The 72,089-nt window shown below is 32.7% G+C and overlaps 3 protein-coding genes across 3 annotated transcripts; 2 read left to right on the forward strand and 1 right to left on the reverse strand.

The window, feature by feature from the left end:
- The first annotated feature begins 16,058 nt into the window (after positions 1-16,058).
- Positions 16,059-19,966, forward strand: LOC126659572 (beta-amyrin 6-beta-monooxygenase-like). The gene is made up of 3 exons (XM_050352870.2): positions 16,059-17,101; positions 18,376-18,563; positions 19,142-19,966. Exons 1-3 carry the CDS (start codon positions 16,105-16,107, stop codon positions 19,448-19,450), a joined length of 1,494 nt encoding a protein of 497 aa, XP_050208827.1. The 5' UTR covers positions 16,059-16,104; the 3' UTR covers positions 19,451-19,966.
- A 10,072-nt stretch (positions 19,967-30,038) lies between these two features.
- Positions 30,039-31,562, forward strand: LOC126659933 (stemmadenine O-acetyltransferase-like). Its single transcript, XM_050353264.1, has one exon. It carries the CDS (start codon positions 30,126-30,128, stop codon positions 31,419-31,421), a length of 1,296 nt encoding a protein of 431 aa, XP_050209221.1. The 5' UTR covers positions 30,039-30,125; the 3' UTR covers positions 31,422-31,562.
- A 6,426-nt stretch (positions 31,563-37,988) lies between these two features.
- Positions 37,989-56,665, reverse strand: LOC126661296 (beta-amyrin 16-alpha-hydroxylase CYP87D16-like). The gene is made up of 9 exons (XM_050355117.1): positions 56,368-56,665; positions 55,620-55,950; positions 54,183-54,332; positions 53,446-53,694; positions 52,810-52,899; positions 52,551-52,629; positions 51,626-51,732; positions 51,355-51,482; positions 37,989-38,295 (listed from the first exon to the last, which is right to left on the reverse strand). The coding sequence occupies exons 1-9, from the start codon at positions 56,574-56,576 to the stop codon at positions 38,202-38,204; spliced, it is 1,437 nt and encodes a 478-aa protein (XP_050211074.1). The 5' UTR covers positions 56,577-56,665; the 3' UTR covers positions 37,989-38,201.
- Positions 56,666-72,089: the final 15,424 nt, after the last annotated feature.

Here is a 72,089-nt window from a genome sequence, read left to right on the forward strand (position 1 = left end):
CAATTGAAATAATAATAAAGACTCCTAGTTACTACTGCGGTCTAAGAATAAAACAGTTTAACAGTTTATTAAAATAAACAAAACCTCTGAGGAAAGTAAAGAACGGAGATCAACTGACTCTCTCAAAATCATAACCCTGGGAAAATTGGGAAAACAACGGGGTCAGATATACTGAGATGAGTTCATACAACTATTTACATTTATTAAGTTAAAACCTTTAAAAACCTTTAAACATTTATAAAGCAATTTATCATTATGGATAAGCATTGAAACCCTAAACCACAAAACAATCTAAATCCAGTTGTCGTGTCGGTAAGACGTATCTTCATAACCGATCCCCGACAGTCACTCAAATAAACACGTGAGTCCCAGGAGACGTATCTTCCGCCGGCGCCCTCACTAGGTGAGGCATGTCTCTGACCTACCTCAAATACCATATGATCATATATCGGGGCCCACGCAGTCTCGATGATGCCCATCGAGTAGTCCATTCCAATTCAGATCCATAATGTCGAAAAACAGTTCGAAAGCTGTTTGTACAATATATATATATGCAAAAATACAATTTACTTAATAAAGCGGTAAATAGCGATATAAACTCACAGCTTGCAAATCCACGTGAAAAACCTGGCAAGCAACTAAACTTGTTTCGACTCCGAAGCACGAGCAGTCGACGGGTCTAAAAATAAGGCATAAAACATAATTAATATCATCCCCTAACTCTAGAGAGTACTAGACAACAAATAGGACTAGCACAGATATCAACCAATCCAGAGTACACACCATCAATATGTAACTACACATATTTAGCCAAAATGCCAAAACATAAACCAAAGTAGAGTAATCATACATACTCAACTTAACCAAAGTCATACGATAGTCAAGTCAAATTGAATTCTCTTGTTTAAAACATAATTCGGAAAACCATTTCAATAACTTAGTAAAAATCATAAAACCTAGTTTAAACAAAAATGCACTACTAGAAAACTGCTTAATCGCGATGGAATCCGTCGCTAAAATGAAGATTACCAACGAATTTAGCGACGGATTTTATATCCCTCGCTAAATCCTGATAAAAATTGGTGGGATTCATCCCGCCAAATTTAACGACGGAAATTTCGTCGCTAAACTGGCGGGATTCAAAATTGCGCTTTTAGCTACGGATTTTTGAATCCGTCGCTAAAAGTATATCAATTAGCGACAGATAGTTTAATCCGTCGCTAATGTATCACTTTTAGCGACGGATTAAACTATCTGTCGCTAAAAGTCCTATTTTATTAAAAAAATACCAATTAAAAAATAATTATTTATTAAAAATAATTAATTATTAAAAAATGATTAATTTATTGTTTTTATTAAAAAAGTTATTTGTTAATTATTTATTTAAAAAATAATTAGTATGAAAAAATAGTTATTTTATAATGCAGGAGTAAATTACGAGAGTAAATATTTGTTCCTTTTAGTTATATATAAATATAATATACATACTTATGTAACAAGAGTTTATGTTGGTTAATATGGAGCTGCGCGCGGGGGAACTTCAAAGTTAAAAAGATTTCAATGGGAGCAATTCAATGATGGGTGACCTACTGGGAAGTTGAGTAGTTTGCGAGAATTGTTGGTGGGTGACAGTGTGTGGTCTATCGCGAGTGGGTGCTAAAATCCGTCGCTAATTTTTTTTTCTTGTCGGTAAAAAAATTTGCGACTAGAAATCCACCGACGGACTGAGTCCGTCGGTAATCCGTCGCTCATTGATTTCTAGTAGTGGTGGTGAGCTAGCCGAGTTATCACAACTGCCAAGCCTATACTCACAAATTGGGCGACCCGAGTCTAACCCAAACCAAACATCCAACCAAAATAAAACAATTCTTTTAAAGTCCGGAATAATTTAAATATACCAAAATCTCAATTTAGAGAAATAAGAGAACTCAAATTAAACATTAAAACCCAAGTATAGCATCATGATTATAAAGTGTTTGATAAAAGTCCCCAAAGGACAAACACAACCAAATAAGCCAAACACCAATATACAATAGCCCTAGCATGCTTAATATTCACATTTTATATAACACATGCCATAGCAAAACATTTGGAATCAATTAACATAGTTTTCATAACATCAAGCCAATTAAGAATTCATGGCACATACCCAAAACGAGACCAAACATGAATCGTCAAACCAAAACACCTTAGGTCAGTTCATATACATGCCATAATCAATAATATGAAAGTAATTCAGATCTTAAGTCATTAAAAAGCATCGAATCCGAAATCAAAGCATTTTAGCGTAAAACTAGCTAGTTTGCAAACTAAGCCAACACGTACCAAAATATTTATGATATAAACTCCCAAACTTATTTAGATCAGTAGTATATAATACATAATTTCAAAATACCAAACCAACTCAGATCTAATGGAGGCTAGGGTTTGCAACTTAAGGGGTCTATTTATAGACTCATGCGGGCTTTACTTGGGCTGCAATTAAAGCCCACGGTTTAAAAGGTATTTTTAGAGTTAGAAACCTTCAAATAACAATCCAACCGACCAGAATTTAGTAAATCCTATTAGGAACACCATATCGAAATATGAGCTCGATCCGACCGTTCAATTGTGAGATAGCAACGTTTTACTAACACATGACATTTTTGGAAAACATGGGAAAACAACTTCAATAAATACCCGAAAATGAATCGAATCAATATCTAATACTCACACGATACATGTGAAACATATAAGATACAAAAAAAGGTTCAATTAAGTTGTCTCGATGCAAGAACCAATCCGAAATCAAGTCAAAAACATAACGAGAAAAATACGGGATATTACAAATTATATTTAAAGTTATAACATCGACCGTATTGAATCGATCGAATTCGTATCGGTTTAACGTTTAAATTGCGAAATTGGATTCTTTGGATTGTATGTTAGTATTCAGAGTGGAATGAGCACATCGGAAATCAGCTCGGCGAGCTACCCCGAGGCTTCACGTCGTACATCCAGTTGGTTGCACGAATGTGCAGCAAGGCTGCACGACCGTGCAGCATAGGAGTTGCAAGAACGTGCAGCACTGAAGTTGCACGACCGTGTAGCACATTACACGAGCGTGCAATGTGCTTTTGCACGATCGTGCAGTCTTCTTCCGATGATATTTTTTCGTGAGCTTTTCGGGGCCCTAACGCGATGCAGAAACTCGATTATTAGAAAGTTTCGAGTCGTGTAATTAATCGTGATTCGATTGAGTTTTAAAATGTAAAATAGGACGTTTAAAAGGTATGAAAGAACCTAGACGTTTGAGGATAGTCAGTTTATTAAAACGACACGATGTTTTAATAAATCCATACGTAAATCCACGAACGGTATTATAAATTGAACGAGTAGTTCGATGTTGAGATTGACTATGTGTTTGTTTATAGAGTCGTCTATGTACATTAGCTGTTTGAGTCTATCGTTTATTCGATAGGATTAGAGTTAGGAATTCAATGTCTGATATTGTTTTGATATTTGAATTCTAATTAGATCCGACGAGTAGTCAATCTAGCGAGCCAAACAACAGCGTGTTTGACTGACAGTTGCTTGGTGCATACGTTTAGGGGGACATCGGTTTTGTAAGTTTACTTTGTGGTTTTTACTTTTAAATATTTATATTTATACTTTTTTTAAATAACAAATCGCACTAGTATAATTACACCATTGGAACAAACTTCCTATTGGTTGTCAATAGGACTGTGTGATCACCAGTAGTACACTACTGTGTTTGATATAGAGGTCAGTTAAGTCATTGGGCGTTGGAAGTGCTAGCGATCTTGACTTAATAGTTTGATACGGCTGAACGGTTACGGTCACAGATAACACTGTGATGGTACTTTCACGGTTACGGTCCAGACACCCGGCTTAGACGGCAATGATTCAATTCACGGTCTTAGGCCCATGTTGTGTAGATTGAGACCCATACAATAGTCTACCTTGTAGGGTTTCATTTGGATCCAGTAATTGTTAATATTTTATATGTACAAATGTTTATATATATGCTTTGAATATTCAATTGTAAATATGTACACTCATTCAGAAATATTTATATTTCTGACCCTCCCCAATATCACCTTTCAGGTTATCAAGTACGAGGTCGGACTTCAACAATAATTCCGGAAGTCAATGTCAGCCATACCTATAGAGCTGCAAGTAGTTGGATATTGGGAAGTTTGTCTTTCTGTTTACAGCTGTTCAACTTATTGTAATAAATTCCGATTGAATTATAATATATAATAGTGTATGTTTGAAAAGTTGCGTGTTTTCTAAAATGCCGGAAAAATATTTTTAATGGAGTCATTCCTCCAACCGGATATAATAGTGATCAACACAGACATAAGATGGCTTTTACGATTCGCCGCCTCATTTTACTTAACACCGCCCCTGCAAAAGACATTTTCGCCCTTTTAGCAAAACCAAAACCAAAAATTTTTGATTAAAATGACGGACAACAATTATAATTTGTCAGATAATAATGTAATACCCCGTATTTTTTTTATTTTTTTTTCTTTCCGATGAGTTTTCGGTTATAATTTAGAGTCGCATACGAGTTCATGGTTCGATTCGTGGGTTGAATAAATTAATTGGTTAGCCTATATTTCTTTTGATCAAATTGTTCTTTGACTTTGGCCCATGCATTAAGCCCACATAATTTCATGCATTAAGCCATGAAATCTCATGCACCAAGCCCATGCATTGTTCTTATATTTGATTAAGAGTACTGTGTTGCGTTTCATTCTTTTTCCATATTACTTATAACATGTTACACGTCTCTTTTCTTCTTTTCATTCTTTTTATTCAACCCTATTGTTCCATAACTATTTGCAATCCCTAGCCAACTTTATTTCCCTCAAAAATCAAGAAACCTTACTCTTACAAATCTCCCTCTCATTCACTGCGTATATCTCGTAATTGTGAGATCGTGTTGTCATCGCCTTGTTCTTTTCGTTCTCAACCTCTTGGACGTTCTTAATCGTTCATCGTTACTAACCGGTATGTTCTTGTTTTCCCATCATCTCTGTGATTTTATTGCCTGTTGTGGGTCGCTTTTCATCAATTGCTGGCTGCTGATCTTGTTATTATTTTGGCCGTATGATTTCTTGTCCTTGTGTTAGTTATGTTTAGGTTAGAAGGCCATTAGATTGCTTATGGTTGTGGTTATGATTTTGATAATCAATTTGTTTAAATCTTGTTGGCGGGATGCTTCATCCATGGCAATAATGTGGGTTTTGTCTAATTTGTGAAGATAATGGTAAATTGTGCATTTAGATCACTAAATTAGTTGGTTTTCTCAATTAGGCTTAACATGAGTATGAGTTTGCATGGTGGGAATATTGTATGCATTTCTATTGGGCCTTGTTTAATTATTAGGTGTTTGCTTTATTTAGTTATGGGTTTTTGATTAAGGGTTTACATTCTACTGTTTAAAATTTTGATGGGCGGCAAGAACATGAATATTGATTCTAATTTGAATGAAAGAGATGGTTTAAAGGCCATAATGATCACCTAATTTGTTGTATTTAAATCAAGTAAATACTTCAAGTTAGTTTTACCTATTAATATTGTTTTGATAATGACTTGAACTCATTTGATTTTAAATAGACAATATTGAATATGCTAAATATTTTATAACTTAAATTAATATAATTACTCGGGTAATTATATTTAATTATAATTGAAATGTCAATTTGGCTAATTTGTAGTTTAGACCCTAAAATTTTTAAAAGATTTATTCAAATTACGTTTTATCTATAGGATAACTTTTAGACTTTTTTTTGATTTATAATTTAGTAAATTGAAAACGAGTAGTTAAATTTGATTTCGAAAATCAAATTGGCTAAAATACAGTTTTATCCCTAAACTTTTATAAACTTAAAATGGTTAAGTTTTAGTTGTAACTTGGGTTACTTGGATTTGAAGTTATTAAATTCTATTTTAAAAATAGGATAATTATTTTATCAAGTATTTTAATTTATAAACTCGGGTTTATAAATTTAATAAACTTTTGGACAGGGTTAGACTTTGGTCGCCCAGCAAGTGGGAAGAAGCTTGGTAGTTTTTAATAACTCGGCTGACTCGCTGATATTGATTTTAAGTTGGGTTTATTTAGATTATTTTACGAATTATTTTAAATATATTTATATGATTTGTACTCAATAACTTGGGTTATTTTTGGAATGCATTTAATATAGATGTTATTAAATGTGACTTGGTATTGTGTTGTGCTATTCCTATGTGGTGTCTAGTACTCTTTAGAGTTAGGGTCTGATTTTAATTTTAATTTTAATATTTTATTTAGACCCGTCGATTGTTCGTACTTCAGAGGCGAACCAGAGTTAGATTGCTTGTCAAGTTTCACGTGGAATAGCAAGCAGTGAGTTTATATCTCTATTTACGTCTTTATTAAGCAAATGTTGTATTTTGTATATTTATATGTATAAACAGCTTTCGAACTGTTTTTCGGCATTGTGGATTTGATTTGGAACGTGCTACTCGATGAGCATTATCGGGACTGCGTGCGCACCGGTAATGATTATGGTATTGAGGTAGGTTTGAGATACGTCTCACCTTAGTGAGGGCACCGGTGGAAGATACATCTCCTGAGCTCACTATTTTATTAAGTGATAGTCGGGGATCGGTTATTGAGATACGTCTCACCGACACGACAATGGATTTAGAATTGTGGTTTAGGGTTTCATTGATAATCCATAATGAAATTGTTTTATTAAACGTTTTTAAAGGTTTTCTACTTAATAAATGTAAATGGTTATATAAACTCTACTCAGTAAATCTGACCCCGTTGTTTTCCCAAATTTTCCAGGTTTATGATTTGAGCATTTGTCAATCTCCGTTTCTTCATTCACGGAGGTTCTTTATTTATTTCAGAATAAGAGAGTCGAACTATTTTAACTCTTAGACCGCAGTAGTAGTATTGGATTATTTATGTTTTAGTCTTATACTTATATTTTTAGACTTTTGTTTGTTGATATAGTTCAACTATGATTTTATCAGCTTTGGCATGATTACAGTAATTATGGTATTTATATTATATTGCCATACTGTTGGAGTCATAATTTTAAATAAGTATACTTTCAATAAATGCTGTTTATCTGTACTGCTAGATTAGGCTGAAGTCTCAGTTGCCCCCGAGCATGTGGTTTTCTGCAGGTACATTGTTTTAAATGTTATAAATTGGTTATCCGCAAGGCTAGCTACGGGTTTTTGTACAGCCATACCCATACCCTAGCGCCGGTCACGATTCATGAAAATGGGTCGTGACAAATAATTAGCGACATTCGAAAATAACATTTTCCGGCTTTTCCAAAAAAAATATTTTTTATTTTATTTTTTAAATTTTTCCGGGAACGTCCCGGAGGGACATTCCTCCACAAGAAAGGACTTCCCATATGGGAAGTCCCTCCATAAGGAGGGACGTTGAAGTCCCTCCAAGAGGGACGTATATGGGACGTCCCTCCATATGGAGGGACGTTGGACGTCCCTTTTGGAGGGACTTCAACGTCCCTCCTGGAGGGACGTCCCCGACCTTGTGGAGGGATGTCCCTCCGGGACGTCTTCGGAAAAATTAAAAAAAGAAAAAAGAAAATGTCTTTTTTTTTGGAAAAATCGGAAAAATTTATTTTCGAACGTCGATAATTATTATCCGACGAATTGTAAACGTAATTATTTATGTTGTTTAGATTCATTTAGAAAATTTGGGCGGTGAAGAAATTAATTTTAGCGATCGGTCTTTTTTAGTCAAAGATTCTGATTCAGCCGTACGAAAAATATTAAGCCATACTACTAATATTCAATAAATATTAAATCGATTAAGTTTCTAAAATAACTAAAATTACAAAAAAATATTAATTCTATATTTTTTTTAACAAAAAAACCCGGCTGCGACGTTTTCGGTCGCAGCCGGAAACAGTCCCTTGAAGGGGGACAGCCACGTAGAATATGATTTTAGTTTGAATGGATTGAGAGGTTTTAATCTTGTATAGAAATAGGGAAAAGGGCAAAAAGGGTAAAGTGTAGGAACGGTAGGTAGTAACAAGGGACGGTATTTAATAATCCAGCATAAGATTCCCTTCCAATTACCATTCCTAAACCCTTCGAATCCAAAATAATTAAGCTTGTAGATCTGCGCTGGAGTTCCAGCTAGCTGGTGATCAATACGGTAACTTCTTTTTCAATATAATTGTTTTTGCATATTTCAATATAAACTTTTTTTTGCCTGTTATTGGAATATATATTTATTTGACATTCAAAATTAATAGAAAAACCCAAATGCATGTGGTGCTGCAAATTTCAAAAAAAAATTAGGACACATTCAAGTCATGAGGAATAATTAAATCTGTGACGCCACTTTTTTGGGTTATTTTATTTTTATTATTAAACTTTTATTTTGTTTTGTTTTAATGATTAATTTCAAATTTATTTTTTTGAGATTTTTTTTATTTTGATTCAAATATATATATATATATATATATATATATATATATATATATATATTTGAATCAAAATAAAAAAAATCTCAAAAAAATAAATTTGAAATTAATCATTATATATATATATATGTGCACGCGCGTGTATATGTGATAATTAATTTTTGATTATTTATGTTAAATTATATTTTATAATTTTATAAAAACATATACTCCGGCACGCTATTCATTTTTTTGACAATTTATAGAAATTTCAAATTTTGAATTCATACCTCCGCAAAGACTACATCTATTTACCTATATTATAATATTTATAGTAAATAAAAAAATATTATATTGTATTATATACCTCATCATTAGACTTTCAACACATAAAACAAGATTGTCTTACATGTATAAAGATTCAGAATCATTGAAAATTCAACGAATAAATTGATAAATACCACTACACATGATTTAGTAAGATTTGGTTATAAAATCATCTTCTTTTATATCAGAAGAATCATATAAATAAATCAGTTTCCTTCCATTGCTAGTGATTCTGCTCCTTAATGACAACTGATTTATAAGGTGTACTTGTCACCACGATGTCATTTTTCTCATTTTTAATTAATGTGTGATTCACAAATGATATTGTTTTTGGTACACGATTTTGATAGGTTTTAATATAGTTTTATCAATGCTAGTATTGCATTATGTGTGGCTCATAATGGGGTAAATTATTACATTAAGGCAAAATCAATTTTGAGGTCCCTTTATTTGACATTTGTTTGTTTATTTTGTCTATATCCGATTTTATTTCGTCCCTCTATTATCAAAAATAGCACTAAAACATTCCTAGATTGGAAAAGACGTGGAGAGTAAGTTCCATTCGTCCGGTGGCGGATTCAGAAATTTTATATGGTGTGGTCTATATATATTTGAAATTAAAATAATTTTTTTAACTATATCATATTAAAATATAATATTATTCTATTTATCTAAAAAAAATATAATATTATTCTATAATTATCCTCGACAAATTTTTATTTTCTTGAATTTTTAGTATTTCATTAAACTTTAATTGATAGGGACACTCGGCAAACGGATATACTATATGTTTTCCACCAATTTTAAAACCTTTCCGACTAACCGCTTTGGGGCACTCGTTGCAGAGTCATTTTCTACTGATTATGAGAAATGTTCCATATACTGCTTCTAGGCACGGGGCAAACATGCCATAGGCCCTCCTTGCGCACACACAAGGGGTATTTTTTCCTAATCCGTGCAAAAATGTTACATCTAATATAATATAAATTGTCCACTAAAATATTTATTTTTAAGCATTAAAAGTTTGAGAAATCATAATATATATATATATATATATATATATATATATATATATATATATATATATATATAATCAAACCAAATTTTTAAGAGACATAACAAATGTAATGAAATTTAAAATGAAGAGTCTTCGACAAAATTATATATGAAAATAAAAAAATAGAAACGACATGCGAAGAATGACGAAGTAAATAAAAAGTGAAGAATGAAATATATTTAAAGTAGAGGGATGTTATAATATATTTTGTTAATTATTTTGATTTAGTACTGTTAACTAACGGCAAGTGAGTCTGACTTTTCAAGTTCCGTCCATTTAGAAATTTTTGACTTATTTTTGTAAGTAGAGAACCGAAGTAAAAAAAAAAAATCAGAGAGAGACCAAGTAAACAAAAAAACATAGAATATGAAGACTTTAGTATGTGTTTTGGCTTACATCTCTCTTCTTGGACTATGGTCTGTCTCTTTGATCCCATCCAAAATTCTAATTTTTATTTTATTTTTATTTTTCGGAAAATTTTGTATTTTATTGGTTCATAATATTTTTTAAGAAATTTGTTGTTCATGCTCTGAGTTTTTTCTAGCTCCGTTAATTTGTTTATGTTGTGTCGCTTGATATGATAATCAAGTTGGAAATATGCCAATCATTTTGGATCTTATTAAATCCATAAAAAAATCTCAAAATTTTCATTGAATCAATTAAAATCTCAAAATAAACCCTAGCCGTCTAGAATTTTCTTTTTATTTTTTCTTCGGCAACCGTCAATGGTTTAATTTTGATGTTGACGGTAGCCATCTCTTTATACATGTTATTGTAATTTCATAGATATAATAAATATCCAACTCTTTTTCATTTTTTCTTGACGGATTGAGATTTATCAACGAAGCGCAATTCAATTACCAATAAGCGAAGATAAATTGAAGATCATCAACAATAAAATGGAATCGTTTATGAGCTATATTAGATTTATTTATTTTTCATTATTTGTCTTTTTTCTAAATGTTTTATTTTGTCCTTTATTTGTGAAAGGTTTGTTGTCCTTTGTTTGTGAAAGGTTGCTATCTTTTTTTTTACGAAGGAGTTATCGGATGGTGATTGAATCGGATGATGTGACTTTGCGGGTGATGGGTGAAGTTTGATCAAAGATTGATTGAAGACTGCACTTAATTAGCGAAACAGTTAATAATTTATTTTCATTTTCGTAAGTAAGATTTGCGAATCAGTCAACATGTTGTCTGTTCCATGTCAGGTCATTGTGTTTAATTTTTGAATTATCCCGAATTTCATACAAATGTCACTGTTTCATATTCGATTTAATGAGATTTAATGAATTTATAATAAAATAAAATTAGAATCTCAAAATTTTAAAAGAAATTCGCATCATTGGAGATTTTTTTGAATTCAAAAAAAATTAAAGATTTTACTGAGTCCAATAGGAGTCCACTTAACTTTTCATGTATTTCAAGCTTCCTAGTTATTTCTATATTTTGACCGTTGTACTGTAATTTGAAAATTATATATGTCGTTACTTGTATAATATAATTTTTATATTTGGGATATACCGATAAATAGATTAAATTAATAAAATAGCATATTAAAAGAGTTAATTATGTTTATAAATCTTGGTATTTTGGTCCGATACATTTTATCTTATGCATCTATTAGTGACTGAGATATGCTAGTTGGTATAAAAAAGTATTTCTAGTACTATTAGGTGGCAGTCTAGGTCACTTAGTTGCCATAAGTCTGAGTAAAAACGAGTACATCAAGTTTGCAGACAGCTTGGCCTCTCCAACATCCATCTACAACTCCTCTAAGTCACATCTTTCATAATTGCATATGCTATGTGGAAGTTTTTGTTGCATGAAGTCATCCCAATAATCTCAAAAAAGGCATGTGGTACTTGTTGGTTTTGTAGGTGGAATCCATACCGATAACCCAGTAGTAACCTCAGAGTAATTTCACAGAATCTGGATGCGCAATGAAAATGTGAGTCAACATATTTATATCCTGATCAGCAAGCGGCCAATGTATATAATTGCTCTCCAAAACCATATGAGAAAACTAACTCACCACGTCTCTACTATTACAACTAGACTTCCTCAGATTGTCTCTTTAGTTGTACACTTGTCTTCTAACAAGGTTGTCTGATGGATTTTTCTCTTGCATTGCAGCCGAAATAGCACACGGCTTAACTTGTGCTGCACTCGATCATATCCCGCACAATCAGTTTGAACGCAGGACTCAGTCCACTCATCTGACGATATCCCTCAGGATAGACAGCTAAGGCATGGTTGTGCATACTCGTAATCCCAGGTTTTACAGCGACAGTGCATGTATTGCCATACAATTTCACCACAATCTTGAAAGCACATTTACACGCTTTTGTCTTGGTATTCTTCCGTGCAGAGGAATCCGAATCTGTGAACGATCCTCTATACCTCTCATCCCGGGCACATTTCAGAATCTTTCGTGTCCCCCCATTTTTGTGAGAAGAAATAATCAATTCGACCCCAATACGAATAGTAATTCGTTTTGCCCAGTTAATGGCTTCAGCATCACTTTCAAACACTTTTCCAAGATAGAACTGTCTACTATAATCGATATCGTCACCGCCAAAAACTTTAAATTGATCATGTAAAATATATAGGGTTAATTCCATATAAAATCACCACCTTTACACGTTTTTTCATTTTAATCATGTCCTTTAAAAAGTGTCAAATAAAATCACCACCTTTCATGTTTTTGCAAATCTATCATCGATGAGTAAAATTCAATGTCTTTTTCCTCCCAAATAAATGTTTTAATTTGACTAATGTCCTATTAACACAAAATACATTCCTCTTGCTCTTTTCTTGTTGATTCCGGTTGTCAAATCATCAAAGATACACCGAATTTTCACATTCGTGATAGATTTGCAAAAAAAATAAAAGGTGGTGATTTTATTTGACACTTTTTAAAGAACGTGATTAAAATGAAAAAACATGTAAAGGTGATGATTTTATATGGAATTAACCTAAATATATATAACTAATATTAACATTTGTATTAATATTAAAAAATAATTAAACAATAATTCTAAACTAATTATTTTTTCTTATTAAATAAATATATATAATAATTTAAAAAAATCTGGCGGCGGCAACGTTTCTTGTCGCCGCCGCCTGGGGAAACATTTTCCCATAGGGGGAATGTTTCCTAGAAACGTTCCCCATCTGGACCGACGTCGTCGGTATGCGTCAGTCTAGACCGGAGACGTTAACCAGGGACGTCTCCGGCCTGAACCGACGCAATCCAGGGGCGTCGGTCGATAATTTTTTTCGAAAAAAAAAAAAATTAAATCTCACTTCTAAATCGATGAGAAAAAATAAAAATTACCTCAGGAAAAGTTTGGATACTTGTTTCCGGTTCTTGATACTTGTTTCTCGACGAATTTCAAGTGTTATCCGTCATTACGGTTTTGAGATTCGAATAAGATTGAGATAATTTTTTTTGGTTTTGGTTAGAAGAGCGAGAGAGTAATTGAGAGGGGCGGTGTCTAGTAACTAGAGGCGGTATTCAGTAATACATTTTGTTTATTTAATATTCATAAAAACAAAATTATTTAATTTGATTCTAGCTCTCTTTAATTATAGAAAAAATTAGGGAATATACTCTATTTTCTAAAATAATAGTAAAATATACCTCAAAAATAAAAAAATAGAGAAAATACCTCACCCTTTTAGTACTTTTTTTTCTTTACTATAAAATTCTTTTTTATTATAAGAATACTTACTTTTTATTACTTTTTACTCTAAGCATTTTAATATTACTCTTTTTTTTTTCGAGATTTTCTTCTCTCTCTCTCTCTCTCTCTCTCTCTCTCTCTTTCTTCTTCTTCTTCTTCTCCATTTTTTTTCTTCTTCATTTATTTTTTTCTTCTTTATCACACCGTCGTTGTTCCTTCAACGATCCATTATTACTCCGCCGTTGCCCCGCCTTCGCTTCGTCTTCATTCCGCCGTCGATTCGCCGTTCTTCCACATTTTAGCGATTTTTTTCTTAATTCGTGGTGATTATTACGATTATTTTAACTCTCAGATCTTAAAAGATTATTCTTGAATTTGTTCAGTTTAAGATCTGAAAATCTGCATTAAAAATGATTTTATGATGAAAAACGATTTTCTGCAGAAAACAGCGTCTGATTATCATATCGTTATCACTATGACGTTATCATATCATTATCATAATACTGCAGCGAAAAACGCTTTTTTATCAAGAAAAGTGCTTGATTATCATTTCGGTATCACTAATGTTAGCATATCTATATCATTAACGTTATCATATCAATATCATATTATTATACAGTTATGATAATAATATGATAAGATTATGATAATAGTATGATAAAGTTATGATATAGTTATGATAAAGTACGTCATGATAATGTTATGATAATATTTTTTGATACTGTTATGATAAAGTATATTGTGATAATGTTATGATAAGTTTATGATAAAAACATTACGATATAGTTATGATAAAAGTACGTCATGATAGTATTATGATAATAGTATGATTTAGTTATGATAAAAGATAAATAATGTTATGATAACAGTATGATAAATTTGATGATAATAATATGATACCGTTTGATAATAATATGATAAGGTATAATAAAATGTTATGATAAAATATGTTATGATAATGTTATGATAATATACTATTATGATAAAGTAGGTCATGACAATGTTATGATAATATACTATTATGATAAAATAGGTCATGATAATGTTATGATAATATACTATTATGATAAAGTACGTCATGATAATGTTACGATAATATAGTGTTATGACAAAATACGTCATGATAATGTTATGATAGCAGTATGATAATCAAACATTATTTCCCATAGAATTTTTTTATTTTCTGCAGTATTATGATAACGACATGATAATGTAGTGATAATGATATGATAATCAGACACTGTTTTTCCACAGAAAATCGTTTTTTTGCAGAAAATTATTTTTTCCAGAAGAAAATCGTTTTTTTCTACAGATTTTTCGATCTGAAAACTGAAAAATTGTAAGATCGATATTTTTTAGGTCTGTTAGTTAAAATAAACCATAAAAATTACAGAATCGATAATTTAAATCTCAAATAATAGTGGAACGACGACAGAGGCGATGGCGGAGCGATGTCGGAGGCGATGGCAGACGCGACGACAGAGCTGATGGCGGAGAAATAATGAAGAAGGAGAGAGCAAAAATGGAGAAAAGGGAACCAGAGAGAGAGAGATATGAGAGAGGTTGTTTTATATGAGAGTAAAATTCTGAATATTTTGACACGGAGAGTATAAAAATAATTAGACAAAAATCATGAGGTATTTTTAATATCTTTTCCACACTGAGATAATATTTCTTATTATTTTCTTATTTTAGGTAAACACCTAATAAGCCCTTAATTATTTAGATAAACTCATTTCTATGGACTTGCATTAGAGTTTTAATATAGTATGGCCCATTAGCGTTTGATAATTTTATTATATACCATTATTTATTTATAATTAATTATTTAATATACATAATTAAGTGTTGAGTTAAAATTATGATTAATTTATTAGTTTGGTCAAATGATATAAGCGCTAAGTTTATTAGGCTGTGGATTCAATTCATTCCACAAATCCATATCCGCCACTATAAAAAAAAAATTAATAGTTTGATTTTTGAAAGTGTAAAATGAGCCAAATTGAGTTTTAAAATTCTAATTTTAGCATTTTTAAGCTATTTAATCTCTTCAATTGAACAAAATCGACCTATTAACCTCTTCTTTCTTTTTTTTGAATAAATACATATTAATCTCTTAGGCATTGGAATTAGTTGGATGTCTCGAACTTCTATTAAAAAAATCTTTAGATTTATATGTGTTATTTGTGACTAGCCCTTCAACTTTTATTGTTATGCCAATTCAGTCTTTGAATTTCCTCAAGTGCATCATCAGCTCGTTAGCCGGTTGTATTTTTTTATAAATTATCATCGGACGCTTCAGATTTTAAATTTATTTTCATGTATCCCACAAACCGCATTGTAAATAAAATAATTATTAAAAAAAAACATGCCATTGCCACCAGAAAAGAGAGAAAGAAACTATATATATATATATATATATATATATATATATATATATATATATATATATATATATATATATATATATATATATATATATATATATATATATATATATATATATATATATATATATACACACACACATATACATGTGCTTATGAACCATATATCCATTTAAAACACTTCTCTTCCTCATGGCCATTAAGGGCATAAATCACATCTCCCCTTTCTTCCTCTACCCTAGCCTCGTTTACATTGCTATATCATTTTCCTTTATCTTCTTCCTCATCTATAAGAAAAAACTAAGCAAATCCAACTTTCCTCCGGGAAGTACAGGATGGCCGATCATCGGAGAAACTTTGGCTTTTGCCTTTGCTACATGGCGTGGAACCCCAGAAAAGTTTGTCAATGATAGAAAAACAAAGTACAAATCCGATATTTTCCAAACATCACTTCTTGGTGATCGTATGGTTGTTTTCTGCGGTGCATCGGCAAACAAATTTCTTTTCACCACCGGCAATCAGAATCTCACCGTTTGGCTGCCCCGCTCAATAAAGGAAACCACCGTCTACCCTGAAACTCTGGAAAAGAATTCCATGGGAGATTCTGCTTATTTGCTTCAAGCAAGCAGGTTCATACGTGACGGTCTCACAGCAGAAACCCTAAAATATTATATTCCATTGATGGATTCTATGGCTCAAGATCATCTGCAGCAAAGTTGGTTTCCTCACAAACAAGTTAAAGTTGTTCAGTTAACTAAAATCTTCATATTTTCACTAGCTTGTAGATTGTTTCTGAACATAACCGATCCTCAGCTTGTCAAAAGACTTTTTGATCCATTCCCTGTTCTTGTTACGGGAATCGTATCCGTGCCTGTAAATCTTCCCGGGACAGCGTTTAATAAAGCTGTAAAAAGCGGGAAGAAAATCCGCGACGAGCTTTTAGCTTATATTAAAAAGAGAAGGATAGAGATAAACAAAGATATAAATCAAGAATATAAGGACTTATTGTCAAGAGCCCTAATTGCATTAGGTGATGGTGATGGAGATGGAAAGGATTTAGAAGAAAAGGAGATTGTTAATTACATTATGGCATTACTTGTTGCAAGCTACGATACAACAAGTACTTCACTCACTTTTTTAGTGAATTATCTTGCTGAATATCCCCACGTTTACAAAGAGGTCTTGAGAGGTAAATATGATCTTCAATAACTATAGAAAAAATGAAAAAAAATTGATTTTGGGATTACTGAATTTTCTCACTGATCTCTAAAATGTACCAAAATGATTTTTTATATTTTTTTATTCTTGGGGTTATTAAGTGATTTTTGGTCAAAATATGTATATGTCACATTTTTTCCAGTGACCTAATATCCTTCTTGAAATAATACAATTGTTTTACAACCATTTTATTACATTTTAAAGTTTAATAACCATTTTGTTATCTCGAAAAAAGTTCACAAACCCCCAGAAATAAATACCCTAATTTTTATATTTGTTACAATTTTTTTTATTTGAGTCAAATATATCTAAGTAAATATAAAAAATTAATGATCTAAATGTTAGAAAAATAAAAATATTCGATATTTTACTATTGTTTTCTCTAAATATACATTAATTTAACATAAAATTTGCATAGTATGTACTCTCCCTTTGCTAAAACAAAATTTTACTCTTCCTCTTTATTTATTTTTTATGAACCTTCATCTTTATTATTATTATTATTTGTTATTTGTATATAATTCATATCTAATACAAAATCACTTAACCAAACTGATACAACTATTTATTCAAGATATGTTGGTTGACTTTGTAGATGTATTAGTTCATTTTGTCTTTATTTAACATACATGGATTGTTTTCTTTAAATATTATTTCCGGGAGGAAATTAAAGTTTAGTGATAAATATATATTATTTCAAACTTGAGAGTAACAGATTTGGATTTCTTTGTACTATTAAAAAAATAAGTATTTGGATCCAACTATCCCCATGTGCATATGTATGACGAATTTAAAATAAACATTTTCTTTTCACTACTTTGGCAAGGCATGGATTAGAATTTAATAATTTTATCAAGACACTCATAGTATAATTACGAAATTGTTCATTCTAATTATCTTTAAAAATTTTTTTGAGTAAATCTTTAAAAAATTAATTTCACAACAAATACTTATTTTTATTGGGTCTTCACAAATCTATATTTATGTGAATTAACTCTATAATTTAAATATATTATATATCTTATATGATATTGTGATCCATATAGAACTAGTTTAGGTAAAAAGAAATTAAACAAATAGGTCATAATTGAGCTTGGATAAAAAATAATGAATATGGTCCAAATTTGCACTATTTTTAATGGAAACCTTATAATGATGTTTTAAATGAAATCAGATATTACTATTTTTAATAAAGTTTCTTATGATTATTAATGATAATAAATAGTCTATTATTTGAGTGGGCAGAACAAATGGAAATTGCAAAATCAAAAGGTCCAGGAGAGCTATTGAATTGGGGAGACATTCAAAAGATGAAGTACAGCTGGCGTGCTTGTTGCGAGTCAATGAGGCTATCACCTCCTGCTCAAGGGGCCTTTCGAGAGGTTACAAATGACTTCACTTTTTTAGGGTTTACTATTCCTAAGGGATGGAAGGTACCACTTCTTTTCACTCAATACCCTAAACATTAACCTAATAGTAAATGAGAAATAATATAGTAGATTATAAAAATTATATATATAAGAATAATATAGGACTAATGGTGAAAAAAAATCACACCTTTATGACTTGTTAAAATTTAAACCAAATTTTTTAATTTTTTTATAATAATAACCAAATTATATTTTTTTTATTACAATAATAGCCAAATTGGTGGCCAAACTTGCAACAAAAAGGTTCAAGTTTCGCTATTATTACAACAAAAAAAATTCAATTTGGTTATTATTATAAAAATAAAAAAATTTGATTTAAATTGCAATAAGTTGTAAAACAAATTTCTTTTTTAGCCATTAAGTTCATTGATATATAAATAGTTTAGAACCCGTAAAGTTAGATTTTTTTTAAATTGATATCTGTGCGTGTGTGTCAATTATATGGTACCTTTTAAAACTTTTTATAAAAACGAGTATGTGTATGGGATATCACATAGTTTAGATAAATTTTAGTTTCATTTTTATTGTAAAAGATTTGCCAAGTGTTGTGTGTTAATCTAATTTTTTTGATGGACTTGCAGTTACATTGGACTGTATATTCAACACATAAAGATCCAAAATATTTTCCAAATCCAGAAAAATTTGATCCATCAAGATTTGAAGGGAATGGTCCTGAACCATATAGTTTTGTACCATTTGGAGGAGGTCCTAGAATGTGCCCGGGCAAAGAATATGCTCGCTTTGAGATACTTGTTTTCATTCATAATTTGGTCACCAAATTTGAATGGGAGAAAATTATTCCAGATGAAAAGATCATTTACACCCCATTTGCTACGCCGGCTAATGGCCTTCCAGTTCGCCTCCACCCTCATCATCAACACTCAGTTTAATCCCGAAGTTATTTAAATTCTCGTTTTCTTTTTACAATTTTGTGATTACATTTTAATTTGTTTCTTTTTAGTATTTAAATTTTAATTTTATTTCAACGAGAGATTTTTGGTCAAAATTATAGACACAGCTGCCAAATTTATTTATTTTTACTAGAAAGCTTCTCATATATGTATAATTCGATCTAAAAGATCACATCCAAAATAAAATTATACATACATGACGAGTTCTCAAAAAAAAATGTTAAAATCCAATTGTTATGTGGTAAAATTTGGCTGTTATGGATGTATTTTGCTGGAAAAATCTTCATTTGAAATATAATTAAAATTTAGTAACCGAAATGAAACAAATTAAAGTAAATCATCAAAATGAAAAAGAAAGTAATAATTTAGATGCCGTCAGAATCAATTAACCTGAAGGCTTATTTTCATTATTTGTGTGTAGAATCAATTATCATGAAGACTTACTTTCATTATTTGTGTGTGATTAATAATGGAATTTAATTACAGTTTGAGTGATGATTTGAAAAGTATGTTCAAATCAAGTATGAATTAATAATGAAATTTAGTTACAGTTTGGTAAAGAGAATTTAATCTATCCTAAAATCTTTGCAATTTTCAAAAATAATTTTTATTTTTTTTATTTTTTACTTAGCTTTTTATATTTTTAAAAACAGTTTTATTAGGTCTCTTATATTTCCGCACTTTTTTCAATAAAATTTTTTTATAAAATTAATTTTCAAAATACATAAACGAAATAAAAAAATAAAAACACTTAAAGATAAAAAAGAAATACAGAGATCTTTGGATAAATTTAACTTTAAAGAGAATGTTCAAATCGACGGATGGCGTCAATGTACTTTACGAGAGATTTTTAGGTAAACTCAGTCTGCCACGTCATCCGGGAACTAGCCTATCACATTATGACACGTCATTAAAATAGTGGCATTATCGTAATTTTGTTTATTACTTATTTACACTTTGAATAGTAATATTACGATAATGCCATGATTTTAATGACGTGTCATAATATAATAGATTTAGTCCATAAATAACGTAATAGACTGAGTCTATCTAAGAATATATCTTTACAAGAGATTTTTAGGTAGATTTAGTCTCTCTATTTTACTCTCGTTATATAATTTATTCCTCCATTAAAGCTTAAAAACCAAAATCTACTCCTTAAATGGATATGAAAATTGGTAACAGTGGATAGGCGATCTCTTTGGTTTAATGTTGTTGCCTCTAGCTATGGGATTGAAAACTGGTTTGACATCGAAGTCTCCTCAACTCGGAATTTGTCGCATTTATGGAGAGGAATTCAGAAAACTTGTGCTATGAATCGCAAAACTTGGGAGTGTTTCTGTAACGGGTTACACATCACTATTGGATCGGGAAACCAAACTAGATTTTAGTATGACTCTTGGAATGGAAACGGGCAGCTGAATCTTCTTTTTCCTAATTTATTCGACCTCAACAGGTCTAAGGCGGGATGGGTTTCTGATTTTTTTGATTATTCTGATCAGAGTTTTTCATTCCAATGGAATCGCAGTCTTCGGATAAATGAGCAAGAGCAACTTTGACTTCTTTTGAACTCCATCTCAGTTCGTCTTCCTCAATTGAACAATGTTGATAGCAGCAGCTTTTATGGAAAGTTGAAGTATACTCCAGCAGTTTTTTCTTCTTATTTTTCTGCTGATTATTCTGATCCGAACCGAGTCCTTGTTGTTGCCGGCAGATTCTGGAAATGTAAAGCTCCTCCTCGCATTCTTTTCTTCTTATGGCTCTTGGCTCGAGATAGAATCTCATCGAACGCTAGTTGGATTCACAGAGGTATTCCTTTATCCTCAGCTGATTGTTTGTATTGTTTGGAAGAAGAAACAAGCTGCCATATCATACTTCATTGTCGTTATGCTTGGTCTACATGGAACGCTATTGTTAATCCTTGTAATTTATATTGGGTGGCACCTTCGTCTATTCATTCGTTTTTCGATTATTGGAGTTCCCTCTCTCATTATCGATACCGTACTCTTTGGCAAACGTTTTGGTTCTTCGGAATTTGGGAAATTTGGAAAGCTAGGAACAAGCGTCTTTTTCGACATGAGATGGTGGATCCAGGATCTTTAGCTTATTCAATTATTTGCAAATCTATTGCTTTCTACAAGGATAATAATCCGGGTTTTGTTTTTTCCAGCAATGATGTCTTTAGAAATTTAGATTTCTTTTGTAACTACTTGTAGTTTTGCCTTCTTGGAAGGTTTTGCCTCCCACTTCTTTGTGGTTGTGCTAATAAATTATCATTTACAAAAAAAAAAGCTTTACTCTTGTTAATTTTTTTTTTATCAGAGATAGACCTACTTTAAGTTAGGTAATAGATGTTAGCGGAAGTTAGTATGCATTTTTTAAAAGGATTCTAATTAGTGAAGTATTTAGGAGAATGATGACTTTATTATCATTGGCTAAGTAGGAAGTATAAATCCAATCAGGATTAATACTCCTAATGCCATATAGATTATTTACTTACTATAAACACCAAAACCGAACACACAATGTAGACATTGATGTGAATAAGGGAAAAAGGGGGTGTGTGTGTGACGTGAGGAATATAAGTTAATTTTTACCATTTTGGGTTACTTCTTCTAGAGAGTTAAACACTTTGTGGGTTTTTCTTCTAAGGGCATATTTACTAGAGATGTTCTCTATTTGGTGATTCTCCACCAATTTTATACTCCTTTTGATGATTAGTGGATGGCTCGAATCTTTCGCCCGTGGATGTACGCTTTAATGCAGAACCACGTAAATCTCTTGTGTTATTTATTATTTTGCTATATTATTGTTTGTTGATCACTGTCACAACCCATTTTCATGAATCACGACCGCGCTAGGGTATGGGTAATGTAGTACCAAAACCCGTAGCAAGCCTTTAAGAAAACATACAATCACATAAATCTGCAAAAATGCTCGGGGGCAACCGAGACTTCAGCCCATTTCTAACAGTTCATAATATTAAACATTATATAACAAGTACTCGTCCAACTACGAGTCTCCAAAATGGCATACATATAAATCAAAGTAAACAGTATAACATGCCAAAGCAAATATAACTAGTCGGACCAATCCGACAACAACTGAAATAATAATAAAGACTTCTAGTTACTACTGCGGTCTAAGAATAAAATAGTTTGACAGTTTATTAAAATAAACGAAAGCTCCGAGGAAAGTAAAGAACAGAGATCAGCTGACTCTCTCAAAATCATAACCCTGGGAAAATTGGAAAAATAACGGGATCAGATATATTGAGATGAGTTCATACAACTATTTACATTTATTAAGTGAAAATCTTTAAAAATCTTTAAACATTTATAAAGCAATTTATCATTATGGATAAGCATTGAAACCCTAAACCACAAAACAATCTAAATCCAGTTGTCGCGTCGGTGAGACGTATCTCCATCATCGATCCCAGACAGTCACTTAAATAAACACGTGAGTCCCAGGAGACATATCTTCCACCCGCGCCCTCACTAGGTGAGACGTATCTCTAACCTACCTCAAATACCATATGATCATATACCGATGCGCACGCAGTCTCGATGATACCAATCGAGTAACCCGTTCCAATTCAGATCCATAATGCCGATAAACAGTTCGAAAGCTGTTTTTACAGTATATATATACAAAAATACAATTTACTTAATAAAGCGGTAAATAGCGATATAAACTCGCAACTTGCAAATCCACGTGAAAAATCTGGCAAGCAACTAAACCTGTTTCGACTCCGAAGCACGAGTAGTCGACGGGTCTAAAAACAAGGCATAAAACATAATTAGTATCATCCCCTAACTCTAAAGAGTACTAAACAACATAGGACTAGCACAGATATCAACCAATTCAAAGTACACACCATCAATATGTAACTACACATATTTAGCCAAAATGCCAAAGCATAAACCTGTAATACCCCAATTATTTTAAAATAACTAAGTTCTGCCACGTGTCGTAAATTCCGATAAATTAAATTAAGGAGGATTTAATTTAATAATATCAGGAATTTAGAATAATTTTTATTAAGCGAATTAGCGGGATTCAAGGAAATAGCATAGAAAATAAATATAAATAAAATATATATCCCCAGTTAATGATTATTTTGCTAAATTCCGCGAAATATTTAATAGTATTTGCGATAAACGTTTCGAGTTAATCGGAGACTGTTTAAAATTTGAGCGCGGATAAGTTTTAGACTAAATTGCAACTTTTGAAAAGTTTCAAGGACCAAAGTGTAATTAAACCATTATATATATAAAGCCTTCATCATTAAGGATGAAAATCATCCCGAATCTAAAACCATTCCATTTTCATCTCCTTCGACGATTAATTACGGTTCGTCGCTCGATCCCCGTTTCTTGTCCGTTTTCGACGTTCTATAGCTCGAATCGATCGTATTTCAGTGGCGAATCACGGTATGCATGACGTTTTATCGTTTGGATGGGTAAATTCGATTATATATCGATTTAAAGTTTTATGCCACGGAACGGTTTTATCGTTTTAATGATTGTAGGATCGATTAATAGCGTTTTGAGTTTAGATTTCGTGTTTTCGACGTGTTTGAGAGTTGATCGAGTGTTGGGATGCAAAAATTTGTTAGGAAGCATGTCGGAATCGTGACGGGGTGAGAACCCGCGGCTGTGCGTCGCACAATCTACTGACTGTGTGAACGCACAGTAGACTGTGCGGGCGCGCAGTGACATTGAACTCGCCAATGGACCCGTTTTGAGAAGTTAGTCCGTATTCGCGTATCCGGATTGAAATCGATTAGTTTTCGATTGGTTTGAGTCGTTTAACCTAACGAGGTTAATTGAGAATCTTTTCGGAAAAGAAATATGAACCGAAAACGAGTTAGAAACCATTTATCGAAATATACACGTGAGAAGCACGACGGTTAATAAGAGTAGTGTGTTGTGTCTCGAGTCTAGAGTCACTCTTAGAGTAGGATTATGATGTGAGTTAAATGTTTTGAAATCGTTTTAGATCCGGTGAGGCTAGAAGCAGCTGAACAAGGAGCTCGGGAAGCTTGACGTTTCTGAGCACCGAAGTATTTTTGGATAGTGTTTTCTGTGAGTTTATATAAATTTAATTTTAAAGTATTTACGCAAGAAAATATTTTATATTGCTTTACATTTGAATTGAATGCTTTCAATGCAATGTTTTTAAATGAAATACGTACATGTTTGGTTTGAAACCAATATTGATCCGATGGAACGTGCTACCTGTTGGCGGCAATAGGACTGCGTGATCACCAGTTTTAATTTATTACAGCTGTATATTTGATTATGAATACGAACATGGAAGTTGGATATATGAATGTGGATACGAGAGTGAACTCGGTAAAGTAACCTAAGCCCCGTATGTAGTGGGTTGAACTCGGTTGAGTTATCCCGGGGCCCACCACTTGGGATTAACAGGTTGGTCGCGGCTAACGCGGTTGAGTTATTCCGGGGTCGGACCATTTGGATCACTTTGATTTGATTATATACGTTTGGCATGTTCGAGAATTAGGATTTCAATCGGATCTTGTACTTGGCTACACGTGACTTAAGCGTTATTGCATTGGTTTACGTTTTATATGAATACTTACTAGTAAATATATGGAAGACCAGCGAATCTGCTCGTCTTCCATGGGAGACTGGTGACGGAGAGTGGCGTTCGAACAGAGGTAGTGACGGAGAGCGGCGGCGGGTTCGAAGGTAGGCGGTGACTTTTTATTTAATTTATTTATTTATATAATTTTTGTTATAGAGAAGAGGGTTTGTACATGTAATTTAAAACATCATATGACATTTAGAGTTTTTGAAAAAATATGAAGGATTTGTTTTGAACTTTATCCAAATGAAAAGAGTTCAATTTAATACATTAGGGTGCTATTGAAATATAAAAATACGAAATAGGGTGCAATTGACGAAATTATAAGGTCGGGGTGTTATTTTTCAAAAAAAAAAGTCGGTAGTTTTTCAGGATATTAGCCTTTTAAAAATATCTATAGAATTTTTTTTAGAGGAATTTGCACAAAATACTCCCTTTATATATTTATTTGTTTTAAATACCTCAATTTTGAATTTTTATGTTTTTACTCCTATTCTGTATTGTTTTTGTGCCTACCTCAATTAAGGCTTTTTTTTATTTGTAAACATACCTCATTGTGACAGCTACAAATATTTCTTTTTTTCCCTCCTTTTTCTCTTTCCTCTTTTTCTCTCTTCGTCTTCTTCTTCTTCTTCTTGTTTTTCTTCTTCTTCTTTCTTTCTTTCTCTGTGATTTTGTTCTTCTTCTTTTATTCTTTTTAATGGTATTTCTTAACAAATTCAATCTAATTTTTTATTTTTCATCTAATAATTCTGATATATAACACAAAATATAACGAAGCAAATAAGAAATCACCGATGAAAAAATCATACGTATTCGTCTCAATAAATTGAACGTTCTGCAATCGCCATTGTTGTATCGTCTTATTCTAGATCTTCTTCTTACTCTTTTTATTTTTTTATCTGTTAATTTTTATTGACAATATTGTTCATATGTTTGAAACTGTTGTAAACTGTATGAAACTGTGTTTTTCAACTGTTTTAGATAAATGCTGCAAATTATGTATTTGAAGTTGTTTGAAACCTTTGTCTTTAAAAATGGCTGAAAAGTATGTTTTCAAATCGTTTTAAACTCTTTTATAAATTGTCTTTGAAAAATGGTTATATTTGCCACTGCCAACGCCATGTCCTCTTATTCTGCATCTTCTTCTTCCTCTTTCTATTTTTTTTATGTATTAATTTTTATTGATAATTTTTGTTCATATGTTTGAAACTATTGTAAACCGTTTGAAACTGTTTTTAAAAATCGTTTTAAATTGTTTGTTTGAAACCTTTATAAACCGTTGAAAACTTTGTAAACTATTTTAAACTATTTTTATAACTAATTTAGTTTTTTTATGAAATGTTTAAAACTGCTTTTAGAATCCGTTTGAAACTGATTGAAACCTTTGTAAACTGATTGAAACTTTTATAAACTATTTTTTGAAATTTTTATAAGCTGTTTGAAATTTTTTTTAACTGTTTGAAACTTTTGTAAACTGTTTGAAATATTTTTAAATTGTTTGAAACTGTTTTTAGATAAAGGTTGCAAATTGTGTTTTATAAAACTGTTTGAAACCTTTACAAACTATTTAAAACCTTTATAAATTGTTTAAAGCTTCTTTTAAAAAACTGATTGAAACGCTTGTAAACTGTTTGAAACCATTGTATAATGTTTTTAAATGATAATAACTATGTGTTTAGAAATTATTTGAAACCGTTTGAAACTGTATTTGAAACTGTGTTTAAAACGGGTTTTAATAGATTTTTAATGAGAACGAATAAATTAAAATTTACAATTTATTTTTGTTTTTGGAGAAAGTTGTGATTGTTGGATTTGAATTGTAAGTGAAATTTGAACCGATTTGATTACGAATAAAAAATCCGAGCGGATCAGAAACTAAATTTGAAACTCACAATAAATTATCAGAAAGTAATGATAAAATAAAAAAATCAATCTATTTAATTGTTATGAGCTGAAGTTGTGTATATGATTCTTGTGATGTTCCTCTTACTAGATCTATAGCTTTTCCTCTACATATCCAAGCTTTCCAATGGTCAATACCAACACTGTAATCAATTTTCATGTCCCGCCTAATGTCATTTGGTGTATAATTCGTCTTCACATCCATGAACTTATGTTTTATAATATTTGCAATAACGGTTGAACTAACTTGACATTGACTGTCCATCATCTTTTCCAAACGGCAAGTATGGATATCAAGCAATTTGCGGATCACAAATGGTTTTGTGAGACCTATTTTTGAAGCATATAGATTCAGTTGACATTCTTCATCAACGCATTTAACTTGTATTGCATTGTGCATGATTTCATTACCTGTTGTAAACTATTGGAAACTGTATATGAAACAACATTTGAAACTGTATGCATGTGTTGTAAACGGTTTAAAACAATTTATAAAAGTATATAAAATTTGAAACTATTAATGACTGTTTTGAACTTTTAAAAACTGTAAAATAACAATTTTAAAAAAATTATGTAACTGAATTTGAAAATGTATTCAATGGTTATAAACTTTCTACAAAACTGTTTTAAACATGAACATATAAAAAAAATCATAAGAAATAAACTCTAAATTTATTGATCATTTTCTTGATACGCTTTGAAACTGTTTTCTTTATTACGATACTGTTTGCAACTACACTATAACTTTCTATAACCTATACAATATTTGCAACCTACAATATATATATTTTTAAGTAAAATAACATTTAAACTAATGTAAACTCTTGTAAACACATGTAAACTTACATTTAAACTAATGTTAAACAATATATCAACTAACATTTAAACTAATGTCAATCAACATTTAAACTAATGTCAACATTTAAACCTATAATAGATATATTTTCATGTAAAATAACATTTAAACTAATGTCAACTATTGTAAACACATGCAACTGCTTTAAATTTTAAAATATAGAAAAATATTTGATATAAAATTAAATTTTATTTAGAAATTAGGTTTATAGACATTGAAACTGTTATAATTAATTTGATACTATTAGAAACGGTACTATACTTTATTTTATATAATTATAAACTGTTTTATTTAGTTTTTAGATTATTGCACCTGTTATCAACTTTTGTAAACACATATAAAATAAAACAGAAAATGTATGAATCTGATAATATAAAAAAATCTCAATAATTAGAAAATTAAAATTATACTGATTAAAACTAATGTCAACTATTGTAAACACATGTAAACTTACTTTTAAACTAAGAACAAAGGGTCAACGCGCTCTCTAAACTTGTGACAAGGGATCATCTAACCCACTTTATACTTTTTTGAGCAACGAACCCTAAAACTCTTCAATTTTGGATCAGATAACCCCATAATTATATTTTTAAACGTGTAAAATACAAATCGGAGGCGAGGGATGCAAAAAAAAGTAATTAGATATTTCCCTAATTGTTGCGATATAATTATTTTAAATCTATTTTTAAAATAAAAATATAAATTATCGGGTTATTTGACCCAAAAATGAAGAGTTTTGGGGTTAGTTGTTCAAAAAAGTATAAATTGGGTTAGATGACCACGTATCACAAGTTCAGGGGGCGCGTTGACCCTTTCTTCTTTAAACTAATGTTAAATAATATCAACTAACATTTAAAGTAATGTCAATCAACATTTAAACTAATGTCAACATTTAAACCTATAATAGATATATTTTCATGTAAAATAACATTTAAACTAATGTCAACTATTGTAAACACATGTAAATTACATATGCAACTGCTTTAAACTTTAAAATATAGAAAAATATTTGATATAAAATTAAATTTTATTTAGAAATTAGATTTATACACATTGAAACTGTTATAATTTATTTGATACTATTAGAAACTGTAATATACTTTATTTTATATAATTATAAACTGTTTTGTTTAGTTTTTACCGTTTGCAACAAATCTATACGTTTTTAATTTAAATCAGTTTTCATGAAACATATTATTGAAGCTGTTATCAACTGTTGTAAACACATATAAACTAAAACATAAATTATATGAATCTGATAATATAAAAAACGATAAAAAAATAAACGAATGAAACAGTTTGCAACTGTAATATAAATTTTATTACGTTTTAAACTAGATAAAATGTTCGAAAAATCTCTGAAACCTAATTAAACATACTAAAACTGTAAAACAATTCGATTGAACAAATTTTTACCCTTTTTTTGCTGAATTCGCAGTTATTGAAGATCGTAATGAATGAATTTGAATAATGTAGCAGTATATCGAGTGAATCTGACAGAATATTGAAGAGAGAATTCGTGATTTTGAGATCTGAAAAAGAAAAGAAAAGATGAGCTGAAAGTTTTGAGGAAGAAGAAGAAGTTTGTTACAATGAAAACACGTGGAGTATTATTTAGGTATAAAAACAAATAAATCAGGGTATAAAAGTAATTGGCTGAGGCGGTTAGGTATGAAAGTTAAGTCCACAAATTGCGGTAGGTATCTGCTATTATTTTACTTATTTATGTAATTCCCTAATTTTCTTTTTTTTTATTGGGGTTATTGTATTTTATTATGAGATCTGTGACTTTTTAGCTAACTCTCAAAGTTGTAAGTTCTAATGTACCACCAAAACTGAGCCACTTTTTATGGAAAAGTTTCGTATTGTTAGTTTTTGCCACTTCTTGTGATTTAATATACACGCATATTCAATAAAATTTAATTTTATTAGATAAATTTTTTAATTTAATTGACTAACAACAAAAATGACATAAAAATAAATAAATACTAACGGAAACAAAATTCCAATATGTTATTATATGTTTTGGAAGTATGGATACTCCAAAATAAATTTATCTAATTTTTGCACGAATAATTTAGCAATAGAAAAATAATATTTAGATCAAAAGAAAAAAGAGAAATAATATTTAAGTTTAATAACAAAAATTTCAAGTTGTTCTTATTTTTCCTTGTATAATAAAAAAAGAATTACTGCACCATGTTCCTGCTCTGCACTATATTATATAAATATACGAAGCCAACAGTATGATCTGAAGATCCTAGCTAATAAACGAAGATGGCTATGGCAAGAAAAGTAGAGATCACACAGAGAGAAACAATTAAACCATCATCTCCTACTCCGATTCATCTTAAAATCCTTAACCTCTCCCTTCTTGAACAACTCACTCCGTTTTATTACATACCATTAGTTCTGTTCTACCCTGCAAATTGTAGTGAAAAAGCTCCGAAGCTAAAGAAATCATTGTCGGAAACCCTAACTCACTTTTACCCACTTGCAGGCAGAATCAAAGGCAATACATATGTGGAGTGCGAGGATCAAGGAGTTGATTTTATTGAAGCAAAAATTAACTGTCCCCTCTCAGACATCCTCAAGAACCCTAATCAGTTAGATCTGTTTATGCCTGTGCCTGTGTTTTCTGCTGAAGCCGCTACAGGCGGTTTATTACTTGTCCAAGCTACTTTCTTTGATTGCGGCGGCTTGGCAGTTGGGATCTGCATCTCACACAAGATAGCCGACGCAGTGACGCTGAGTAGTTTCATCAAGTGCTGGTCTGCATTAACGGCTAACAACTCAGCCGATGTGGTCAGTCCTGTCTTTGTTGGGGCATCCATTTTCCCACCTACAGAGATCTCAATTCCGAGTAACCAAGCGATTCAACCCATGGAATCTAATTGCATCACTAGCCGATTTTTGTTTACTCCTTCGAAGATTGCGGATTTAAGGGCTAAAATGGTTGGTACAACCGTCCCAAATCCGACAAGAGTAGAAGTCGTTTCAGCGCTCTTATGGAAAACTGCAATGAGTTCAGCAAGATCAAAATTCTGGTATTCTAGAGCATCTATGTTTTCTATTTCTTTGAACATGCGTAATAGATTGTTGCCGCCATTGCCTGAAAATTCTGCAGGTCTCTTCGTCTGGCCGATGGCTGCCAAGATGGAGACCGGAGAGTTTGAGACAGAATTTTTGAAAGAGTCGGTGGGTAGAATAAGAAAAGAGAAGGAAATGTTTGATGAACAATATGTGAGAAAATTTCAAGGAGAGGGAGCATTATCAACAATTTTTGAGAAACTTAAGGAGTATGGAGACATGGGTACGATGAGTAACATGGACATTTATTACTGCACAAGTTGGTGTAAACTTGAGCTATATGATGCTGATTTCGGTTGGGGAAAGCCTGTATGGCTTTGTAACCCTAATTTACCCATGAAAAACACTGCTCTTTTAATGGATACAAGAGATGGTAATGGAATAGAAGCATTCTTTACTCTGGAAGAAGAAGACATGGCGTTGTTTGAATCCAATCAAGAACTTCTTCAATTTGCTGAAGTCAACCCTAGGGTTTCTTTTTAATTATCTAATTGTGTGGCTATGTCTTTGTTTTGTTTAAATTATTGTTTTTCTCAAGTCAACCCTAATGTTTCTTTTTAATTATGGCATGTACTGGTTGTGCTTTGTTCGCAAAGTCCTTAATAATCAATTTCAATTTCAATTTCTTTTATCCCTTACAGCTATTTATCTTCTTCTTCATGATCCCTTTTTTTTTTTGGGTCTTTAACACAAATCCCCTAAAAGTACTATGGTGTTTCACTTTTCCCTCACCATTTTGATTTTGGCAAAAATCTCTCAAAAAAAATAGAAAGTTTACAAAAATCCCTCATAACCCAAAATAAAAGAAAATGAGACAATATTGTCCTTTGTATTTGTCAACATTTCATTAGTCTATGTTTGAGTCAATCAAATGATGACACGTGGAAAATGTGGATTTGGTTAACAAACTAACCAATACCAACGGCCAAATTCCGGTCCGACCGGCCGGACCACTATGGTCAACTGCGGTCAACCAACGGCAGTCAACTATAGTGGTGAGATTTTAAAAGAATTAAATAAAATACAAATTTGCTATTAGTAGGAATAGAACCCATGACCTCTGACTTTTTTTCCATGTGTCTAACCATCAAGACAAGATATGTTTGTTGTCTTTATTTACTCTTTAATATATATACATATACTATTTAATAATGTATAAGAAAGCATTTAAACTAAATATAAACATATTAAAATGGTTGATTATAAATAATATATTATTATAAAATATTAATAAAATATTACGCTTGTTAAAATTTAAATTAATTTATTCTAATTAAATTAATACTAGTGTAAATTAAATATTAACTTAAAGTAAATTAAGTTAAAATAAATTTATAAATTAATGTATTAGAAACACGATTAACTTAATATCAACTCGATATAAACTCAAAATAAATTATATAAGTTAATTTAGTTGATATTAAGTTAGTTTTTAAAATTATAATAAATTACTAAAAATATTGCTTTAAATTGACATGTAACCTTCATCATGTTTACATCGAATTGACATTAGGTTCACATCAAGTTGACATTAGGTTCACACCGAGTTGAAATTAGGTTTAAATTGAGTTTACATTGAGTTGATATTAAGTTACATTTCAAAATTAAAATAATTTACTTTTTCAGATTGACATTAAATTTATATTGAGTTGACATTAGGTTTGCATTGCATTGACATGAGATTTACACTGAGTTGACATTAGGATTACATTGAATTTATATTAGGTTTACATTGAGTTAACATTGAGTCGTCATTAAGTTAATATTAAGTCGACGTTGAGTTGATATTAAGTTAATTTTTAAAATTATAATAATTTACTAAAACATTTATTTTAAATTGACATGTAGTTTACATCAATTTTACATTGAGTTGATATTAGATTTACATTCACATGACATTGAGTCGACGTTGAGTTGATAATTAAGTTTAATTTATATTAAGTTTACATTGAGCTGATATTAGGTTTATATTTAGTTGACATTGAGTCATCATTGAGTTTACATTGATTCGACGTTATGTTGACATTAGGTTTATATTGGGTTGACATTGAGTCATCATTGAATTTACATTGATTCGACGTTAAGTTGACATTAATTTACACAAATCATTGCGAAAAATCTTAAATAATTTACTTTCAATATACAATTAGTTTATTTTTAAAAGTATTAATTATAAAAAAATAATTTTACTATTATAATAAAAAATAATTTCATTTAAAATTTATAATTATTTATCAAAATATTTACTTTGAGTTGATATTTAAGTGAACATTAAATTTATATTAAGTTGACATAAATTTATATTAAGTTCACATTAAGTTTACTTTGAGTTTATATTGAGTTGACTTTGAGTTCATATTAAATTTATATTCAGTTCATATTAAGTTTATATTGAGTTGACATTGAGTCATCATTGAGTTTACATTGATTCGACATTGAGTTGACATTAGGTTTATATTGGGTTGATATAAGTCATCATTGAGTTTACATTGATTCAACGTTGAGTTGACATTAAATTTACATAAATCATTGCGAAAAATCTTAAATATTGCAATTAGTCCAATTTCTAGACTTAAAAAACAATCTCTTTGAATTTTTATAGTCTATTTATAGCTAATTGCGTCTTAATCTTCCAAGTTTGCAGCTGTGCACAGATACGTCTGCTTGAATTCCAACAAGCAAATCTGTACCTCGTCACCCACACGGATTTCTCTGGAAATTATCATTGGACGCTTCAGTCCCTTATCACTTTTTACATGTCCGGAACATATGTGTCTACAGTTTTCCAGCTCTTTAACGAGAATTGAAAAAGTATGTTAATTTTTATTAAAGAAGTGACTTGCTGTAAGATAAGCGACAAGGATTCTGCCCACCATCGTAGGTACTCGCTCACCTGATGGTATAGTAATGATATATCATGAGCATTACTCGTCGTGGTGCATGAATCTGACTTCATGCCCCCTAGTTCTAGTCTACTGAGCACTTGGCAGTGAGTAGATTTTCTCAATTCCCATTGAGCCTAGGCTGCCTGATTTTATGCCCTGTAGAATGGAGCTATAAACTCTCAGCCGTCCTGAGAGTGATCTAATGGCTCGGACCCTGTTAATTATGTTGCCTGGTACTTTTAGGTTTGTATTAGGGGCAACATCCCCTTGGCCGTCCCAATGGCCACCCTATTGAATGGGTGCTAGAATTTCGTTAATTATTCCAATTAACGGATGCTGGTGTCTTTTTACCTGGGTTTGGCGTCTTTTTGCCATACTTCGGTGTCTTTCTACCGATCTTCGGTGTCTTTCTACCGTTCATTGGTGTCTTTCTACCAGGCTTCGACGTCTTTCTTCCGATTTTAGGTGTATTTCTACCGTTATTTTAGTGTCTTTATATAGTTCTTTGGTGTTTTTATACCATAATTTGCATGTAGAGTTGGCACCGTTATGTCTCGAATATCCTTGGTCGTTTCAATCCCGTTTTCTGGGAAACTTTCTGATCCTCTAGGGCTTGTTGATGATCCTTTCGTGCTGTTCCGACCCTTTGGGGCCATTTTGATATTCTGGGCTATTCCGATCCTCTAAGCTATTCTGATCCTCTGGGGCTATTTTGATCCTCTAGGCTATTCTGATCCTCTAGGGCTATTCTGATTCTCTGGGGCTATTATGATCCTCTAGGCTATCCTGATCCTCTAGGTCTATTCCGATCCTCTAGAGTTATTTTGATCCTCTGGGGCTATTCTAATCTTCTAGGGCTATTCTGTATCTCTTGCTTCCATCCTTTTAGGAAACTATATTTATAATTTCCGGGATTGTTTGTTAATAACCCTCTAGGGCGTTTGGTTCAAAGGCATGGGGCTCTGAGCAGTCTAGAGGTAACCTTTCCATGCGTACCTAGGGTTATTTTAGGAATGAGATAATTCCTTTTATCTTTCTAGTTTTTGCAATCTTCTATAATTTGCAAACTTTTTCTGGTTGGAAGTATGGCGGCTTTCTAAGATTTTGTGGAACCGTGTAGAGATCCTGATCGTTCAGACTGCTCGGGATTCGGCCTTACTGGATGCGGGCCAAGAAGTCCCGCTGTTTTTGTGCTTGGAGCGTCATATCTGCTCTAGATTTCAACCCAGAGTGCGTTTTTCTGAATATTTCTTTGTTCAATTCAGTATTTTGCAGTTTATATATCCAAAAAATGTCCAAAGTTGGCCTAGAAATGTGTCAGAACGAGAAATAATAGTCAAAAAATTGGTGGCGAGGGTGCTAGAAGGAGTGGCATCGCCTTCACCCTTAACTGGCGCCACCGCCAGTAACCGTGGCGCTAGTGACCGGTGCGCTGCTGATTTGACTTAATTCTTATGTGTTTTCTAGCGATTATAACTTCTAGTGTTGGTTTTCTTTGTGTTTTTAGAGCGCAGAGCCGTTTCGTACTTCTGGGAACTTTGTGAAAGCCCGCATTTGGTATGAAGTTATGCATGAGTTGGTCAGGGACCGGGTAGGTGAGGTCGGGTTTGGTTGCTTTGCCGATTCTTTGTTTATTGCTACCAGAATCTGCGATAACACTTCGCTGCTCTCTCCGATGGAGCGATGGATGGATACTACTCAAACGTTCCATCTGCCTATAGTGGAGTTGACAATCACTCACCTGGATTTTTCTTTAATTACTGGGATGGTGTTTGGTGGTCAGCCGGTACCCTTTGATGCTGGCATTTGTAGTTATGCGTACAAGGATAGGTATATTCAGAAACGTCTTGGTTTTTTCCCGAGGATGAAGAGAAAGGCTCTCGGGTATATTATGCTGTGGGACCAGCACGTGCAGTATGTTCCTAGGAACTATTCTGAGAAGATATCAAATTAGCATTATTAATTTATGTGGATGATGTTATTTTGACAAGCTACAATATGGATGATATCAAATCAGTTAAAACTTACCTTGATGATTTTTTTAAAATCAAGGATCTAGGTAGCTTAAAGTTTTTCTTGGGGTTGGAAGTTGCAAGATAAAGGAAGGTATTAACTTATGCCAAAAGAAAAATATACTAGACTTGTTGAAAGACACACGCTATATTGGATCAAAGCCACCCTCAACACCAATGACATCATAAACAAGATTGAATAAAGCTGGTAGTGAAGAATTCAGAGATATACAAGCTTACAGAAGATTAGTTTGGAAGTTAATATACCTTTGCAGTACCAGGACTGACATTTCATTTCCAATCCAGCAATTATCCCAATTCATGGATTGTCCAATTGAAAAACATTATGTTGCAACTAGAAGAAATCTTGGATATCTCAAGAAGTCAGCTGGCCAAGGATTATTTTTTCCTGTATCCAATGATCTCATGTGAAAATTGCTGACTCTGATTGGGCAACATGCTCTGACAGTAGGAAGTCTATAACTGGTTTTTGTACTTTTCTGGAAAGCTCCTTAATATCATGGAAAACCGAAAAGCAAGCAACTGTTTCAAAATCTAGCACATAGGCATAATACAGGGCATTGGCAAAATGTCACATGTGAAATCCAATGGCTTTCATACTTACTGCAGGATCTTCAAGTCAATAATGCTACAACAGCAATGGTATATTGTGATAATCAGCCAGCCTACTATTTGGCTCACAATCCAGCATTTCACGAGAGAACTAAACACATAGAAGTGGATTGTCATATTATAAGATAGAAGATTCCATCTAGCTTGATTGATCTTATTTCCAATTGCTTCTAACCAACAAATTGATGATTTCTTTACAATGCCTCTACCTACTGTTCAGTTTCACAATTTCATCAACAAGATAGGTATACTTGATATATATGTTCCATCTTGGTGGTGGGGGGAGGGGGGGAATATCAAAGGTAGTTGAATCAAGAAGAAGATGAAAGTTTATTAGAGAAGAATTCAGAAGTTCAAACTTAACTGCTGCCACAACAACAATTTTTGTTATTTAGAATTAGTTAGAAGTTTGTTAATATAGCCGTTGTAAGTTTAGGGAATAGTCAAGTGACAACTGTCACCTCTGTCTATAAATACCGTTGTAACAGTAATCATAATGGCTTAATGAGAATAACTCTTCTTTCCACGTATTCATCTTCTTCATTCTGCTCTCTAAATTCTTGATAACATAACTACACAAGACAATTTCACCAAATCCTCAAACTGATCACATGCAAGAATAATCAATCATGTACAAACCATAATCAAGATTCAGTTACCCTCCAAAACACTGGAAGTCTGTTTTGACCAATGAGCCACACTCAACGAGAACAAATATTTTGCAACATCTATTATTCGAATTGTGATTAACGTATGAAGCATATAAAAAAACATGGAAAAATTAACATGTCGGAATAAATTCACATAATATACAATAATACGATTAATATCTGTTGGTCCAAATTGAGCGCAATGTATGAGAGAATACATTCATGAGGCACAGAATGTGAAGCATATAACCGTGGGCCGGACACCACATTAAACCCAAAACCTTAAGGTAATGGGTTAGGTAGTCCATCCCACTTATATATTCTACATTCTACTCATATCTTTTCAATGTGGGATTTCCATCACATTTAATATTCAACAATCTCCCCCTTAAGTGTGATACCCTTCCACATTGGATCGCTCAACTTACCTCGGAACTAGACTCCAACCCTTTCGGGATAGCATACCCAGAGTCACCAAGTTCCACCCAGCCGAACCGGGCTCTGGTACCAATTGTTGGTCCAAATTGAGCGCAATGTATGGGAGAATACATTCATGAGACCCAGAATGTGAAGCATATAACCGTGGGCCGGACACCACATTAAATCCAAAACCCTAAGATAATGGGTTAAGTAGTTCATCCCACTTATATATTCCACATTCTACTCATATTTTTTTAATGTGGAATTTCCATCACACTTAATATTCAACAGTATCATTTCAAGTTGACTTGAATATGAGAGGTTAAATTGGACAAATATACACTATGCATTGTAAATTTTAAAGTTAACTAGAGAAAATTTTAATTTATAATTATACATGAGAAGTAGGTTACATTGATCATTAATAAGAGCATAAAAGTATGAACATAATTAAGAACAGAAATAAGCTAATCAACTTCAAACCAAACAAGATTATGAATAGTTACAATAGTTAATGACTACCGACCATCGTCGTACACGAACTATCAATTAATTAAAAAGCAATATTGCTATATTTAATTGTTGCGCAACCAAAATGACTGATTAAATTCACTCAAAATATATAAGTACAAAATTTAATATTTCAATGATTTTGAAAACATATCATCCCTGCTTTTCTGTAACTTTTATGCGATACCCATTACCGAATCCGAGAGCTGGAGTTCGAGACATGTTGGCTCCCTGGATTTTTGTCCACCTTCATATTTAATTAGATTTTCAAAAGCATGAGTTAATTTCGGATCGTGCTCATAGTGGAGAACAATATATAAAAGAGCTAACTGAAAAATAACTTACAAACTTTATCCGTACTTTACAATTTTATTAATTACTAACTTTTGATTGTATCAATTTAGAACATGATCTATTATTCGTTTATAATTCGAAACACCGAATAATTTTATAGTCAAAATACGACGCGGACATTAATATAATAGACACCAACACAATCTATATTTACCTTTCTTTATTAGAAGATTAATCGGTTCCATCAAAAAATTAATAGTTTGTATTTTAAATTATGGCTTAATGGTGAAAAATCCAAAATATTACGACTTGTTGCAATTTAATCCAAACTTTTTAAATTTTTTAATGGCCTAATTATTTAAAAAAACCCCCACCTTGTAACATTTTTTCGTTTATAACCCGACCTAGGAAATAATTCATTTGTACCCTTTTTTTGATTTTTCGTTTCAACTCTACCCTAAAGCACTAAATTGAACTTTTTTCCTTTGAAAAAAAGTTTAAAATAGTCCTTCATTTTTTAACTTATATTCTAATTAGACTTTAATGTTATTATTAATACAAAAATACCTTCTTCTTTATAAAATTAAAATTATAATAATTATTGAATTTGTATTATCCACTACTAGAATGTCCGTGTGTACCGACGGGATTTGCCGACGGATAACAAATCCGTCGGCAAATAAACAAATACCGACGGAAATGGGCGACGGACAACAATACCGTCGCTAAGTGGGAGAATTAATTTGGCGGGTGAAGGCGCGCTCATTTGCCGACGGAATACCGACGAATGACCTGTCGGGAAATGAGCGCGCCTTCACCCGCCAATTTAATTTGACAACTTTTCCGATGGAATATCCATTCCGTCGGTAATGTGGTCAATTTTCCGACGGAATTCTGAATTCCGTCGGTAACCTGGCTGGGGACAAAACGCAGCGTTCTGTCCCCTTCATATATGCCGACAGAATTCCATATTCCGTCGGTAATGGGGATATGGACAAAACGCAGCGTTCTGTCCCCTTCACCTTGCCGACGGATTTGTTCTGTCCGTCGGTAAGTTTGGCAGACTTAAGCAAAACTCTGCGTTTCATTTGTTAATTACCGACGGATTCAGTCCGTCGGTAAATTATAACCTAAATTCCAGAACAGTTTCCTCTTCTCCTCACTTTTCTTCTTCTCTTTTTCCGCCGACTCCCTGCCATTCCCCGCCGACGATTCTCCTGCCACCCACCGCCGACCCCGTTCGTTCGTCCGTTGCACCGCCGACTCGTAGCTGCCACCGCGTCCGTTCCTGCCACCACGTCAGCCACCCACCCCGTCCGTTCCTGCCACCACGTCAGCCACCCTACCCCGTCCGTTCCGGCCACCGCTGCTGCAGACCCACCTCCGGCGACTTCCCTGCCATCTGCCGAGGTAAGTTTTATTTATTTTAATTATAATAATAATAATAATAATAATAATATTTATTTAATATTTGCTAAATTTATTTCCAGCCACCGCCGCACCGCCGCCACTGATCTCCGGCGATTTCCGCTCTCCGGCGATCTCTACTGCCCGTCCTACTAAACCCGTAAGTTTGCCCCTTTTTTATTATTTGTATATAATTAGTTCTTAATTTTAATAGGTTTAGACTTTGGTAATTAATAATTAGTATATTAATTAGGTTAGAATTAATTAGTATATTAGTAATAATTAGGTTAATTTAGTTACACTAATTATTCGGAGTTTAGGTAATTAATAATTAGTATAATATATATTATAATACTAATTAGGTTATAATTACGTAAAGATTAGTATATTAATTATGTTTATTTAATTAGTATTTTTTTTGTTTTAGTTAATATAATTAATTAGTTCATTGTGTAATTTGGGTTTATATTATTTAATTAGTTGAATTTTCATATTATTAGTTTAGGTTAGTCTATGTTAAATTGTAATAGAATTAGTTCAATTTTAATATGATTACTAAATTATGGATAAATTATTTTATTTTATATTAATTACTTAATATAATAATTTTGGAAATGTTTGGTATGTTGGATATTTTCGTATATGTTTTATTTGCTTGCAGGCTTTCCCTGAAAAATGGGCGATGCTCATTTTTAGGGGAAATGCTGTCCGATTTTTGTTAGAAAATAATAACAATTAGATTAGAAAATAATAACAATTAGATTAATAATTAGATTACAATTTTATTGTAGACCTCTCTCTGCTGTAGATTCCTGATAGCCGGTGACAGTAGACGCCTGCTCCGATTTTTCTGACCGGGATCCAGCGTTGGCGTGCGGTTCTGCCCTACAACAAGTAGGTTTTATTTCTTTTTGTATTTTATTTACATAGTTAGATTAAAAACACTTCAATTTAATTAATTAAACACGATTTTATTCCCACCGAATAAAATCGTAATCCTAGCCGTAGATTTCCCGTCTCGTGACTTCAATCTATTGAATGTCGCGGGATTGTACAGTTTGTACAGTTCGCAAAACTCGTGCTTCCGTAATCTGACTGCCGAAAAAATATATGCGTAGTTACGGTAGAAAAATATTTTGTGGTTTTTCTAGCGTTTGTTCTCCGGGTGCATATTGGTATATACCGCGTAACGCTTGTTCTTCACAGAATATTTAATCAGCGTTACTCGGGATATAGTACATAGCGCACTTAAGGAGAACGACGCCGGAAGGCTGCCGAATATTTTTTTCCGTTCCTACACATATATGGTGGTCGGGTTACGGGGCGCCAGTTTTGCGAATGGGATAGGTCCATACCCTTTTAGCAGTCAATTTCATTGACGTTGCTATCCTTGAGCCTGTAAACCACCTAATTATTTGTGCAACAGACATGAATCAGGACCGCAGTTGGATGTATATTAGACATAGTAATGGATTACTAGCGGAAGGATTTTTTGATAAGGTTGAGGAGTTTGTCGAGTTTGTCGAGTTTGCTTTACGACATCCTGAATGTAAGAGTGGGGCAAAAATAAAATGCCCGTGCTCTAGGAGAAAATGCAGAAACACAAATTACCGAGATCCAGAAGATGTCAAGTTACATGTGTTGCAGTCTGGGTTTGTTGAAGATTACCAAGTGTGGGTTCATCACGGTGAGGGCACTGTCTTGAATCCTCCTCCTTGGGCACTGCCATCGGGTAATTACGATCATTTTGACTACGGAAATGACGAGGATGGTTTTGATGCAGTTCAGAGAATGGTGATCGATGCAGCTGGTCCTGAAATGTTTAATGATGAAGAGCCTCCTAATCAGGAAGCCCAGAGATTTTATGATATGATGCGTTCGGCGGAAGAAGAAATATGGCCCGGGAATAACAGACATTCCCCTTTGTCCGCAGCAACTAACATATTGGACATTAAATGTCGCCATCAGGGTTCAGTTGCTTTAATTGACGACATTTGTAGTTTAATGCAAGAATTGCTGCCAGAGGAGAACAAGATGCCAGCAAATTTTGCTAAAATTAAAAAGCTGGTGAAAGGTTTGGGGTTGCCGGTGGAGGTTATTGAATGCTGTTTTTACAACTGCATGCTTTTCTGGGGGGAAGATGAGGCTTTAACGTGTTGTAAAGTGTGTGGCCACGAACGGTGGAAACCAGTTACCAAAAGCAATTCTTCCAGAAAACGAAAGGCCAACGTGCCATATAAGAAGATGTTTTATTTTCCAATTACTCCGAGGCTGCAGAGGTTGTATGCGTCGAAAGCCACAGCTGGGCATATGACATGGCACGCCGAACATGAAATGGAAGACGGGAAAATGTGTCATCCGTCTGATTCTCCTGCCTGGAAACGGTTTAGTGAGTTGCATACGGATTTTGCTGACGAACCTCGAAATGTTAGACTTGGCTTATGCACTGATGGGTTTCAACCGTTTGGCAGTTTCGGGTCACCTTATTCTTCATGGCCGGTAATTGTGACGCCTTATAATCTGCCGCCAGGCATGTGCATGAAGGATGAGTTCATGTTTTTAACGATACTTGTCCCGGGTCCGCGTAATCCGAAAAACACTATGGACATTTTCCTCCAGCCGTTGATAGCAGAGTTAAACCAATTGTGGGAATCTGGGATCCGGACCTTTGATATTCACAAGCGTCAGAACTTTCAGATGAAAGCGGCCCTTATGTGGACAATTAATGATTTCCCGGCCTATTCAATGCTATCTGGTTGGAGCACATCAGGTAGATTGGCATGTCCATATTGCATGGAAGATACGAATGCATTCACGCTTACTAAGAGTGGTAAACAATCGTGGTTTGACTGCCACAGAAAGTTTCTACCTCCGGGGCACCGTTTTCGTCGAAATGTCACCGATTTTCGAAAAGGTAAACAAGAAAAAAACCATTTTCGTAGGGTGAAAACAGGAGATGAACTGTTGGCAGAGGTGGACCACCTAGGCTTTAGGAGGGCATATGAGCCCCATGCAGAAGTTATTAATGCCGACTTGTCGAAGAAGTGTGGTTGGAACAGAAAAAGTATATTTTGGGATTTGCCGTATTGGAGAACAAATGTGATTCGGCATAATTTGGATGTCATGCATATCGAGAAAAATGTTTTTGACAACGTTTTCAATACCGTGCTGAATGTTCCTGGAAAGACAAAGGACCATGCAAAATCAAGGGCAGAGTTAAATGATTTTTGCGATCGTCCGGAACTAGCACAAGACCCAACTACTGGTAGATATCCGAAGGCACTGTATGCTCTGGACAAGGAGCAAAAAAAATTATTGCTAGAATGGATTCAGCAAATTAAATTCCCGGATGGCTACGTGTCAAACTTGTCTCGGTGTGTTGATTCAACCAAACAGAAAATGATGGGCATGAAAAGCCACGACTGTCATGTGTTTATGCAGCGACTCCTACCAATTGCGCTGCGTGAGCTTCTCCCAAAAGAGATATGGGAGCCTATAGCAGAGTTGAGTATCTTCTTCAGGGAGTTAACTGCTACATCACTTAAGGGCGAGGATCTGAAACGTATGGAAGAAGAAATCCCGAAGATACTTTGCAAGTTGGAACGCATATTTCCTCCCAGCTTTTTTGATTCGATGGAACATCTTCCTGTTCATCTGCCATACGAAGCTAGAATGGCTGGACCGGTTCAGTATCGGTGGATGTATCCATTTGAAAGGTGATGTAAATAAATATCTTTTATATTCATCGGTTTTTGTTTGAAGTGTTTAATTGTATTAATCAATTCATGATTGAACAGATATTTGCGGAAATTGAAAAAAAAGGTATCCAACAAAAGTCGGGTGGAAGGCAGCATTAGTAGCGGATACCTAATGGAGGAAACAGCAAAATTTGCCTCTTTTTATTTCACGGATGGTGATCCGACGTTACCCTGTCGACTGCAAAGAAATGAGGTATTCGATACCGATATGGATGATGATGTCGACCGACTTTCAATTTTTAGAACAGTTGGGGAACCCATAGGTGCCTGCCGCAAAAGACATCTGGACGAGTATGAATATGTCGCCGCCCGGAGTTACGTCCTTTTGAATTGTGCGGAAATCGAACCTTACAGAGAGTAAGCATTGCTTCTACACATTTCAATATATTACTGAGTTACAAAATTTAATGCGCCAGCTCACAAATTCTGATGTATTCTTCTGAAAGTGTTTTCGAAGACGAATTGCATGCAATCAACCCTGCGATCACGCGGATCGAAGTTGAAGGAAAGTTAGAAAGGGAATTTGTGTCCTGGTTTGAAGGACATGTAAGTATTGGCAACGTACGGCTTCTTTTATTTCTCGTTCGTTTTAATTGCCGACTCATGTAAATGTTTACTGTCCTCCAGGTGAAGGACCCAGCTACATGTATGAATCCCTATATTCTAAGTCTTGCGAAAGGCCCACTGAGATCAGTCAAAACATATAAGGGATATCGTGTAAACGGGTTCAAATTCAATACTCAAGATTATGGGGAGGATCGAGTTACTATGAATAGTGGAGTTTGTGTTAAAGGGTCTCTATTCGGTCCAGCCGTAAGCGACTTTTATGGAATGCTGACTGACATTATTGAGATAGAGTATCCAGCGCTGCCAATTAAAAGGACCGTCCTATTTAAATGCGATTGGTTCGATCCAACTCCAAACGTGGGTATGTCAGTGCATCGTCGATACAACATGGTAGACGTTAATCACAGAAGGAGGTACAACAAGTACGAACCTTTTATTCTAGCCGAACAGGCCGGTCAAGTCCATTACTTACCATACCCAAGTAAAAGACGAGATAAAAAGGACTGGTGGGCAGTATGCAGGATAAAGGCTAGATCTGAGCTTGACATGCCAGATGAGGTTATTCTGGCTTTCCAGGACGACGTCGTAGAACATGCTCTTAATGTGGAAACAGCTGATAATCCGACTAATTTGGTTGACCCGGACGAGGAAGCAGATGAGGAGGCGTTGGAAACGGCGCCAACAGCAGAGACAGCCGATGATTTTCTACCATCCTCATCAGACGAAGCGGAGGACTACGAAGAGTTGTAGTGTAGGCTAATTCATGTAATAGAATCTGTATGACTAGTATTGTTACATGCATTAATGACTGATATTTATGTTTTTATATGTATGTTTATCGACGAATTGATTAATTATTTATTAATATTTGTTATTTATGTATGAAATTGTATGTGCATATCTACTTCTTTGTAGATATGAGGGGTCAGGGTAGCCGCAGACGTGTTGAGGACCGTCATCAGAGAGATCCGAGAGACACTGCCCCCACAGACGCTCCACCTGGCGGGGACGATGCGCAGCTTCAGGCGGCGCCTGGGCCGCAGAGGGAGGCCCAGCAGCAGGTCGAGTACGAGATTGATGCCTCGGGGAGGTTAAAGGTCGCACCTGACGCTCTAAGGTATTATCACTGTTATCCATTTTTTAAAGTTTAGTTATAAAACACTATTTAACTAATTTTATGTTTTGAAATGATAGGGAGCGGCTACATGACAGCGGGAAGGTCTCCAGAGGCTTGCTGGACATCTTTCGTTCCTGCTGGTTCATAGAAGGTTCTTCCTGGAAGGGATTGAAGGCGGAGCAGAAGACGTTCTACTGGGAGGAGTTCAAGGTAATATTTACATTAACATTTTATTCAATTTTAAGTTTCATATTATTTAAATTTACTAATTAATTATCTATTCATTTGTTAAATACGTGCAGAAGAAGTTTTGGTGGGACTCCATCTACCCCGAGCAGGCGATTAGAGATGTCTTTATGAGACATGCTGCTAATCGTTACAAGGACACAATTCACGCGATGAAGAGTGTTAGGGATAACAGTGTCACAGATGATATTTGGGCGGCATGGAATGCGATTTGGGATACGGCTGCGGCGAAGAGGAAGTCCGACATCGCTCGGGCTAACAGGATGAGTGAGCCGTCAGGGCCCGGGACTGGACCGGTGCGCCACACGGCAGGATCGCGCTCAGCTGTGAAGCATATGACCGTTTTGGTAATTTTTCTAAATTTGTATTCTTCAGACTTAAATGATTATAGTGTTTAAATGTTCATTATTTATATCGAATTAAATTTATGATTTTTGTCTCAGAGTCAGGAGCTCGGTCGTCCTGCGACATATGCTGAGTTGCATGTTCGTATGCACTCGACAAAGGACGATCGAAACAAGTTTGTCGACAAGAGGTCGCAGGATAAGCATGTAAGTCTGATGTAACTTGAAATTGAATCGTTATTACTTGATTGTAGTTAATTAAAACATGTGAAATATAAATTGTGAACTGTGAACTGTGAACTGTGAATTGTATGTAGTCCATGTTTGTTTGCAGGAAGTCCCTGAAAATGGGTGATGCTCGTATTATAGAGGAGATGCTGCCGAATTTTAGTTAGGAATTTAAAGTTTAACTATTTCTGTTTTCGATTATCGAAATCGTACTAACTTGACTACTTGTTTATTTTTTCAGGAGCGTTTCCTTGCAGAGCGTGCAGCTGCGACCCAGTCCTCCCCGGCTGAGGGCAGTTCGTCGACCCCGCAGTCCATCGACGAGAACGAACTGTTCTTGTCTCTCGAGGCGGTGAAGAAGCAGCGGGTTTACGGAGTTGGTTCAGCTGCAGCTTCGTACATCGCGTCATTCAAGGGCACCAGTGTACGCCGCGGCTCATGCTCGTCGTCCCAGCAGACTCACTCGACCGAGGATATCGAGGAGCGGATCCAGAGAGAGGTATCCGCTCGGGTGCAAGGGATGCGGGAAGAGATTCAGAGGGATGTGGAGTCTTCCGTCGACGAGCGGATTGCTGAGAGGGTCCGCTCGGAGCTGGCAAAGATGATGAGCACTCTACCAGACGCCATGCGCCCCCCGCAGCCCCCCTCAGGTCCAGATGACGAGGATATTACTAGACTTTAGTTTTTTGTATTCCTATACAGTATTATGCTTATAAACATCGACAAATTTGTTAACGCTTATTCCGTATTTATATATAGATACTTTTGATTCTTATTTAGTCTGTTTGTATGTGTATCTTATTTTTGTAATTCTGCACAGTTATAATAGACAAAAAACAACCCATAATGGGCAGGAAAACGACAATTTTTTTGTCGGAAATGAAGCCGTATTACCGACGGATTTCTACTTTACCGACGGAATAATCCGTCGGTAATTTAATACCATGTTCCGACAACAAATACCGACGGATTATTCGTCGGTAAAGAAAACAAGGGGCGACGGAATTTACCGACGGATGGTCCGTCGGTATATATTCCCGACGGAATATCCGTCGGTATATCGTCGGATCAACGTCGGCAACGGCCCTCTTTCACCGACGGTTTTACCGACGATTATCCGTCGCAATATTTGTCGACGGAAATATCGGTCGGTAAAACGTCGGATCTTCGTCGGTGTGTTAGTCACAACCCACCGACGGATTTATATATTTACCGACCACTATGTTTCCGTCGGTGACATTTCCCGACGGATATTTTTTGTCGCCAATTAATGCCGACGAAAAGCGTGCCGACGGATGGTATCCGTCGGCAGTCCGTCGGTAACTAAGTTTACCGACGGATTTTCATGTGTTAGTGACGGAAATTTCCGTCGCTAACACCGGACATTCTTGTAGTGATCTATAAATAATTTTTAAACACAAAACCGTAAAATTATATATTTTTTTTTTTAAAAAACAATCGAATTCTTCGTCCGGAGGACGCTCCTCCTAGCTGTCAAGGAGGAGCAGATCGCTCCTCCTTACTGTCAAGGAGGAGCGATCTGCTCCTCCTTGCTGTCAAGGAGGAGCAGATCTGCTCCTCCTTCCTGCCAAGGAGGAGCGATCTGCTCCTCCCTGACATGGAAGGAGGAGCGATCTGCTCCTCCTTCCATGAAGGAGGAGCAGATCTGTGCTCCTCCTCCATGGAGGAAGAGCGGGTCGCTCCTCCTTTCGAGCGACCCGGAAAAAAATAAAAAAAATAATTTTTTTGTAAAAAAATCCGTAGCGGTGTATAAATTGAAAGAGTACGGTGGTTTGTCAAAAATGTTTTTTAATTTATTTAGTTTTTTAATAAAAATTTAAATATAATTGATTTGTTGGATTTATTTAAACATTTTTAAAGTTGAAGGACTTATTTTTATTTTTTCAAACAGAAAAAAGATGATATAATCCTTCTATTTAATTATTTTAATGTTTTCATCCTTAAATTAAATAAATTGTCCAAAAATAAAATTTTGGGGTACAGTTGAAAACGAAAAATCAAAAAAAGGGTACAAATGAATTTTTTCCTAGGTCGGGGTATAAACGAAAAAATATTAAAAGGTGGGAGTTTTTTAAGTAATTAGGCCTTTTTTAATAATAGTCAAGTTGCATTTTTCCGTTGCAATAATACCTTAATAGCCTAATTAAAGATAACAAGTTTGGCAACTAATTTGACTATAATTGCAACGAAAAAAATACAATTTGGCAGTTATTATAAAAATTAAAAAGTTTGAATTAAATTACAACAAGTAGCAAGTGTTTGGATTTTTTCACCATTATGTCTAAAATTGTCTAAAAATGAAAGTTCAAATTAGTATTAGAAAACACGCTAATTTACTATATTGCAATTAATGCTATATAAAAATGAAGCAAACGTGAATTTATATATCCATCTATGACAAAATTGATAGATATATATATTTATGGCTTATCCCCTTAAAATCTCCCCACCTTTTACCCCCAATTCGTTTGCACCCTCACCTTATAAAACCACCAAATATACCCAAATTACGAGTTTTCACTTTCAATTGCACCCTCAAGCATTAAATTGACTTCTTTTTACTTAAAAATGTTCAAATCAATACTTTAAATTTTAGCATATATTTTAAAATAGGACTTAATATTTTATTTAAAACAAAAATAAACCTATTTTTCAAGTGAAAAGAGATCAATTTAATGCTTGAGGGTGCAATTGAAAGTGAAAGGTCGTAATTTGGGTATATTTGGTGGTTTTGCAATGTGAGGGTGCAAACGAATTGGGGGTAAAAGGTGAGGGTTTTTTAAGGGGATAAGCCTATATTTATTGAAAAAAAAAATCAATAGTTTAAAACAACAATTCTACATGATTAGTCACTTATGATTTATTTTGTAATTAATTCTATTTAAAATAACGGAAAAGTGAATTTATATAATTGATAAATATATTCTTAATAAAAAAAAGGATGTTAGCCCAATTTAGTAATGTCTACGTTATTAGTCATTTATCCAAAAATCAATAAGAATAAGATCCAATTATAATAAATTAATCCACATTTGAAGATAATGTTTATAAACAATATATTTTAATAAGATAAAAAATTCATAAAATTGGATTATTACTTTTTAAAAAATTGAATTTTTTTTATAATGGACTAATTGATAGAAATAAGTGCGTATATCAGACGGTTTGGTCACTGAACTGAATCGAAACTGAAATAACCAAAATAACTGAGATTGAAATTGTATGATTATTCATAACCGAATTGAAACTAAATTAGTTTAAAACCGAATCAAGACTGAACCAAAATTTCGTTGGTTATTTCATCTAATCAAATTACCAATATTTTTTCAAAAAATTAAAAATTAAAAATTAAAAACAAAAGAAATTCAATTTAGTATTAATTTGTAATAAATATAAAACTTCAAGGTTAGTTGATTAATTTGGAAATTTCATTCTGAAAATTGAATCGTAACACTCAAATTTTTTAACATTTATATCGATAACCGAACCAAATTAAAATTTTGATTTAGTTCAGTCAGTTAATTCGGTTTCAATCGAATACTGCAAACCCGGGTGAGCACGGTTCGGGGGAGTCTGGGGATTGACAAATCTCCGGAACCAAACCAAAAGTCGGGGATATCAAAAATTGGATATCCGGATCCGTACCAATAATCGGTTCGGTTCGAAGATTTTATTTTTCGGTACGGTTCGGTACGGGGATTCGGTCCTAATGGTTCGGTACGGTTTGGTACGGATATCACTAAAACCACGGATATTATTTTATTTAAAATGTGATCTCTACTATATTATAATATATTATTTTGACTTTTAAAATTAATTAGCTACTCATTCATTTTTTTTTATATTTTCAACTATCACAAGTAAATAATCATCAATAAAATAAAAAGGCACAACATGTATATTATCGTTCGATTTAATATTAATTTTTTGATTATTTGATAAGGGTACTTTTAAATATTCTCAAGTCTAAAATTATATCATTTTTGTTAAAATTATGTAATTTGGTAAATGATAGAAAATAATAAAGTCAGTGAATTTAAAATTAGATTTACTAATTATTAAATTTAAAAATTGGCTTGAATTTAAAATTAGATTTATTCACCAAAAAAATACCAAACCTATATTTTTTGTGTCAGTTATAGCCAAACCTTATTTAAATATTTCAGCTGCCATGCCAGCCAATTGCTTAGTTGGCGGTGACGTGGACGACACGGTGTCTAAAAAACCGGTTCGATTCAAAAATGGCTAAAAAAGAAACAGAACATATAAGGTTTGGCTAAATCTGGTGATTTTTAAAGGTTTGGCTATAATTGACACAAAACGTATAGGTTTGGCATTTTTTGGTGATTAAGCTTTTTAATAATTATTAAATATTTGATAAATTCATATAATTTTCATTGAAATATATAAGTATTTTGTTTTTATGTAAATTAATAATTTTTTTATATATATAGACTAATATTTTTAATATATATTATTTAATTTTATAAAACAATTTTAATTTTTAGTAATTCAAAGTTAATACAAATATAATAATCAAATGAAAGTTAGAATAATACAAATATAATAATCAAACGAATATTATATTTGTATCAAACGAATATATATATAATTTCGGTTCTTCGGGTATAAGTTCGGTACTTCGGTTCGGTACGGTTCGGTTCGGTTTTCGGTACGGTTATTTATAAAAGATCCAGAACCGTACCAATAAAATTTTCGGTACGGTTCGGTTCGGAGAAAGTCAATGGTCAACGGATATTTTTCGGTCCTGGATATATTCAGTCCGATTTTCGGTGCGGTTTTGGAGATATCCAGGATCCGTGCTCACCCCTAACCCCAGGATACAAATTATAAATTTATTGAACTCAACTATAAAACCAATTTATTCATAACATATTAGGCAAATTCACTATTATATTAAAATATAGAGCAAATTACGCTAAGGTCTTTTAGGTATTCTATAATTAATAGTTTGGTACCTTTTGTTTTAAAAGTCTACTTAATGGTCCTTCAGTTTTAATTCCGTTAACTATTAGGTCCCTCGGTTAATTTCGACACTTATTTTCAAATGATTTGATGCCCCACTTTTAATTTTGGGTACAATTTGGTCTCTCATTTTTAATTTTATCAAATGATTTGGTCCATCACTTTTAAACGATTTAGTCTCCGAGTTTTAATCCGTTAAACGATTTGGTCCGTTAAATTAGTAGAAGAATCTTTCTATTAATAGTTTCTTAGTGTCGATATTTCAGAAGCTTTTAAGTAATTTGCTCTAAAATATATAGATTCATTTTTCTTCAAAAGAAGTAGTAGTTATTAAGTACCTGTAATCAGTGACAAAGACATGGAAAAATATCGCAATCAAAACCTTGCTGAACTCTGCTCCTGCACATGCTCTTGAGCCCCCTCCGAAAGCCACGAAGTTCTTTCCCATTGAAACAGAACCCACGTTCTTCACTCATTAACAAACAATTTATTAAATATAAAAAATATTAAAGTCAGTGAAATGAAATATTTTTCAATTAATTAGATCAACTGCTACTTAATTAAATGTAGGTATTAAATTAAATTCAGTATTAATATGTAAAGACTTACATTCCATCTTGATGGATCAAACTTAAGAGGATCTTTATATGTGTTAGAATCTAGCATAATTGATGCTGGAACCACCATTATAATCCAATCTTTTGGAATTGTATATCCTGCAATTATACGAAATTAATTAGTTAAATTGCAGCTTTAATTTCAAATTTCTTACAAGGTATTAGTTAGATTTCAGTATGATTTAATAAGATTAGTGTCCTCTCAAGTCGATTAATCATGACTTATCAGGATTAAATATTTCTGAGATCACCGAATTATAATCTTTTCATAAACTGGTTATCGAATTGTAAAAGATTACAAAATGGTTAACGAGTTATAATTTTTATAAAACAGTTGTCAAACTATAAAAAGTTACAATATGCTAATTGATAAACTTTAATTATTATGTCCAATCAATAAATAAAAACGATGAAGGATACATATAACGATAAAAATAAAGTATTTTTAAGTCACTTAATATATTTTTATGAAAATATATTTCATACTTGAAGAGAAAGCCATTAAATTTTAAAAAATTATATATTAGATTTTATTAAAATAGTATATAATTATTAAAATATTTTTATAGTTTTAAAATATTTCAATTATTTTTAAATATGGACTAATAAATCATGAAACTAACTTCAAGTACTGAATTTAATTTCTCGTATTTAATAATTATACTTTTTACTTTTTTTTCCTTTTTAATATAATTAGTAATTTCAATTACTTGTAAAAGTGACGTATAAATCTGTCAAAGATATTTATAGAAGATATGTCTGTTAATTTTATCATAGTTACGAATATATAAATACATCCAATTATGTTTTAATATAGTATGCAAATAAGACCGTTTCAAGCTAATTAATAAAGTCAACTTGAAATATTTTAAATTAGCGAGCCATAATCAAATTTAAACTATTGAAACTTTATATACCATCAACTTGGATATCTGTGATTGCCTTTCTCAATAATCCAGGGGCAACGCTCGCCATACGGTTTGCTTCATTCACAACCTAATTACCAAAACATGTTCCAAAATTTATGAAAATTATTTATGAACTAATAAATTATATTAAATTTAATTAAAAAATATTATTTTTAGAGAATAAATAATGTTTCTATCAAATAAATTTATAAATAAAAATAAATTCTATAGTAAAACTGAACCAACAAACAAATGGTGAAAAACTCACTTGATGGGTATAGGTCATGGACTTATATTCTTTCCATGTAAGTCCCGAGTCTTTATTTTCCCTATTTTTGATAATGGCCTCGTGCTCGTCCTGAAATTTAAAAAAGTATATATCTATATTATCTATAGTTTAAATTTAGTTAAAGTATAAAAAATTTATCTCCAGAAATAAATTTTAAATAATTGGAGCAATTGACTAAGATGAGTGGGATTAAATATATATGCAAAAATTATATGCGTGTATAAAATGATAATCATATGCTTGAAAATAGGTTTAAATTGAGAATTATAAAATAATTGTCCTAACATATAAAATTAGCTAATTAGAATATTTAATTGTTTTTAATGATTTATTTGAAAAAATAGTTGAAATTCTAGATAGAAAAAAACATTTTCCCTTCAATTTATTATGTTGGAAGTCCAACTTTATTTTCAAACAACACGAACTTACCTAAATGGTAACATATGTTGCAATATGTTGGCTATATAAATAAAATTTAGCATGAATTAATCGGATAATTTTTTATTTTTTCTAAATGTTGGAGTAAATAAAATATGGTAAATTTTATATAAAAGAAAAAGATTTGAATATTTAAATTTATAAATAAAATTAAGCAACTAAAAGTGTTTTACTAACCCTCATTTTTTCTACAACCAAAGGGTTGTCTGTAAGAAATTGAATAGCTACGCCAAGAGTAGAAGATATAGTCTCGAAGCTAGCAAGATTTAGCCAAAACATTACATGGATCGCAATTTCATCAGTCCAAAAGCTATCCTTTTTCATGTCTTCCAAAATCTGATCAAGAAAATCTCCTCTACGAAGTTGAGGGTTATCTCGTCTTTCTTTCACCAAATTTGTAATTATTTCTATTGCCCTCTTTTGAGTCTGCCATAAAAACATAAAAATAGTATATATTTATATTCAATAATTAATAAATTCTAAGATAAAAAAATAAAAGTATTGGTAAAATAAATATAAACGTTTCTCTTTTACAGCGATTTAAGTCTAATGTTCAAAACATGGCAAAATAAATTCCAATCTTTCTATTTTTTTGATTTTGTAGCTCAGACTATTTTCCGGCAATTATTTACATACATGACAGTCATTTTAAATATATGTATTGGCATACTAAATCTCAACGTTTTATAAACGCTACAAATAAAATCTAACCTTCCACGTTTTTGCACTATGTTAAAAAATATGAAAAAATGACGGAAATTCGAAATTAGGTTACAAAACGCAAAAATTGAAAAAGTAAAACCGTTTTGAAAATTAGACTTCGATTACTAAAAAGGAAAAATATTGGGATTTGTTTGCTAACTCCTCCAAGAAACACATAATTATTGAAGAAAAAATAATAATTATATATTCACCTTTATACAATTATGGAAAGCTGTCCCAGGGATGTTTAAAGGGATTGACATAAATCCTTGCAAGAAATTACTTAAACTTTCACCTAAATTTTCCCCTGATTTTTCTGGATCGTAACCGAATAATATTTTAGCTGAAAAATCAAACACCATCTGCGATCACAAAAAACATGAAAGGTTAAAGTTCAAACTCAAAGTTAACCAAAGTCCAATAATTTGAGGAAAATTGGTTCTCATGATACCTAAATTATCACTTTATTTCATTTTAATAATCAAACATTAAAATGTTTAATTTTAGTTATTAAATTTTGATTTATTCATTGAGAGGTTTTCCGGAAAAAGACGCATACGTGACGATCAATTTTTATTTATTTTCATCTGAAAATTTGTTACATATGTAAATTTACTATGATTATCGTCTCTTTCATTTAAGTGACCTACCTTTAATTTGTTCTATTTTGAATTATTAAAATATAATTAATTTCAGTTGACAGATGCTCGTCGTGCCAAAATTACATGCGTAGCAACCAACTTTTCTTACTTTTGCTTGAAACTCTTCCACATATGCATAATTTAACATAAAATCTTTATGCTACGATAAAATTATACATACGTGATAAATTTAGAATGAAAATAAGCAAAAACTTTTGCTATGTTGAAAAAATAAAAATCAATTTTTCATATGTATTTTTTATCGGAAAACCATTCGTTATACTAAAAATTAAATAATACAAATGAAAAATTGATCACCAAATTAAAATGAAACGATAATTTGAGTATTTTAAAGGTTTAACCTATTTTAAGATTTCTGTATTTTCTATTTGTTTGTTACTTTGTCCTTAAGCGTGTTTAGTTCTTTACTTGTTCCATACTTTTCGAGAAAAAAAAACAAATTTTTTTGTTTCTTTACTTAGTCCTTATACAATCAAAAACAGTTTTATTTAATCTCTCACACTTCCACATTTTCGTTAAAAAAAAGATTTTAGAAAATTATTTTTAAAAATATAGGGACCAAGTAAAGAAAAAAAACGCTTAGGGACGAAGTAAAAATAAAATGGAAAATATAGACCTTAGGACAGGTTTTGCCTATCTTAAAATCAATTATCTAATGGTTAATCTCAAGTTTAGATCATCTATATATCACCTCAATTATTTGTCTACTTTGTTTGAAAAACAACAAGCAAAAAGATTGGTTTCAATGGTCCATACCCTAATGAGCAAAAAGAATTCCACTATCAGACACAACCACAATTTTCTGATTTGTCTACTTTGTTTGAAAAAAATTAGAAAAAAGTGAGTTTGAATAGCTGAAAATAAATTATCTAATAATTGATCTCAAGTTCAAACCTTTACACGATCATCTATCACCTCAATTATTTTTGTACTTTGTTTGAAAAAAATAAGCAAAAACAAACTATTACAATATATTAAAATACTTACAGCCGCACATGCATTTTTGGTGTCAATGGTCGGCAGAGTTGACCAGATTTGCAGTCTTTTTCTGATCCCAGCTTCTAGCTCAGGTATAAGCTTATCTTTCAGACGCTCAAGACCAAAATGACTCAAAACCAAGTTTCTTAAGTATTTGTGTAAATTATCTTGGTTTGATATTAATTTGGTAGCATCATGTTTCAGAAGCTTAGAAAATGAATCCATAAACCATCTCTCAACTAATTTTCCTTCTTGTTGAAGAAGATAATGGTTAAAATCAGCATTTGATGATATAATCACTGGCTTTCCCATCAAATTTGTTCTAAATAATGGTCCATACCTATAATCATTACCAACATGTCAAACCCTAAATAGAAAATATATATATACTTATTTAGAAGATTAAGAAACAGAATCTGTGGTTATTGATTCCGAGAGTTACCGTGCTTTTTCTTTCTGCAGTTTGGTTACCGAACTTCATAGCGTTATAAATTGGTTATAGTACTATGGTTTTAGTGGCTCTGGTAGATTTTTCAATGAAATCGAATAATTTGCACCTATATGACAATAAAATTTCGCTCTCTGAAATTTTGAATTTGGAAAAATGAAAGAGATGAAATGGTTGTTTTGAAGTTCGGTAATCAAACTGCAAAAAAAAAAAAAAGTACGGTAACCTCCACAATCAATTCTCCAATAAATACATACTAATTATAAAAATCAAGAAATACATGTTGGTAATATATATGTATATGCTCACTTTTGGATTCTCTTTTTGACGAAATGAGGAATATCTAAAGATCTGCTTGGGATGATGAACTGTATGGTTTCTCCGATCAAAGGGAGTCCCATGGAGCCGGGAGGCAGCTTGCCGTTGCATTTAGGGTTATACCACTTATAAATCCAGTGTGTGGAAGCTATCACACTCAAACTTGTAATGGAGATCCAACAAATAGACCATAAATCCATTATTTTGAAGCAAATTTGAAGGAAGAAGTGTGTGTTTTTTCTTTGGGAAGGGGATGAGGGGTTGCGTTTAATGAAGAGAAATGGTTCCTTTATATAATAAATTAAGAAGTTTAGAAAATGGCTTAATTATAAGATTCTTTTATAAGGCCTGCTAAATTATGTAATAATACGTATGTTGATAAACGATTTGCAGCGGTCGCTTTTCAAAGTTGGTCAAATATGCAAAAAAAAAAAAAAATACTAGACCATGATTCCAAAAAAAAATTCAACACATCAAAAAAAAATATAAAGTAAATATTTTAAAAAATATTTCAAGAAACCTAAATGTTTTACAAAATCTATAAGATTGGTTGCTATATGTTTTACAAAATCTATAAGATTGGTTGCTAAAAGATATTAATAACTATAAAAAGTCGTTGTCAAAATATTATAATATAATTACTATTTTAATATGTTATATGATTTTATAAAGAATATTTTTTATTTATTTTTATAATTAAAATTAAAATATTATTAAAATTTACTATTTTTCACTTTTGTATTGATATATTATAATAAAAGTAGAAAAAAATTATTTTAATAGTTTTTTTTTTATTTTTTGATAATTGGAGAGGGGGAGCACTTGTGGGAGGAATCGAACCCACAACCTAGCAGTTTGCTGCCTAGCGCTTATACCATTTGAGCTACAACTCATTGGTAATTATTTTAATAGTTAAAGGTGGTTATGTTTTATAATGAAAATACATCATTCTTATTTCACTCATTTTTGATGTGAAATTTTAAACTTTCTTTCTTTCGCTTAGCAATGGAATTATTTGTCATTGTGAAATAGTAATATTTAAAAACGACACAAATTAAATCGTTGGTAAAGCATATATTTTATAATGATATGATTAGTCGTTGTAAAATAATTATATTAAAAAACGGTATACATTTAGTCGTTGCTAAAAGTATATTTTTTAATAACGACTTTATTAGAGGTTATAAAATAAATATATTTAGAAATTATATTAACATAGTGGTTACAAAATGTATATATATTGTAACGATTTTAATAGTCGCTATTATAGACCGTTACCAAAAACCACTAAGGACTAAAAAAAATGGGTGGTTAGGCTTCGATTTAAGAAAATTACATTGGATTTACATTATCACTAAAGAAAAAAAAACAAAATAATAATAATAATAAAACTAACCAGAAAAAAGTAGAGGGGGACGGGGAAGGACAGAAAGCATACCTCTTCCGCTAGTGGCTGTTGTTGCCGGAAAAGAAGAAAGATCGCCAAATACTTATTTGACGATGCGGTTCGTGGAGCAAAGAGAGATATGCTTGTTGTGAAGCCGCCATTTCCGGCGGGTGGTGATGAGGAAGGCGGCAGCCGGCAAGAAATAAAAAGAGAAAAGTTGTTTGTTATGAAGAGCATCATATATTAGGGTTAACTATAATGTATTTATGAAAAAGGGAAAATATAAAAAAAAATACAAATTGTATTTATTTAAAATGAAACATACGACGGTGATTTTGAGATTAAATTTATAAATTGTAGTATTTTGTGTAATTTTTTTTAAAAAAATGTATATGCAAGTAAAGTTCAAAATGTCAACTACCCCAAAAAAATAAAAATTGAAGCTAAAAAAAATATATAATGTGCATACCGTGTGTGTTTCAACTTTTTCAACTTTCAAGTTTCAATAATGCCATATTCGTTTAACATCAATACAATTTTGAATATTACATAAAACGTTTTTAAATCGAAATTAGAACATATTGTTGAAATGTCAACAAAATGTTAAAAAGATATATATAAATACAAACATTTAAAATGAAAAACAATTGGATTTAGCAAAAAAATAATAAAATGAAAAATAATTTGGAGTACATGATTAAAACATCTATAATTAAAGGCAAGGTATATTTATCTAATCACAATTGTAATGTTTTTATCAAATATAGTAAAAAATTTAAATTTTATTAGTTTGAGTTATCATCTTTTAAATTTTTGTCAAATTTATCCACAATTTATTTGAAACTAACATTGTCCGATTTATATGTCATAGGATAAATTTTATATAGATACATTTGACAAAAATTCCAAACTAGCAAAATTTAAAGATCGTGATATATTTGACGAAAATAGTAAAATTATGGATAAATAAATTTATTTTGCACAATTCAATTGTGACCTTAAAATATATAGAATATGATTAAATACATTAGAGGTTACTAAATTTATAAATTATTTCAAAAAGAATAACGAATTTCGATTTATTTCTTTAAAATAATCAAACTTTAATATTTGTTGTTCCAAATTAGAATCTTTAGAGAATATTTTTCATGTCAACAATTCAATTTTATGTCACTAATGGTAGTATTCATTTTTGAATAAAATATAATTTAATAACATTTATCGATGTGATAAATGTTCTTAATTTAAATGGCTACATAAGGAGAATAAGGTCAATTTTTATATGAAATATAAATTAATTTTTGGTGACTTTAAAAAAATAAATTGAAATTTAGTATTCTTTTTAAAATAACTTAAAAGTTCAGTAACCTCTCATATATTAGATCATATAGTCTATAGAATATGTTAACTAGATCTATACATTATCACATAGATTCATATATAGATCAACACTGCATCAAAAAAGAAAAGATATCATCAAGACTGCATCACATAGATTCATCAATGCGAATTAATTATGAATTTTAGATATCAATCTCTAACTGCCAGCTTTTAAAAATAAAAATCTCTAACTGCCAAACTAGACACGTAAATTAAATATAAACTCAAACACGCTATTGTGATGGAAAATTAATATTACAATAATTTATTTATTACAGGATTCATGTGATACTATCACAAATGCTTCTGTCACTACAATAATAGTTATGATTAAGGAAAAAACTATCCGGATAGAATCTATCCGGATAGAAAGACCTGTTTTGGTCTTTTTTTCAAAATAAATGAGGGATAGTTAAGTCTTTTTATCCAATAATAAAAACCAAATGACAACTACAACCTTTAGTAAATGTAAAAATTTAAATTCAAATTAGATAAAATAAGATAGAAATAACATTTTAGTGTAAAGATTTTATCAATAACAAAATAAAATAACTGATCATATGATAATTCAAAAATTTGTTAGAGACAAACAATCAAAACAAATCAAAATGAACATAATCTAAAATATATAAATGAACGAGAATGGTACCTTGGCATGATGCGGAGTGCGGCTGCACTTGATATTTTGTAAACAAATACAAAACAATCCTTTTATCTTTTATTAAAAGAAATTCAGGCCTTTAAAAAAGAATTTGATGGTGTAAAAAATAATTGAACTAACAATATTATTAAAATATAATTCAAATCCTTTAGCAAATAATATCTAAAAGTATTATCAACTTTTATTAATTACGTGCTTTATATAATATATAAACCAATTATAATGAGACACATCTTTAAATATTAAAAACAAACATTATAACATTAAATATAATAAATAACATATACTATTAAATTATTACTTATTACTTATTTTTCAGATTATAATTTATAATATTAATTTATTTAATTCAGAAATAATATATATGTACGACCTAAAATTTCGGTTCGAGACCGGCGTTAGGGACTTTACTTAAATAAATTTTCGAGAAACAAATATTCGCTTTTAAATTAGAATGTAATTAAATATTTTTTCATAAATGATGGGACTTTACTTTAATAAATTATCATAGTCTAAATACTTATACACATATTATAATACTCTAGACTATTGCGGGCAACTATAATTTCAAACCTTCCTTAGATCTTTAATAAATGGTAGACTTTCGAGGAACAAACATTCAGAAGCCTTTTTTATAACCAGGTTAGCTTTTCTTGAAATATTTGGAAAAACAACGAGGTAAGTATACAACTGAATAAGTACAAACTGTTACAAATAAACATTATATAAACTGGGAAACGTTTTACTATTAAAATAATTTTGTGTATTTTCAAAAATCTTTGAAAACATTTTAAATTTATTTTATATCACTATTAGAAATCCTAAGCAGGAAATACGTCGAAAAAAGTGTCCATCGGCAAATATCTGGCGGTAGGTTATTTAGAGACGGATTAAAATAGCGATGGAGATTTAAAAAATTAGTGACATATATGAAGTCGTTGCTAATTTTTTAAAATAAAAAAAGAACATTCATTTAATATTTTTATTTAAACCATAAAATACATTAATATTTAAGATGTCACGCTCCTTCACTCACCTACATGCGATAGGTCACCCACCGACACCTATCCGCGATTTCCGCAGACTTCCTAATATATCATCCATCCTTCCCATTACTCCCACTGAAGGCTCTTTAATTTTGAAGTTTTTTTATGCGTAACTCCACCACCAACTCAAATTTTTGTTATATATATATATGTATAATATGTTCAAATGTAACTAAAATATATATTTGCTCCCGTAATTTACTCCTGCATTCTAAGATATTTATTTTTAAAAAATAATTATTTAAAATAATTATTTTTTAAATAAGCAAATAGTAATAAATTATTATCATTTTTTCAGAAATAATTATGTTATATTTAAATAATATTATATTTAATTATAAAATTAATAGTAACTTTTTTAATAATTTATTTCTCATAATAATTTTTTCTATATAAATACTTTTTTTAACAATAGGTTTTTTAATCTAGCGACAAATTTCAAAATCTGCCGCCGGAAGCCGTTTCAGCGACAGATTTTGAAATCCGTTTTCAGCGATAGATTTTGAAATCTGTCGCTAATGACAACTTTTAATGCGTCAAAATAATAACTCCGCCAACTTTATCGACAAATTTAAAATATGTCACTAATCCATCAAAATAATTGGCGGAAGTTATCAAAAAATAATCGAATTTTCCAATTTAATTTGGTTCAACCTGGTTGAATTGGATTTCCAATTCTTTAGTTTAGTTAGCTCGGATAGCTGATCGGTTCTCGTTTTAGTTAGTTGAGCTGATTGGTCCGATTTTATTAGTAACTAGTTTAATGTTCAATTCTTATTTTAGTTTGATATACCAATTGGTAAAAACCAATATATATTTAAATCCAAACCAATATTTTAATCCATTTTACCAAACCAAATTTAATTTCAATTTGATTTTCTTCAGATTAAAGGTTTAAGTTTTTTTTCTTCCATATATAGTCTAGTAGAGATATGAATATGCATCAGTTTAATTGATAGTCAAAGTATAAAAAGTGTTCGGTTTTTGAAGCTAATAAACCAAACCAAATTAAAGATTAATAAAGTTATATTATCCACGCGAGGCGACATAGTTTTATAATTTATATTTCATTTTTAATAATTTAATAATACATTTTAATTATTTACTATTATATTTTTATGAACTTAGCTTTTAACGTAAATATTTTGATTATTTTATAAATCTTAATTTTATCATGACTACTATATAAAAATAAAACCACTTTTTATAAAATATCGATAATAATTAAATTGGTTTTTTTTATGATATAGCACATACTTTAGCGTTTTTTTCGTTTTAAGCACATACTTTAATTTGTATCAACCGGTAGCACGAACTTTCAAATGTTTTTATTTATTAGCCCAAACCTCATTTCCGAGCTGATTAATCCTACGTGGCACGCCGGAGGTCCATGTCATCTTCCAGCGTGGCTTCACCATACGACGTCGTTCCGTGCTCCCTCCAATACGCTCCATATTTACTCAATACGGCGCCGTTTTTGTTAATTAAAACGGCGCCGTTTCAATCAAAACCAATTTTCCCCCTTCCCCCTCACTCCCGCCCGACCTAATTTCTATTTCCCTCTCAAATCCCTAATAAAACCCCTACTTCTACTCTGAAATCCCTAATTCTCCAAATCCCTAATTCCCCTCTGAAAAATCCCTAATTCATATCCTCCTACACTTGGTTTCTTGTTACCAAGTTTGAATGACGAAGCATAATTACGAGACAAGTACCGGAAGCAGTGCCGTTTACTCTGAAGCAACGAGTTCAGAATTCAATGCCATTCCTCAGAAGCATTGCTGCCATGACGTTGCTGCTTCTGTGTATACGGCATACACGAAAGGGAACCCTGGAAGGAGGTTTTACCGGTGCAAGTTTAGAGAGGTAAATTTTCTTATGACCTGCATTTGTTAAAGTTTGTGTCTGCTCTTGGATTTGATAAATTTTGGGTTTGGTCTTGTAGTTGATAAAGTTTGGGTCTGGCTGTATGTTAGGGTTGTGACATTTAGGTTGATAAAGTTTGTTGTTTTGTCTAACTATTATGCATTTGATGGTTGTGTGAAGCATGATGACTGCAATTTATTTGAGTGGATCGACCCAGAGGTAACTGGTCGTGAAAGAAAAGTTATGACCAAGTTAATTGATAAGAGGGATGCACTGGAAGAGGCATTGAAGGTGAAAACTGAGGCGGAGTCAAAGCTTAGAATTGAGCTGCAAAGCAACACATGTAGGATGACTGCTTGTCGAGGACTTCTAGGTGTGATGAATCGGAAAGTGGAGGAAGCTGATCGTAAGAACCTTGAGCTGCAATAAACGGTGAATGAAATGGCTGAGATGAACTCCAGAGTTGGGAAGCAAGCTGATAAGCTTGGAGGCATCAAGGCTAAACTGTTGCAGGACAAAAAGAGTCTACATAAGAGAAATCAAGTGTTGATGAGGATCATTTGGTTCATAATTATGCTGCTTGTGATTGTTTCAGCGATTTCTTTCAATTATTGTCAGACTGTTCAGAAGCTGCTGGAGTAACCTTGATGATTGTGAGTTTATAGTAATGTTATGTTGATGTCAATGTATTTTGGTTGTAGAATGCTGGTCCTTAAGTTGCTGTTAGAATGTTAATGTATTTTGGTTGTAGGATGGTTTATTCTGTTTATTATGCAAATTTATTAGGATGGTTGTAGGATGGTTTATTGCTGTTAGAAAGTTCAAGTATTTTATGCAACTTTATTATGAGTTTATGCAACTTTTGAGTTTATGCAACTTCAAATTCATACCATATATAAAGCATTGCAGGTGCAAAATGGATACAAAACTGCATAACCTAAATAGCATAACCTGTATTAGTAATAGAATGTATGTAACTAATGTAATTTACAAACTGTCATTCTATCAAAACCTGCTACAAGCAGGTGCAAAAAATGGGTTTAGCAGAACCAGCAACAACCAGGTTCCACAAAACTAACCTGTAAACCTGCAACAAGCAGGTGCAAAAAACTGGCATTCCAGTTGCAAAATAACTGTTCTAGCAGTTACAAAAAGCCTGCATAGCAGTTTCAAAAAGCCTATACAATTTCAACTAATCTAAGGCTAAGGCTTAGTTACACTAGCTTGAGAACTGGAGGTCCCATAGTTTGGCACTCCTCCATTTCCAGTAGCCCTTCCACGTCCTCTGCCGCGTCCAAATCCTCCACGAGGTGGCTATAACAAATTACAAAACAACACTATCAACACATTATTTACTTATTGGATGGTTTTGCAAGTTAAATTATGAAAACCTTACCCTTGTGTAGATGTTGCCACCAGGTTCTGAATATAACCTGGTAAAGCCACCATGTGTTGGAGCTGTGGCAGCCATATTTGGCTGAGTTGTGGTAGCCATTCTTGGCTGTTGGTATGGGGTGTGTGCAGTCATTCTGGTTCTTGCCTGAGATGAAGCTGGTGTACTTGCACTTCGAGTAAGCCTGCCTCCAGGAGCCTTTGCAGCAGGTCCCTTTGTAGCAGGACCCTTTGCAGCAGGTCTACCCCTCTTAGGTTTAGGTGCACCTGAAGATTCACCAGGTTGGGCTATAGGATGCTTTTTAGGTCTCCCTCTTGGAGCCTAACAAATACAGAACACACCAAATTAACATCAAAATATCATGATAAAACATAGCAAAACACACAGAATTTACAATTAAATAAACTCACAGGGGGCTTGTCTGGTCTCCTAACTGCATTGTTATATTTTGCGAGACAAGTTCTTTTGTTATGCCCAACTTGATTGCAAATTTTACATGTCATTTGAACACCATGCCTGGTCATCTTGTCCATTTCCAATTCCTCAATTCCCCTTCTTCTTTTTTTCTTGGGCCTCCCTGGCATCTTCTTGAAAGGTGGGGGTAAAATATTGTTACCAGTTGCTTCAGGCCACATATTTCTCCCATTCAATGGTTGTAAAGCATACCTATAGGTTTCAATATATAATCCCACACTATAGCAGTTGTCCACAAAATCTGCACAGTCTTTGTGCTGCCAGTGTATACTAGCACATGCATGGATACAGGGTATTCCAGAAATTTGCCAGGCCCTACATGCACATGTACCATTGGGCAGGTCCACCACAAATCCATCCTCCCCAATGCTAACCTCAAATGTGTCACCCACTGCTGGCTTGACAGAATACATCCTACTGTAATATTTAATTTCCTCTAACTTTTTTCTAATCCTAGGACAAATTGTATCAGTTACCCCACACATATGTGTCAGTTTAGTGTGAGTCCTCTCCATAAGATTAACCCTAATGTCCTCTAGCATGTCTATAATGTGCTTGACCCTAGCCCTAACAATGTACCCATTGAAGGTTTCACATATGTTATTGTCTATCATATCATTTTTACTATGCTCAGAAACATAAGCCTTACAGAATTTGGTGGGATCCCTTTGTATGAAGTCCAAATAGGCTGCCTCATTTTCATCCATCAGTTTTGTCAAAGCCAACTTTAAGCCAGCCTCATAAGTTTGTCTTGCTGCAATCCAAAATAATTTCTTCAATGCCTAACCCTTGAACTCTTTCTTCCAATTGCAGTACACATGTCTTGCACAGTTTCTGTGTTGGGCCAGGGGTGCCAGCTTTGCTATGGCATTGCAAAGGCCCTGTTAGACAAATATCCAAAACATGCCAAAACATTAACTAACAGTTTATAAGTATTTAACATTAACAGTTTATAACTAACACACTTAGTATTTAACAGTAACAGTTTATAAGTATTTAACACTAACAGTTTATAACTAACACACTTAGTATTTAACAGCAATAAAATAGGGTTCATACCTTTTGTTGATCACTTATAAAAGTCCAGCCTAGCCCATCCCCAAGATTTAGCTCCTCAAAAACAATGTTCATAAACCAAGTCCAAAAATGTTCATTCTCACTTTGAACTACTGCCCAAAACACAGGATACATATGATCATTCCCATCTTTTGCAACTGCAGCTAATAGGGCCCCACCCAATTCTGTTTTCAAAAAACACCCATCAAAACCAAGCACCAACCTGCAACCTCTTTTGAACCCTTCTCTTAAAGCACTGAACCCAATAAAAAAACCCCTCAAATGTACCATCAGCTTCATTAATAAAAAAATCAAACCTGCCAGCTCTATCAACCCTCATTAACTCTGCCTTGTATGACCTCAATAGGGCATAATGTTCAGTAACTGAACCCTTCAATATTTTTGTAGCCTCATACCTAGTTCTATAACATTTGGATTTTCCTGCATCAACTGCATACTTCTCCATCAAATCACCTGCCAATTCCTTTACATCCCAATTAGGATTTCTCCTAAATTTTGAGATAAATTCCTTTGCAATCCAATTAGATGTAGCAGCTCTATTCCTTGTTACTCTACTGCATGTGTGATTGGGTTGTAGCTTCCTAATAGCAAAAGTGTTTTCCTCCCTTATCAAGCTAGCATACAATCTCCATCTACATCCCTCATGACACACAGCCTCAAACTTATTGAAATTTCTCCTAACAATTTTCACATTACGTCCATTTACAATTCCCCACTTCTGCACAGCCTCCTTTAATTGTTGGCAGCTTTCAAACCTCATGCCTACTACAAACTGCAAGGACTTATGATCACATCTAGGGTCATAGACCTTCCTCATCTTCCTTTGCAGTTTATCTACCTCATCCAAGTTCTCTTCCTCAGATGTGCCAAGAGAATTCACATCACACTCACTGTCTCCATAATCAGAAGCATACCCAGCCGCCTCATCTGCATTTTGAATTGGTACCTCATCACTATGATCAACAGTTTGTCTACTGAAATTATCCAGACCAGACACTGCAACATGGTCATTGGATACTACATTTTTGTTTTTCTGGTGGAGTAACCTTCTAGAGCATATGTATTCTTCGTCGTCTGACATCTCATCGTCGTCTAATCCATCATCAGTTTCAGACCCATCAGGATAGTAGTCTGCATCTTCAACCTCATCCTCTTCAAGTTGTGCCAAGCCTGCCCTTGTATCTTCTCCAGTTCCAGCAATGGGCGCCTCCAAACCACCAACATCTTCATGTTCTTGATCATTTTGTTTCTGCTTCTCATTGCTTGTGGTTGCCTCAAATACACCTGATAATGAAGTGGCTGGTTCATTTTCAAATTCTACCCCTGCTCCACTAGCATTGTCAACCCCTGATCCACTAGCACCTAAATTGTCATCTACATTGTCTAACACTATGGAGTTTTGAGTAGGAAGATAGTCAGCCACTGCTTCACTCCCACCTGCATTGTCACAAGAATCCAGTTTCTGCCCTTCCACATACACATCTATTTTATCATTCCCAAGCATAACAAATTTCACCATCTCCAACACAGCTTTATCACAATCTAATGCTCTTAATCCACTTTTTAACGGCATACCAGGGACTCGATATCTAATTTTACTGCCTTTAAACCCCAGTTTTTCAGCAAACTTTTGAATACATAAAAATTGAACCCTATCTGGACAGTAACCATAATCTGCCTCTATTCTTCCCCCCATGTAAATCATATCACCACTGAAAGTATGAAAATCCCCATCATAATGATACCACATAGAAAACCCAGATTGCAATATTCGTTGCTGCATACATATTTTGTTTATCAATTAAAATGTTTCTTACCCTATAGAATTTAACTAAAGCAAATAACAAAATCAAAAAACTTACCTCAACTAGAGATGGAGTGAGAGGACTTCCACCAGGAGGAACAAACACATGCACTGGATTCTTCTTGTTCTTTTTCATAGCGATCGCAAATTAGGGATTTAGGGATTTTAGGAGACAACAAGCACAGTCAGATGGAATCGTTTCAATGGAAAATCGTTTTAGGGATGATAGCAATTTTAGGGATTTCAGAAGAGAATTGGGGATTTTAGGGATTTGAGAGGGAAAATAGGAATTAGGTCGGGCTGGTGAGGGAAAATGAGGGGAAAGGGGGAAAATTGGTTTTGATTGAAACGGCACCGTTTTAATTAACAAAAACGGCACCGTATTGAGTAAATATGGAGCGTATTGGAGGGAGCACGGAACGACGTCGTATGGTGGAGGCACGCTGGAAGATGACATGGACCTCCGGCGTGCCACGTAGGATTAATCAGCTCGGAAATGAGGTCTGGGCTAATAAATAAAAACATTTGAAATTTCGTGCTACCGGTTGATACAAATTAAAGTATGTGCTTAAAACGAAAAAAACGCTAAAATATGTGTTATATCATACAAAAAACCCTAATTAAATCTACTTAATTTTTAAAATTACATATTCACTTTTTAAAATATATTTTTAAATTGGATAAATATCGTTAATTGAGTTAATAGTATTCAGTGACATTTTATTGATTAACAACAATAACTAATATTTTTTGATAATTTTAATATTAAAATAAGTTGCAAGCATATTAAGAGTCGTTTGAAGTTAACGATTAGAGTTGTGCATGAGTTTTTGAGATCTATGAATTCGGACCAAACTCGAAAAATATATTTTGAGCATTTCTTATTTAGAATCGAACCAAACCGAACGATAATTTAATTGGTGCGGTTATAAATCTTTGATAAATTTCCATTGAATTTATATCAAACTGTTATAATTGAATCTCCAACTGAACCATACCGGAAATAAAATATCCAAAACGTACTGATTTCGGGTACTGTTTTAGAGATATCATTTTAGAAAGGCCTAATTACTTAAAAAACCTCCACCTTGTAACATTTATTCGTTTATACTCTGACCTAGGAAAAAGTTCATGTGTACCCTTTTTTTGATTTTTCATTTTCGTCTCCACTATAAAGAGCTATTTTGACCTCTTTTCATTCGTAAAAATATTCAAAATGATCCTTTATATTTAGCTTATATTCTAATTAAATATTATTATTATTATTCATTTATAATGTTTTCATCCTTTAATTAATTTAATTGTAAAAAATTTAAATTTTAGGGTAGAGATGAAAACGAAAAATTAAAAAAAGGGTATTTTTTCCTATGTGAGGGTATAAAACGAAAAAATGTTACAAGGTGGAGTTTTTTTAAGTAATTAGGCCTTTTAGAAATTAGTAATAATAGGTACGATTCTTGAGATTTATTAATCTATAAATTCTTCTGGATCATGCACAACTGTATTATATGTTCCGACATTCATATCAGTACTGATTGATTAAATTTTTCAAACGGTGGTGAAGATTATATAAATTGTTTTTTCAAGTATTTAAAAAAATAAAAACTCATTAAATTTGAAAATATGTAAATAATTAATAATTTTATATACATTTAACTCTTATATAAAATAACAACGTTAATCCTTTAAAAATACAAAATACTGCATACAAAGTCTCATTATACAGCCAATAAAGTAATACAAGTTCAATTATCTATAGTATATAGTTAGTAAATATTCAGTCATAATAATGAATTTCGGCATCTTCAATACATTATAACTTGATGATTTTTATTTGACTTATGATTCAAACTTTATTTAGTGATAATGTATATTTAATATTGAAGGTAATTGAAATTTAATTTAAAAGGTAGTTAAAGAAAAGATAAAAAAACTGTTATAGAGATGATAAGTTGTTGATGGCAGTAAAAAAAATTACTTAATAATTGATGGTAGTAAAAAAAGTTACAAAAGGTTAACACAGTAATTTACTCATTAATTAAATAATTTAAAAATTTAAAAAAACTTTGTATCCGGATAGATTCTATCCGTATAGCATCACCCTATGATTAATTATTGTAAAACGAATATTTATTATGTATTGGTTGTGCTATTTTTTATGTGATAGGAAATATTTTAACTATTATTTATTTTTTAATTATCAAAAATTCCACATAGCTAACACACAATTAATTTTTGTATACAAATAACATGACACAACATTGCATTGAATAATTGTCCTTGTGAAACAAATTTCGATTAGAAGAAGTTGATAATTGCTCTGAGAACTTTTACTAATTCTAAATGATTGAGGAAAAAATCACGACAGGTTAGGAAGATTGAAAGACAAAAATTTCAGAATAATTCAGTATAAACTCCATTCTGAGAACTTATCTGAAACTATAAATTTTATAAATAACTTTTTTTTCTTATTCATTTAAAATTCAGACTTTTTTAGGTTTATTGGTTTTTTTTTTTTGAGAACCAACATTGCATTAATCAAAGAACCAAATCGGTTACAAGTTCATTGACCGGAAAAGGAACACTTCCGTCAAAAATGCAATCTCTACCAAAGAAAATCCCCCACTTCGCTAAAGCATGAGCGACTTGGTTACAAATACGATTCGCATAAGTAAAACTCACATTCCTTCCTTCACAATCCAGTAAACAATCATCAACCACCAATTGCATGTAATCAGATGCCATGCAAGTCTGTTAGCAACATTAATAGCATCCATCTCGCAAATAATGTTTCTGAAGTTCAGACCCTACGCAAGAAAAAGACCAAACTGGACAGCCTTTGCCTCAGCTATTTCAGCAACTGTGCAGCCATACAAAAACGACACACCACTTCTTATCACCTTCCCCGACGAGTCTCGACACACCGCACTTAAAACTGATAAGCCTTTCTCAGTCGAGACAGCCGCGTCTGAGTTAATTTTGAGGCACATTTCGGGCGGCGTGGACCACCTTCTGTCTCCACCTTCGCTTGCAGCAACCCTACCATCACTGAAACCATCACTCGTGTCCAACATAGAAGGAATAAAACTGAATAACATCGACGAAGGCATTCGCTTATTATTGAAGACGCTATTATTCCGATCATTCCAAATCACCCAAAGCGACATAACGAAATACTTAATATCCTCACGTTTCAGCATGCTAAACATAAGGCTGAGCCATTCATTCACTGTACCACTTGGAAATCTATCAACTCTCAGGTTCAAAGGCGACAGTAACCATAATCCCCGAACCTCCTCGCAATCTTTCAAGCAATGGATAGCTGTTTCTTCCGAAGTTTGACATCGAGGGCACATAACTGAGACCAGAACTTTCCTTTTTACAATATTAACATTGCAAGCAAGAGTATTATGCCCAATACGCCAAAGAAAATGCTTTACCTTTGGAGGTATAGCCAACGACCAAATATTTTTCCACAGAGGCACATGATTTCCTGAATTTGAGGTATAGCCAAATAATATGCAGATTTAACAGAGAAACAACCCCTGTTGTTGTGAGGCCAGAACAGCTTATCTGGGGGAAAACGCTTGCTAATGGGAATTTGGAGAATACTCGCCGCATCTGCCTCAGAAAAGGCTTGCTTAACTTTACCCACATCCCAGCATTTCGTCTCTACATCAATAAACAAACTAACATGAGCGCCATCCTGAACATTCGACCCAACATGTTTCATATACCCCGATTTAACAATCCAGTTATCGGTCTTAGCCAAAATAGATTTGCCGTCACCAACACGCCAAGCCATCCCCGCTTCAATAACCTTTCTTGCCCCAACTAAACTTTGCCACACGTAACTAGGCTTCCGAGAGACGGGAGCCTTTAAAACATCCGACCGTGGATAATACTTTGCTTTAAAAACTTTGCCACAAAGAGACTCGGGAACCTGAATAAGCCTCCAAACTTGCTTTGCTAGCATCGCCAAGTTGAAAGCGTGCAGATTTCTGAAGCCAAGACCCCCTTGATTTTTCGGTTTGCAGATATTACCCCAGCTAACCCATGGAATTTTTCTTTTCTCCTCTGCCCCACTCCAATAGAACCTTGCGATAGAACTTTGTAACTCGTTGCAGAAAGAGGTCGGGAGCGCAAAGCAACTCATTATATATGTCGGAATGGATTGGGCAACAGACTTAATCAAAACTTCCCTTCCGGCCTTCGATAAAAAGCTTTCTTTCCAACCTGAAATTCTCTTATGTAATCTATCACGAAGAAATGAGAAGATGGGTTTTCTCGCTCTCCCTATCATCGTTGGCATGCCTAAGTATTTCTGGAAACTCACCACCTCACGCATTTCCAGGATATTACGAATATCATACCGAATTTGTTGCTGTGTACCCGAACTAAACATCATCTCAGATTTTTCCACATTTACCAGTTGTCCCGAAGATCGCTCATACCGCCCAATGACATCTTTTAAATATCTGCATTCATTACTGTCGGCCTTAGCGAACAAGATACTATCATCAGCAAAAAACAAATGATTTATAACCGGCCCTCCACGACAAACCGACGCACCAGACAACCTTCCTTCCTCCATGCCCTTCCGGAGCAGCGCCGAAAATGCTTCA

Source organism: Mercurialis annua, linkage group LG8, assembly GCF_937616625.2.
Source record: "Mercurialis annua linkage group LG8, ddMerAnnu1.2, whole genome shotgun sequence".
NCBI lineage: Eukaryota > Viridiplantae > Streptophyta > Magnoliopsida > Malpighiales > Euphorbiaceae > Mercurialis > Mercurialis annua.

Coding starts and splice junctions, on each gene's coding strand:
- LOC126659572 (XM_050352870.2), top strand. CDS start 16,105: ATGGCCATTAAGGGCATAAATCACATCTCCCCTTTCTTCCTCTACCCT. Junction 17,102..18,375: donor TTACAAAGAGGTCTTGAGAG/GTAAATATGATC, acceptor TTGAGTGGGCAG/AACAAATGGAAATTGCAAAA. Junction 18,564..19,141: donor CTATTCCTAAGGGATGGAAG/GTACCACTTCTT, acceptor ATGGACTTGCAG/TTACATTGGACTGTATATTC.
- LOC126659933 (XM_050353264.1), top strand. CDS start 30,126: ATGGCTATGGCAAGAAAAGTAGAGATCACACAGAGAGAAACAATTAAA.
- LOC126661296 (XM_050355117.1), bottom strand. CDS start 56,576: ATGGATTTATGGTCTATTTGTTGGATCTCCATTACAAGTTTGAGTGTG. Junction 51,733..52,550: donor CACAGATATCCAAGTTGATG/GTATATAAAGTT, acceptor GTATAATTGCAG/GATATACAATTCCAAAAGAT. Junction 38,296..51,354: donor GTCTTTGTCACTGATTACAG/GTACTTAATAAC, acceptor TTAAATATGAAG/GTGGACAAAAATCCAGGGAG.